General features: G+C 40.4%; 2 protein-coding genes and 1 long non-coding RNA gene across 4 annotated transcripts in view; 2 read left to right on the top strand and 1 right to left on the bottom strand.

The window, feature by feature from the left end:
- The window catches only part of ZC3H12D (zinc finger CCCH-type containing 12D), an 11,532-nt gene extending 5,701 nt beyond the window's left edge, over window positions 1-5,831 (top strand). Inside the window, exons 3-5 of the mRNA XM_062641652.1 lie at window positions 941-1,175; window positions 2,925-3,031; window positions 3,750-5,831. Of these exons, the coding sequence (XP_062497636.1) occupies window positions 941-1,175; window positions 2,925-3,031; window positions 3,750-4,780 (1,373 nt within the window). The 3' untranslated portion in view covers window positions 4,781-5,831. The remainder of the gene's footprint in view (window positions 1-940; window positions 1,176-2,924; window positions 3,032-3,749) is intronic.
- An 8,323-nt stretch (window positions 5,832-14,154) lies between these two features.
- Window positions 14,155-18,751, top strand: LOC134175608 (uncharacterized). The gene is made up of 3 exons (XR_009969070.1): window positions 14,155-14,373; window positions 16,198-16,372; window positions 18,370-18,751. It is a non-coding gene; the product is annotated as an uncharacterized LOC134175608 (long non-coding RNA).
- Window positions 18,752-22,653: 3,902 nt separating this feature from the next.
- On the bottom strand, window positions 22,654-41,681 carry TAB2 (TGF-beta activated kinase 1 (MAP3K7) binding protein 2). 2 transcript variants are annotated; one of them, XM_062641890.1, is made up of 6 exons: window positions 41,443-41,681; window positions 34,523-36,032; window positions 28,890-29,050; window positions 28,164-28,257; window positions 26,776-26,856; window positions 22,654-24,613 (listed from the first exon to the last, which is right to left on the bottom strand). In XM_062641890.1, exons 1-6 carry the CDS (start codon window positions 41,542-41,544, stop codon window positions 24,468-24,470), a joined length of 2,094 nt encoding a protein of 697 aa, XP_062497874.1. In that variant the 5' UTR covers window positions 41,545-41,681; the 3' UTR covers window positions 22,654-24,467. The 2 variants fall into 2 exon arrangements, with proteins under 2 accessions (XP_062497874.1, XP_062497875.1); XM_062641891.1 differs by lacking the exon at window positions 41,443-41,681 and adding an exon at window positions 36,199-36,610.
- Window positions 41,682-68,522: the final 26,841 nt, after the last annotated feature.

The following is a 68,522-nucleotide window of genomic DNA, read 5'->3' as shown; positions in this document are numbered from 1 at the left end:
TTGGCAACCAGTAGGTGCAGTTTGGAGACAGGGGGTGTGAACAGTACAGTTCTGTCCCATAGAGATAAGTGAAGTGCAAGTTGTGTATCAGGATTTTGTCACTTAAATTAGTCATTATTGCCTCACATGCTTGGCTAGCAGATAAATCTGCTTACAAGGCTTTGTTATACGGCTTTGAACCTTTTGCTTTACAAGCACAAATTGCTGCCAGCTGAGTTAAAGGAGTCTCTCAGCTTGCAATGAGTCTGCAGAGCTTTTAAGGCCAGCCAGGAGACAATGATATGGTTGCACACATTATCCAAAGGTGGCAGTAGCCAAAGCATTCACTATTGCATTACTATTATCTGATGGAGAAGCTGCACAGGTTCCTCTTCCAGGAGAAAGAAATGCATCAGCTGAAGGCTGTGGAGGGTGGTGAAATTTAGTTTGTATGGAAAAAAATTTGCCAGCTTTGTGCCAGCGGTTTGGTGCCTTCAGATGAGGTGGCTGGAGATCCACCTTTCGGCATAGAGGAAAAATAGCAGAAGAATAAGTTTATTTTTTTATCTGTTTATTTTATCAGGCACATTTTACCTCTAAGTAAAGCTCATATCGGGACTGATTATGAGCTATCTAGCAGGGTAAAAAGGACGCTACAGTGGTTCAGAATGCCCCTGGTGTAGAATTCAAGCCATCCTTTACAGATAGACATCAAAAAAAAAGAGTGTCTCACATTTTAGAAGTAGGCTGTTTTGTAAAAACCCCTAATTTTCAAGTTGTCAAATAGTCACCAGATATCAATGCATCTGAGAGTCACATCACTGTCAGTTGCCTACACTGCCAAAACTTCTTTAGATTCCTGCAGGTTTCTAGCATGTCTTTGAGAGCCGGTCACTGTTAGTTAATTAGTTTCTCTTGCTAATTTTTAATCCCCTTCTATTTCTGCCAACCATCCCACCAGATCAGCACATCCTTGAAGAGCTCGAGAAGCAATCGATCCTCGTGTACACCCCATCCCGGAAGGTGAAAGGCAAGAGGGTAGTTTGCTATGATGATCGCTATATAGTGAAAGTTGCTTATGAGAAAGATGGAGTCATTGTTTCCAATGACAATTACCGGGATCTTCAGAATGAAAACCCTGAGTGGAAATGGTTTATTGAGCAGCGACTACTCATGTACTCATTTGTCAGTAACAGGTAAGGGACGGCTGTTGTCGAACACTCTTGAATTTAAACATCATGGGCCAAGTCAGCTCCAACACCACTGCACCTCCCACCACTGGCAGAATACACAAGCCTTTTTCTGAAGGAATTTACCATAACTTTCCTCATCTCATTTCTTCAGTTCCTCCTCCCTCAGCTCTGGTCTTAAACCCCCCATGTCATCCTTCAGTGAACTTCTATATTCAAATGGCAGCATTAGTGACCAGCTTTTCTTCTGTCTAATCCAACTGGGGTGTTAAACTAAGACTTGGTATCTTTCAATTTCTATTTCCTGTAAGAAACAGAATGAAACCTGTGAAAGGAGGCTGGCTATCTGGCAGTATTTCTAATTCCCTTAAAGGCAGAAGAGCACCTTTTCCTATGCCTTTGTAATCATAACTTTCTAGAAGAAGAGAAGTAAGAAGCTGGTCTCTCTGGCCTTTACCACCCCCACTGTGGAAGGTTTTCATTAAGGCACATGCACGCTGCCTGCAAAGCTGAGCTGTGTGCTCCTCAGTCTGTATGTACTGACCTTGTCTGAGTGTTCTAGTAGCAGAGGTGTTCATTAGCCACCAGTTTGGCTGGGGAAGTACGCTCAGAGGCATCCATTGTGCATGGATGAGTGTGAGCAGAGAAGCCATCTTACACTGTGGCATTCTCTATGGGTCAGGATGGAGACTTGGCGTTCCTGCCACCAGAACTGGATGGCAGCGCTCGGCGCTGGGTTTCAGTTTCCCTGTAACGCTGTTCACAGAAATGTAGCCACTGAACACCAGCATACTGTATCTCTCAAAGCTCCAGTCTTTCATCTCCAGCTACCACCAGGCTTCTCCCCTAGTTACTAATGGGTTACAAATATTTATATGATATTTTCCTTCCTATTTCATAGTGATTGCCAGACCTTTTCAGAACTCTTCCCTCAGAAAGTCTAGCTGTTACTGTGAAGCCCCTTTGAGTAGTTTCAGCAAGACCCTGCACAGCTTTGAGAACCCCTCTAAAATCACAGCCTGAAGTTGGAGGTTTCAGTCCCCTTCTGTGGATAACCAAATTCCCTGAGTGCCTTCTTTCCCTCCTGCCAGTGACTCCCTTCATCCAACAAAGGGGTTTTCCATGAGTGGGTGCACTGCAGATTCATTTGCAAACAAGTCCAGAGATAACAACTAGTTTTCTTCCTGAAGCACCACATTCATGTACTGGCATAGAAGAATTATTAACAGTTTCATCTGAGCATTTTGCAGGCCTTGTAGTGGGAAGCCTTTACTGAACCTTTGAAAAAGGCTGGGCTAGTTTATCACAAGTGACCAGCTGTAGCTCTCGATTAACTTCTGGCTTTTTAATCCTCATTCTCCTACAAGTATTTAGTAAGAGAAAAGTGAGTTTGCTGTGGAAAGGAGCTGATGGTGAGGACTGAGGCGCTGGGACCACAGAGGAGTTTGCTGCTGCTGCTTCAGAGAAGAAGGATGCTGCCACAGCCAGGGCTTCTGGCTGGCCAGAGCCACAGCAAGCTGCTGTGCCTTTCCAGCTCTTTTGTGTTATGAGGGAAAACCAACAGCTACATGAAGGTGAAGAACTGATGTCTTGTCAGGCATGACGGCTGTGCATAGGAACAGAGCTTGGCTCCTGAAAGCCAGGCCACAAAAGGATCACGAGGATTTTCTACCCTAAGCTTGAGCTGTGGTGGCACTTTAGCTCCTAAAGATAAAAAGGTGTTTCTGTTACTCCTGTGGCTTTTTCCTTTTTCAGGTTTATGCCTCCTGATGACCCGTTAGGCCGGCATGGACCTACACTTAATAACTTCCTCAGCAAAAAGCCAGTGCTTCCTGAACCAAAATGGCAGCCTTGCCCCTATGGTGGGTTTCTCCTTGTGCTGTGAACTCCTCTTCCTCTTGCCATTTGCTTCCCAGCAGTGCTTTCCTTCGGCTAAGGTCCCCCACCATTATCATGTGCTGTCCTGCTTCTTGTGGTAGGGACTGGGTCAGGGCTGCACAGACGTGTGATGCTTTTTTTTCCCTCTCCTGCTGAAGTGGTTTCAGCCCCAGCAAAGGCAGCAGCTCTGGCTCCCATCCTTGCCTACACCCAGCACCCAAACCAGGCGCTGCAGCTGTGCTGATGCCCCAGCCTGCACGCAGATTTCACTTTGCAGAGTGGACTTGTGTCATGGCACTGGGGAAAGGCCATCCAAACACTTTCCCCTTTCCCCTCCCAACAGCTTTCCAGTAATGCACAGGTTTTTCAGAGGTAAATCCCTATACATGCCCTTTTTTAAAGCAGCCCTTTGTAGCAGCAGGTCTCCCAGCCCACTGAGAGCAGCAGCCAGAACATAAATGAGTTTCAGACACTTCCAAAATAGCAGAAACTTGCTTTCACTGCTGCTTCCCCTTGCTATTTTGGACAGCAGTATGTAAATCTGGGGTCAGAAGTTCTGAACTGGAAAACAGCTACTTCCCTTCTGCTGTTTGTGCTCCCCATACCCCTGCAAATATGTAGTGCTGGGAAGAAGCGATGAGTATATCAACTGATATGGGAGCTAGTGACAACCTCCTGCTCTGATTTTTTTTATTCTTTCAGGTAAAAAGTGCACCTATGGCAATAAATGCAAATTTTACCACCCAGAGAGACTGCACCAAGCTCAGCTCACAGTTGCTGATGAGCTCAGGGCTAAAATAAATGTCCCGTTAAGCATGGGCAAAGAGGAAGAGCCATATAGGACTGGAGGAGAGTCTGTGCCCTGTGGTGCCTGTACAGAAACCCTGCGAGAAGGTAGTGGCTGCACAGGAGCTTCCTGTTATTCAGGATGGTCCCAAGGGAGATGTCCTGAGCAGCCTTCCAGTGGCTGGGCCAGCAGCTCTGGCTCTGACTTGTGTCTGGACCAGCGCTTGCTGCAGCCAGAGCCATGGCAAGACCATCCACTCCTGGAGAAGATGTCAGCACTATCCATTGGTGATGACACCTACGGCTACAACTGGTCCATACATACACATCAGGACAGAGGAGTGATGGACAGCCCTCACCAGTTCAGCAACCTCAGGGACAACCCATACACGCTTCATCACTCCCATAGCTTGGACCACACCAGCTTACCGGGACGCCCTTTCCAGCAAACGGTGCTCCCTCCGGTGTCGAGTGGGATGTGCCCAGACCACAGCTGGCCGCAGGAGGGCTGCAGCACCCACAGGATCAGTCAGAGGAGCCGCTATGCCCCTGATGGTGCTCAGCACAGACAGGCCCTGGGGACTCAGCACCACATTTTGCCGCAGTCTTCAGCTCTTCCCGCTGACCTGCCTCACTCTTACAGTGAGCATCACCTGCAGCAGCAGGAGCATCGCTTCCGCAGCCGGCCCCCACAGCAGCCCTTCATGTTAGACTCCAGAAATGGACTGGGCTTCTACCAGAAAACCTATGCATACCCCGATACCTCTTACAGTGACCACTGGCCCACTCCAGCTGTAAGGCCACCCTCTGCCCAGCAACCAAACACACACAGGGAGCTGTGCTCCCTTTTCCCTTACAGTGATGTGAACCATGTCATGGCTTTGTACCCCAATATTGAGGATATTGCTATATTGACTTTATTGATTCAAAGACACAGAAATTTGTGAAGCCTCCAGATCAAACCTTTCCTGACAATCACGAGTCCCGGGCAAATAACATGCTACTCTGAGCCTTAACCAAGTGTTATTAAAGGGCTTTATGGCAAACACCGTAGCTGCTCTGGGAGCACAGGTCTAAGCATCAACCAGCTATGTCACATGGGGCACCAAGTCAAGACACAGGCTGCCATTCACCACAGTGGGAGCTCATTCCCCTCCCTGTCAGCATTTGAACCTCAGTAGTGACTGGGTTCAGGATGGCAGAGATCTTTGTTGATGCCTTGAAAGAATAGACATGTTTTAAAAACCCTAAGCCTATTGCTCAGCTATTGTAAAAGAGCCATGCTCCATGTGAAGGGCTCTGCACTGACCTCCCATGCCTACTTGCTCAGCTATAGGCAAAAAATAATTTGGCCCATTTCCCCTGACACAGGGCTGTGCTCCCTGCTAGAAGGAGCCTTTGAATCCGTACCACTGGCTGTATCAGTGAGCTTTCAAAGGCACATCTCGCATTTATAAACCAAAGCAGTGAACACACAGAGTCTCTAGCAGAGGCGTGAAGGTCCAGCAGAGAAGCTGCAGGTACCTTTCTCAGGGATCGCATACGATAGAAGTCAAATCAGGGAAGTCATCTCCAGTATAAGTCCTGATGTGGACCGAGAGCTTGGGGTTGTTAATTAAAAAAGGAGGCACAGATGATGCCAAAGAGACTGGGGGGGGGGGGGGGAAGCTTTGAAGTGTCTCTGTTGTATTGAAAAAATCCTGTTATTGACTTAACCCTTAATTACCGAACATGGTCCCATAATGCAACTGTACAGCTGATTTATGATTGCAAACATTTAAACTGTGCTCTGCTGGGACATGTTTGATCCTCAGTAAATTGTAAAACTGCTAATCTCTGCATTATTCCACTGAACTCTTCAGGTTATAATTCAAAGATTAAGGTTGAAGCTGAAGGGCGTTAGCATTATACCAAAGTTCAAGTATGTCAGTATGACATGTTTTAGAAACGCTTTAACACATCATAAAGTGGTCACCTACAACTCTTTGTTCCAAATAACATTGTCTTCTTTCCTTTGTATTTTATTTTTCCATTACTCTCAGCACTGATGCTTCACCAGTTCCAGCATTCAGGTGGGATTCACAAACGCTCTGACCCGGTGCTGTTTCTATCAGGTATTTAGCAGTTGGTGATGTTGATCTCAAGCAAGAGTCAAACGTGGCCCTCACTGACACCACTGAATTCTTTTGTTTTCAAAGAAGTGACCTTTAGTGACATCATCACATGATGCATGATTTGGAAGTGGTGACAGTTCGACCTGTTTCCTTCTGGAAAGCACCAGCAGCTTTTCTTGGTTAGTGTTGTTTGAAGAATGTTCAGGAAATAAGCACATTGTATCAGTTTGATCATCTATGGCCACATGGTTGGCTCCAAGAAATCCTAACCATGGGGGTGGGGGCATGACCTGTCTTCACAGAGCAGAACAGTTTTTTCCACATGTAATGAATTATCCACTAGCTACTGTCACAATATAGATAACTGTCTGTCCTGGGCTCAGCAGTAGCAGTCATTTTTCTCGTTCTTAGTAGCTGGTGCAGTGCTGTGTGTTTGACTTTAGCCTGAGAACGACGTTGACAGCAGCAACTAAAAACATTGGTGTGTTAAGTAATGCTTACTCTGATCAAGGACTTTTCAGTCCCATGCTCTGCCAGTGAGAAGGGGCACAAGAAGCCAGGAGGAAGCAGAGATGGGACACCTGACCCAAACTAGCCAAAGGGATATTCCATACCATGTCATGCCCAGTAGATAAACTGGAAAGAGATACCCAGAAGGCCCAGACTGCTGCTCGCATCAGGCTGGGTATCAGTCGGCAGGTGGTGGCGAGCAATTGTGCCATCACCCCTACACTTTGAATCATGTAATGGGAATTATTAACAATTACACTTCTCTCTTTCTCCCCCTATGGAGGAGACATTCCCTCACAGCCTCTGCTCCCCCACCAGGCTCTTTGAGAATTTTAAAGATTCTGAGTATCCTTTGAGTACCCTTGAAACCAGCCTGCTCCTTTTGCTGGGAGCCCCTGTGCTGTTGAATATGGTTCAGGTTAAACAATGACCTAAGAATACCACCAAGAGAACTTCCCTGAGACAGGACAGTCACGAGTGGCAGGGTGTGTGGAGTGGCATGGGCAAGTACCTCGGCCAATGGGCCCCGCCAGTGCTTTGGAACTTCCCCCCTGTACAAGATCCAGAAAAGCTAGTAAAACGTGGAAAAAGTATGTGGTCATCCTGGCACTACCAGAGAGGTACAAATAACTGCAATGAGCGCTGGCCTGGACTACAATGGAGAGCCCTGCTCAACACTATCAGAAAAAGACGTGTCTGGATCTGATGGCAAAGCAACAGACAACGTGGCTACTCTGTCCCCACCAATCAGCATAGCAGCTACTCCAACTCTGATAACAGACACTGCAGACACTCCAACCCCAGCAGCAGCCACTGCAGCTGAACCAAAGGACCAGTCCATGCCTCTGTCATTTGCTCCTATATACAAAAGAAATGGAAATGAAAAGCAACTCACGTAGTGAAGGAAGATGAAGAAGATGCAATGCCAGAATTAGAGGGGGCAACATCAGTACGAGAGGAATTAATTCAAGAAAGAGAGGAAGAGGCAGAACAAGAGATAATTTCCCTATCCCAGTCCTTGACTAAACTGTGGAATATGTGAAAAGATTTCAGCCATCTTCCAAGTGAATAGCTTCCAGAATAGCTTGTAAGTTTATCCACCTCATATTACATGAAGATTAGAAATGACATTATAAAACAAAACTATGGAATAAATGTCCTGTGAAATGCTTTGAAAAATTCTTGAGTTCTACAGGCATTATTAGTTGTGCTGAAATATGCCACGCAACACACTTCACACACTGAAGCAACCATCTCATGGGGTTAAGTGCCTGTATTGTACCTATGCAAGGCCAGGCTCATTGGCTTGCCTACCAACCTGTACCAGAGCTTTCCCAACTACTGCTGTATGCATATATGCTGCTGTACACATATGTACAATCAGAGAGCAAGTGTGATGCAGAGTGGAAAAAGATCTTCCACATACTTGAACACAGCAAATCCAAAATGACAGCACTCAGAAAATACACACGCAGCAACAGAGCAGGATATAACTGTACTTGTCAACATTTGTTTTCATGTCTGGAATAATGTTACATATTTCAGTGCAAAAGGCATTTAAAATCTATAGGAAAATTGGCATTCTGCCTTTATATAGTGCCCTCGGCTTGCTGGAGACGTGCATCAGCTTTTCTGCTTTTCCTTTGAGGATGCACAGGAATTTGGTGGTCAAAATTCTCTCTTGATGCTTTATAAGTTATTTTTCTTTCATTTCTGTCTTATTTACTGGGGACTCTTTCAGCAAAACACACAGAACGTGCATTCTGCTGAGAAAGTGGCTGAGAAAACAAATCAGACTTTGGCACTAAGTAGAACTTAATTTCTCTTGGCTCTTCTGCTCACCAGAGGGTTGTTTCTCACGGAGCTTTTGTCCGAAGGGCAGCTCAGCAGTGGTGCTGTGTCACTGCCTGCTTGAGAGGAGCTCTGCTGCTGGCCAAGAGCCCATGGAAAGCGCTGACTGTTCCATTATTTCACCACAGCACAAGTATCTGGGGCTCAGAATTCCTGCTGCAGCGCCTCTTACTCTTTCCAAGACAGGAGGATCTTTTTGGCTGCGTCAGCTCCTGGGGTAGGGGAAGGGGCTACTAATGGGAAGGAGGAGGAGGCAGTTCTTGCCAGGGTGTTCAGATGGGGTGGGAGGCTGTTGCTATTTGGTGTCTCTGCTGAGATGCGTTTGAGTCCAGCTCTCGCTGCCAAGTTGAAAATGAATCCATAAATCCCAACAGGCTTGGACAGCCCTTGATGTTCTCTACTTTTTGGTTGTCAAGACTTTTATAAGCAGCTGGAAGCAGTGAGAGCAATCCTCCAGGAGACAGATTTCCTAAGGGAGAGCTACAGAGTTGCCAAGTTCATTTGAAAGTAATAATAATTAAAGAAAAAGTCATAAATAAAGAATCCTCTTCCCTTCTCTCACCCTTTCCCAAGAAGCTTGGACGGAACAGACACCCTGCTCTGTGAGGGGCTGGGGAAGCTAGAGACAAATATGTCACTGAAAACCCTCAGGTAGAAGTCACCCCTGCAACAGCTCCTCAGCATAAGAAGGGAAAGAGGGTGGTCCTCTGCTCCCCATGCAGTCCAGGCAGCCCGATATACCTCCTTCCCACATCCTCTTAAATGCAGAAATCTTCCTCTCACAGAACACTCATGACAAGTCCACTAATTTGTGAGCTTAGATTCCATGACGATTATTAATAATAAGACTGTCTATGAAGCAGATAATAAACGTGTTCTGTATCAAACAGTGTTTGCCAATTATTCTTAGGAGTTTTGCTAATATTTTAACTCACTTCCTACAAGAGTTGACACAATTTATAAGCAAACATTCAAACTAATCACAAACAACTGAAGAGAACAAGACAGGTTTCATGGCTTCTCTCCTCCTTAAAAATGTTGGCTTGCTGGTTAAGAACCCAGCAAGTCCTGTCCTTCACCAAGTATGACAGACCACCTCAAACCCCAAAGCCTCTGGTGAAAGCCTTTAACAGACAGACTGCTTGTTGAACACAGGTCATTCAACTCATCCACTCTGCCACAACAATTCTTTTGCTTCTCTGCATCAGGGTATGTCTGTGCCGAGTGGTGAGGAACTGGCACAGGCTGCCCAAGGAAGTCATGAATGCTCCATCCCTGGCAGTGTTCAAGGCCAGGTTGGACGGAGCCTTGGGCAACATGATCTAGTGTGAGGTGCCCCTGCCCATGGCAGGGGGGTTGGAACTTGATGATCTTAAGGTCCTTTTCAACCCAAACCATCCAATGATTCTACACATGCAAGACCTCTGTAGTATTTACTTCCTAGGGGCTATCGGGACTGGGATGCTTTGAACTTTTGACAAGAATAGTTTAATATTACAAGCACCACTTGTCATTAGCATTATTAAGGAAGCAGTGCAATTCACAGTCTATAGTGAAGGGATTTTTACAACGTTTCAGCCAAATATATTCCTTCTCTGTCCCAAGTCGGAATCACTGCCTTGAAGTCTTGCAGCAGGCTCAGAGGAGCTCTTGAGTAAGATGTAGTAAGATGCTGACTTGGCAAATGCAGTCAAAATAGACATACAAATGAAGCAAAGCTGTGAACACAGCAATCTGTGAGGACAGCACATGCAAGGCAGCAAGCCAGAAAGTTAGGACAACGTATGCAGGGCTGGCGGGCCTTTGAATGGGGAAAGGAAATTGGATGATGTGCCTCTGCCAATGAGTGCTGGCATCAGAATTGCTCACCATAATCAGCTCCTCCTCCTTCACCATTCCTTTGTGTCACACGGTTTCCTCAGCCTCCCTAATTTCTACACATTTCCCCCCCCCAGTCTTGCTGTGCCATGCACTGCTCCCACTCAAGCCCAGCGAGGATCCTGTCTCTCCCTTCCCTGCTCTCAAGCTGAAGAGGTTTTTAGGAGTTCCTTTTATAAAATTTCTTATAGTTTCTTGGTTTACTTCTTTTAAAAAAAGAAAAAAAGTTTTGGTTTTTGTTGTTTTTAAAACCACAAGGGAGATACCTTCAGCCTGGCAGAGATCTGGTATCCTTGGGCTGTTCTCCCATGGCACATTAAAGAAGCCTTCTTACCAAAGCTGACTTCATACAGCTTTTTCCACTCGCCAAGGATCAAATGGGATGCTAGCAGAAACTCAGCCAACACATGCTCTGAACTACCTTACATCCTACTGCAAAAGCAATGAGCATCCTTCACCTACCATCCCCAGGACTGTACATTTGAGGCAGTTACTTACACTACTGGCTTCATACAGGAGACAAATAGGCATTCGAACACCGAATGGCAAAACAAAACCATAAACTAGAAGCAGGCAGCAAAACATGGATGGCATAAAAACCAGACAAACGAGTGGAAATACATTTTCTCATAGAAGACCAAAAAGGCACTAAATAAGATTAAAGAAACATAGACCTGGTAGAAGCAAGTATGCTGTATGTTACACATGGTATAATAAACTTTGGAAGCTTACTGCTGTGCAAAGTTAGATTGACAAAGATGGATGCCATCCATCTGCACTCTTGAAACACTGAGCAAAGCTGAGTCCAGCTCTCCTCTGGCTCTCAGCTTGTGAACTTAATATCCATGATTTAATATTTGCAGAGACTCCAAACACCAGCGAAACCTGCTAAATAACAAGCTGCAGTAACTGAGTGAACTACAACGACAAGCACAAAGACAAGACAGAGACACCATCACCATCTGGTAATTTGGTTTCCCAATTAGATTTAATTTTACTACAGGAATAATGTTCTCCTTGCACTGTCAGCAGAAGAGATGCAGAGAGATCAGAACTTGATAAGGGAGCAGCAGGAGAAGTGCAGAGGAACATGGTGACTCTTACTGCTTGAAACGGTAAAATGCCCTTCGTAACTAAAATCACATTCTGCAGCTCCAGGGAAACCAAAAGTGTAAATGCCATGATAGCCTGGCAAAGGCTGCAACCCATCCCATCATTGCTCCAAAAGCAGTGCTAAAGAAAATTTAAGCAGGGAAGCAAACTTGACTATGATTTCTTACTGCCAAAAAATACACAGCCATTGGCAGACAATTACAAATGTTACTCAAAACTATAATCGGAATGAGAAATACCGAGTTCTCCCCACAGGAGGTCCTGTTAGGAAGAGACTGATGGGAATGCAGAAGCTTGTAAAAATGTTATTTCCAGCAGGGAAACATTCTCGGAGAAGGACTTCAGCATCTGAATATCCTTTTGCTCATAATGTAATACATGACATGCAGTGGATTTGGAGCCCGGGCTTTACTTCGAGAAGCAGATGGAAGATCTCTAAACCTTTAGAGCATCTTTCTCAGGTTACGTGGGTCGTATTTAAGTCTTGCAGAAGAGGGAAAAAAAAGTCTCAGTATATGCTGAAGTCAAAATAACATTATGGAAAAAGGGCAGAGAACCTAAGTTCTAGAAGAGTAGAAAAGCAGAAAATTACTCTCCAATGGTTATTTCTGTTCATTTTTTATGATACTGATTTGCAAGTGGTGATGGTATTTGGGAGGAACAGATTTAAGTCAGCCTCTGCACTTTGCTCTTTGATGTTCCAATGTTTGTATTTGTCCGAGGGAGCTTACTTAGAGTTATTGACAGAAAAAGTATAGGCAGCCAAGCGGAATGCCTCTAGGAAACGTCTAGTAATCGCCATCTGTAAGACGTACAGTAATAACGTATTTTAAAAAACACGAGGGCCAAGTCCACCACCAGGTGTCAATGTGGTAGCACTGGCTGCAGGACTCGCTGCTCCAGAGCTGACTTTCACCAGCCGGTTCCATCCACTCGCATAAACCCCACGAGCAGCCACACTTCATCCATATACCAAGCAGAATGTACAGGGCAGCCCATACTGGAGGGCTGTGTGATGGTTTCAGCTTGGCATGAAGGCAGCTTTGCTTGGGCCTCCTGGACAGAAAGGCTCCTGCAGGCTGACAGAAACTAATGTACCCACAGGAGAGGCTTGATCACACTGCGATCAATCTGATCTGAACCAATTCTACCGCTTTCTTCTAGCCACTGCTGCACGCACGGACCTGAAACGCACTGCTCTCTTGAGCATTTACACTGCATCTGAACTTTAGCACGAGTTTCACGTTTAAGCAGCCTTAAAAGTGTGCATGGCAGCTCAGATGGTCTTAGAAACTGCAGCACCGTGTCAGATTGGAGCAGTGTGCGCCACACTCAAGATCACTTGAAGAAGGAGTTTCAGAAAGGGGCATTTTACAAAACCCACCCTTTACTCTGCCTTTTTGTTCTCCCCTCACCTACAGTTGAAGCCTCAGCTGCCCTGACATCAGTGGCTCAGGATTTATCTTGGCTGGGGCCCAGGTGCTGGTGCCAGGCTTCCCTTTCAGGGCAGCGGGCCTGGGAAAGTCACTCCGGGTTAAGTTTAGAGTTCCAGGTTGGCACATTCTTAACGCAAGCCAAAAATAAGTGTGAATGGGGATCAATTTTATGAATTTGCTGAGCTGCCAATTATATTTTAAAGCTGAAATCTGAACCGAGGTTTGCCAATTGGATAAGCATCACAGCCAGCCCTTAGACAGAAACTAATTGGAAAAACACTTTCTCTTTGAGTCCAGAGAGCATCGCCTTACAAATGTTATCTCTGAAGTCTTTCCTGGTGTGCTTGGGTCATAACTGGTCAATCTGAACACAGGGGATTGTAACTAAATTTATTATCTTGTATATGTGTCAATCAAGAGCTAGGCAGATATACAGCAAGTATTCCAGGCACGCAACTGTAAGGCAGCATTAAGTGGGGGAAGGGACCCCAAAGCAGTTCCGAAGCAAGTAAAAAACGCCACAATTTCCAGCTGCATTCCTTTTAGGCATTCTTCCCTTGCATTGCTGGGGAGCGGGTTCACCACAGCTGTGCAGTTGCCCAAGGCCAGGTCAGTGGGTTGTGCACCCACATCTCTGCAAAGCTGAAAATAAAATACTCTGCTATCCAGGTACAGGCTGGATGTGCCACACAGCACATACAGGCTTCAGCTCAGAGCTACCCGAAACCTGCTTGCTGCCTGTGTCCAAGCTCCTTGCCAGAGGCACAAATAACCCTCCCTGGTCCAGCTATCACTTTGCTGGCACAGCAGCAGCACTAGCTTAAAGGCAGGATTTCCTGAGCCTGTATTTGCCCATGGGCCAGCAGATGATTCCCGATGCTGGTCCATTCTCCCCTTCATTTACTGAGACCTACCTTAAATACTGCACCTGGGGTGCCCAGCTCCTGGCTTTCAGTAGCCTTTTTTAAGTTTTGGAGAATGCAGTTTGTCCTATTTCAAGCCAGAATTGCACCATAGTCATTAGTAATAGTATTACTAAAGTTTCACACACTTTCCAGGCTCCATCACATGTACAAGAACCTGTAAAAATAACCTAAAATATCCCCATCCTTCTTGCACAATTTCCAACGCAAATCTTCTGGAGGACACAGCCAATATTATGATGTATATATGTTACTTCACACCAATGCAGAACTGGGACCCAAAAGGACCCACAACCCAGTCTGCAACCAGGGTGCTGTTGTGGCCCTGCCTGAAAACACTGCTCTTCAGTACATGGCATCTGAAGTGCAGGGTAGTCTGTGCTGAAAGCTGCATGGGGCTGAAAGCAATGGCTCCTCCCAGGCTGGTCTTGATGAGATTCTGAACAAAGCAGGAAACACCAGTTCCTTTCCTCCAGATCCAGGGACCAGAGAGCTCTACGTGGGGTTAAGAGTACAATAAAACATTGCCAGCTCTGGTTGGCTCAGCAGCTTGTGTGCATTACACCAAGCCCAGAACCATCAAGCACGCTATCAGGGAAGCGAAGGGAGAATGAGAAAATACACGGTTTGGGAGCTCCCCGTGCCCATACCATGGCATAACCCCTTGCAATACTGCAGTGGGCTTACCTGCTCCAGGCTGGAAAGGGCTAAAAAGGTAGGGAAAGCAAACTCCATCAACCCAGATACCGGAGGCTGATGAAAAAACATCTGGAAAAGGTCAGTGAGTGTGCTGGCTTGCATTACTACTTGAGGACAAGCAGAGAGAACTAGCTGTGCCTGTGTCCTGACAGCTGGCAGGCACCCTCTCAAACCAACCCATATAAAACCATCCAGAAACAGCCAACAGGAACGGCAGGTATGAAGCTGCTTTTGTAGCTAAATGCAATACAGCAGAGTTTTGGGGTGGAGAATACTACAGAAAGCAAGCTCTGTCAAACATGAGTGATGGCTGGATCACACAGGAGTTAGTAACATACGACTAATGACAGACAAAACAAGTTTCTGAGCAATCCAGTTTATTCAGGTCCTTTTCCACAACTTCTTCACTGGTGTGTTTTATTTGTGGTTCTTTTATAAGTCTGGAGTTAAATGTTTTTACTCTGAAGAAAATGAAAAGAAAACCAATTTGGTTACAGCAGTAACAGCAGAATCCAATTGCACTGTGAAATGAGCAGTGTCATCTTTCTGACACCCATCTAGTGTCATACAAACAAAATTCAGAAAGAAAATTAACTTACTCAACACTTGATAACATCTTTTTGGCCTCAGAAGTAGAAGCCCTTCCACGCTAGCCAAAACATGGCAGCTGTGACTGAACAATGGGCAAGGCTGAGCCCAGTGCTCCCTGCCACTACTGGGGAGGGTGTGCCATGGCCATGCCAGAACACAGGGTTCACAGCTCATTAATAGCTCCACAGAGAATGGGAGCTTCATGGAGTACAACCCTGTAAACCAGTAACGAGGACAGTTCCAGCTGGGGGTGGTGATGCAGTCTCTGCTCCAAAGCATTCCTAATCTGTTTTGGTTTAGCTTCATGAGATTAATTTCACATGTGAAATTAAAAGATACTGAGTTGAATTCACCACATGGCAGCCTAGCACCTTCTGGAGCACTACTAGAACTAATAAAGTGTTAAAATGCTGATTCAAATTTTGAACTAAACCACTGTATGCAATAAAAAAAAAAATCAATAGGCTCATCCCTGCTACCAGGAAGCAGGTATTGGTCCAGGAAAAGATCAGGATGAAAAATAAATAAAGAGAAGTAAATGAAAGAAAATGAAAACCAACAGGAAGCAATACATCAGGAGATGCACGATACACTTTTCAACAAAACCACTCAAGACATACCTTTGCATGTTACTTACATCCACTTTGAACATGGCTGGGCTCTCCAAGTGGGAATGGAGGTTTCTTAGCACAGCATCACATGGCACAGCTGTGCCTGGCAGATGTTCTGGGTGCAACTGTAAATCATGTGAATAACCTAGTATTTCTCTCCATCACCCAACTCTACTGTTGCTGCAAGAAGCACTGGGAACTGGAAAGCATCACAGTTACCTTAAAAAATGGTAAAGTCTGTTTCTCAAAGCAGAACTACTGGCGAGTTTGGAGAGTTGAGCTTGAAGGCCAAGGCTCTGGGGCTGGCAGAAAAGCACTCCCTGGTGAGGGCAGCTGTAGGGTCATTAACAAGAGCAGATTCAGCCTCAGCCCCTGCTAGCTGGATGCTCCATTTCATGCAGAGCAGAGGCCCTGGGCCAGAAGTGAAGCTCGCAGGGGCAGAACAGTGGCCAGGCAGCACAGCACATGGTTTCCTTAGGGGTTCAAAAAGCCTAAGCAATCTAATTTAAAATTATCAATCTCAGCACCCCCCCCCCCCCCCCCCCGTTACTAGTTGTCATTAAATAGGGAAAGCTTTTGTCATGTCTTCCAGCTCAAAAAAACCACTAACATGACATTATTTTCTTTCTCATTTACAGAGCATCTGTGCCAAGGATTAGGAAAGGTTTTCTGAAGCCAAGAGTTACTCCACCTTTTCAATTTATTTGTAAGTAGAGCTGCAGCTTAGTTGCACCGCCATAGGATGAACCTCTGGTATACAGTACCGCTTCTTCAAAAACAATGTTCATGAACATGGACAGAAGACATGAAGAGGTACACACCTCCAAATGCTTTCACAGTTGGAGAGAAACTGCACAAGAAAAACTGCAAAAATGAGAAAGATCAGACTGCTGCCATGGAACACACAGACAAGGATCTGGGCAACTTTCTCTAAACCACCAAACAAGTCTGTGACACAGCATCAAACCACATTCAAACTTCAAGCTGGATGCCTGATGAGAACATCCAACATCCTCTCTATGACAGCAATTTTCATCCACAGACTTTGGCTACCAACCCTAGCTATTCTATGATTCTATGATTCTTGCAGACAGAACAGACACCTCATGACTTTCTCTTTCCAACTGCGTCAGGTGTATCTGTCAGAAGATGGTATTTTCTTTCACCAGGTCATATTTGATTTCTAGCCCCGAAACACAGACGGCAGGAAAAGGCTTGTGAACAAAAGACACATCCCAGCTCTAATTTAAATTTTCACTGTAGCTACCAGACAGCTCCAACAAAGCATAGGAAATTTGGCTTGAGTGGTTGGCTGTTCAAGTCTAATTAAAAAGAGAAAAAAGGAAAGCTAAAAAGACAAAGAGGCAAAGATAGAGACAGAGATTAATGAAAGCACAGGGAACTGCAAAATCCTGGGCTCACATTCTGCACGCTGCTTGGAGCAGAGCTGCCATAACTGTGAGAAAACATTTATTATCTTTAGGATGTCTTTACACGCTATACACAAGAGGAAACACAAAAATCCTAAAGCAGTGCCATAAATCTTCCAGCAGAAAGAAGTGCTGGACTTGCTGGTGCTTCAATTGCTGCCTTCCTTCCTCTCTCTAGGTCCCGTTAGACAAACTTAGTTTTAGCATTTCACATTTCCTCCATTACTGTCCACCAGCTCCCAGTCAGCTGCAACCCCATGAGAGGAGTGGGAAGGGGCACAATGCATCCAAGCATCTTCTGCATCTTTCTTCCAAGCAGCAGCTCCCAGACTGCATGACAGTAAGCTTCCATTACAATGCTGTAGGGCACTAAGCAAGCAAGTAATTTGGGAAATGTGACTAACACAAAACAAACAAGAGCGAAACAGAGAAGATTTTGTAAAAAATGAATCCATCTCTCCAATTATGCTCTACCCAGGACACAACACATGAAATATCAAATATTAAAAACAATCATTAGAAGGGGTCCTTGACTGAAAATTTACAGCCATGAAGTGCAGAGTTGTTACCATGAGCAGTGTTTATAAATGAAGTAATTTTTTTTGGATCAGCTGGTAAGAGACATTCTGTACAAACACTGCTTTGCTCATCATCTTTTATCAACATAAATGTAACACCACTATAAAAGTAATTCTTTATTTGAAGTTTTGGGGCTGATAACTTTTGTAATCAAGTTTTCACTCCAAGCAAACATTCATTATCTCATCTGATGGCAGAAGAGCCATCATTATTCACCAACCTGTTTTGAACTCACTTTTGGATTTACTACATAATTAGAAAACACTACTTTTAAGAGTTTATTATTATAGTATGATGGTTAGAAGCATTACAGATGCACTGGCCTTCCTTCTGAGGCTATTAAGTGTCTGTTTTAATGAACCAGCATCCAACCTTTGAAACTGCAGAGGCAGAATAACCCATTTTACCCACAGGCGCCTCCCCTCCAAGGTGGGTAAGCGGATGCTTACCAGCCAGACGAGGCACTCTGCTTACTTGCTCCCCCCATCTTTTTCTTAGGAGCACCTCATGAACCATTCCTGGGCACGTAACTGAACGTGCCAAGCATGAGACCGCAGTACATAATGGGAGACATGGCTGTCATGTGAGCAGATATACACTGGTGGCACCCATATGTCTCTAATATAATGGGAAGTAAGTTCTGTGTTGAGGTTGTCTTGGGTACCTCCTACACAGACTGCACCTCCCATTGCCCCTGAAGCCAGCCTGACAAGTTGGGCACTCTTTTTTGTCAAATGGCATGTAAATTAGATACTCTGATGCTGCTGCTCCCTAACCTTACTGTTCTTTTTCTGACCTTAGTCTGCATGGTGTCGTGCAAGTCTGCAAAGAATGGGATAGGACTGCATTTGGCCATCATGCCCAGGAACATAACATATCAACCAACTCCATCCACCACCAGAAAACCAACAAATCCTCCCAACGACTGGCTACACAATGTGACAAACCCATTTACTTATACAGACTTCTAAGGTACCACAGACCAAGCACACCAGTCTTCATGGCCAGGCATGCTATGTTCCAAGTTCCACTCTTACCATTTACAATCTTGTCAGCTTTGAGGGCTGATATTTGCTGCATTTTAGTCTGCGTATTACAATGGGGTGCTAGAAAAGCAACACAACCTGCTTCTGCATGTGAAGAACAAAGGACAGAGTATTTCTTAGTCCATTTCCTCTACATCTCCATCATCATGTATCTTATCCCTGGATCTCAATCACAACAGGAACCACAATTCAGGCAAACCTGATCAGCCGCAGGCTGGATATGGTCTGCTAACATGTACTAAGACAAAACCCACATAAAACCCACTTCATATAAATTTCCCTCCATTCACTACCAAATTAACTACATCAAAATTGTATTGGCACTGTGCTCCCATAAATGGTGCGGAAAAATTGCATGCAGTCACAGAATTTGTAGCCGTAACACAACGTACATCCATAAAAAACTGGATTAGGTTTATACAAACACCTCAAATTGCTCATTTGAGTAGTACCCAAACTGACATGCTACTTCAAAATCTGCACTCACACACAATAGTGCTTTATTAAGTAAGCCTGCAAATAATAGGCAATTTCAACCCATAAAGATAATCATTTTGGCTCGAAGTTCTCTGTAACTGTGCATAGAGACTTGCAACTTAAATCAATGAAGAAAATAGAGCATGGGGAAAAAGATTCAGCTAAACTCATGCACTCAGCAGCATAGCACTGGATGGAGACTGTTACATTTTGGTTACGTATTAAAAATATCTGTGTTTTAGATGAAAATGTAATTATATCCACTTACACTGATGGAGATGAACATGTCTAAAGTCTGACTGAAGCACACACTTCTGAGTTCTACCAGTGCAGCCTCTGAAGGCACCACTGTGTGAGAAGCTATCCTGTGAAAGGAAGCATACCATGGATTTGCTCAAAGAAAAACAGATCAAACCCACTGAGAACTGTACCAAAATTTCAAAGTTTAGTGTGATCGCATCATTCCAAATGTTATCATTCCTTAGTGTTCCTATAGTAGTTAGGCCTATAAGGATGCTAGGGAGGGACTCTTTATTAGGGACTATAGTGGTAGGACAAGGGGTAAGGGGTTCAAATTTAAACAGGGGAAGTTAAGATATAAGGAGGAAGTTCTTTATACTGTGACAGGGTTAAGCACTGGAATGGGTTGCCCAAGGAAGCTGTGAATGCTCCATCCCTGGCAGTGTTCAAGGCCAGACTGGACAGAGCCTTGGGTGGCATAGCTTAGTGTGAGGTGTCCCTGCCCATGGCAGGGGGCGTAGAACTAGATGATCTTAAGGTCCTTTCCAACCCTAACTACTATGATTGTAAGCTCTCAAACATTTCATACCAACTCTTCCTATTCTCACTCTCTCCCTCTGGTAATTTTTAAGTAGCTTACACAAAGTATGAGCCTCACAAGCCATTGTGGGCTACTGAAAATTAAAGACTATTCCTCAAAGTTAGCAATAAAATTGCTATTCAAGCAGTCACGCTTGAAAAAGGAATGCATTGTAAACATTCTACCCTGTATGAGGAGTGCAGAGTAAAGAATCAAAAGTTTAAAGCCTATTTGTATTTTTCTGTTCAAATCTAGGATTTTTTTTTTTTTACAAGATATGAATAAAAGGGTGAATACTCAATAGATTTCAATACTTGGTGACTTTTTTTTTTTTAAATGCTTCTTCAACATCTTTAATCAAGTCTTCTTTTAATTTGTATCCAGACTCATGTGTCATAGCCATTCAAGGCGGAGGAATCTGACGGAAGTACTGATAAGGGTACTTTTCTCCTTGGGCACCTACAAAATACACCGAAGACAGACATTTCATAAAACTGATTAACTTCACATAAGTAAAACAAATACACACAGACAGACACAGATACTGACTATGCAGTTTTAAAATCGACCTATCATTAGCTTGAGACCAAAGACATCAAATCTCACATTTAATCTGAATTTCAGGGGTGCCACACATAACCCTACTCCTGGGCAACAGAATACCTCTACTGATCAGTGGCTGCAGAAGACAAATGTTTTTCCAGTTTATCTAGCAAGCCACCAACTGGAGTCAGTTCTACACAGCTGAGTTGACATGACACAGAAGCCCACTTACCAGATCTCTGGCTCAGTTTCACTGCCTTCATTTCTAAAGTTACCGCAAATCAGAAGCTTGATCATTTGATAGTGTTTTACACAGTCACAAAAAATAAATGGGAGCTTCTCTAAAAGCCCAGGAGTGTAGTTCTCCCTTCCTGCTAGAGTGAAATAATATCTCTCTCCCCTCCCCATTATAGAGATCCAAAGACAATATAGAAAAGTCATAAATCAGCATCCAAGGTAAACTTTTGATGTTCGTAACAAAAAGTTAACCTTACTGCAAATGTTTCAATTTTTGTATTTATCTTCTATGAGGAAAAATAGTAAAATTCAACCATGAAATCTGTATCATTCTTCAAAATTCAAACCCTTAAAACCCTACCCTTTAATAACATACAACAGTGACATGCCAATATACCAACATCAGCTTGAAGGAAGACCTAATGACGTATGTGACTTGAAATACAGGAAGAATGCGAAAGGTAAGGTGAAAGTAAAAGGTAACTGAAGGTGAAGGTAAAAGTCTGTGGAAAGGACAATACTGGAGATGTCACTTCTCTTGTCCCAGTGTTCCAGGATCAGTTACTGAAAACACTGCCTAATACATTCTCATACTAATCACAGAATACAAGGTTGGAAGGGACCTCAGGGTTCATCTCACCCAACCTTTCTTGGCAAAGCATGACGGCTATAAACAGACATTCTCAGACACAAGAATGCTTTCTAAGCATTTAAAGTCAAAACATTGCACTGCACCAGCTACCAAGAAGGGGAAAAATGACTGCTACTGCTGAACCCAGGACATTATGTTACTGTGCTGTTTGACAATAAAAATATTTTATGTAAGTGCAAAGCAGGTAATTCTTTAGTCATACTTCCAGTGAAAACTACTTCTTCTATTTCATTAAGTATCAAAACTGGAATTCGCATTTTATCACTAAGTGACTATATGCTGATGACTACTTTAAAATATACCTAGTTTACAAAAAAAGTATTGCGTATTTGAGTGCTGTGTCAAGGGCTCTGCATAAGTAGCTGGAACTAGGATGCAAGTTGTTTTTTTTTTCCCCACTTTCAGAAAATAAACAAATAAATGCAAGGAAAAGATCAGTTACATATTTGATATGATGAACAGAATTCCATTTTACCTATTCCCCCAAACATGTTTTTTTCACCCGACAGCTGACTGGAGTTTTTGGTTTGCTTTTTAAATACAGTTGCCCTCCATGCTCCAAACAATATTCTTCACACAGCAGATTAAGGCACTCCAGTTGATTCACTAAGTTTCTTGCTGGATATGTAGTTAATCTGTTTATAGATGTCTCCTGAAGGGCTTTTACATAAAATGACCGTGTCCCGGGAAAGCCCAACTCCACATACCAGATGTCTGTCTACACCAAGACCAAGTGGGAAGGACAAGTCCAGAACACTCCACATCTTGTAACAGTGTGATATACATAGCACCAAAACAAAGTTTAACCATATTAATAATTAAACTGTACTTATATTAACAGTACACAAAGTATATTCTGTATCATCTAATACCTTAGACAAAGTGGTTGCCCATTTTGTATTTGAAAAAAATTTTAAAAATCATAAACCCTTAAAGCATGAAGTAAAAAAGGGCCCATATCTAGCTTACTACTTCATAAATAAGCGAATGGTTTTTATCAGTACAGCTTTTTGGAACACATTTCTTACAACAGTCACTGAATTAGAATCAAACAGAATAATGCATGGGAGGAAAGAGTGAACAAAACAGAGGCTTAAATAAAATCTCTGGTCATAAGAAAATAAGAAAAACCTACTTTCAAGACTGCTAATCTTATTGTTCCATTGAGTATTGTGTTGCTCCACAGCATGGGAAAAGCAAACAAATCACAAACCCAAACATTAGAATATAATTCTTTTTTTTTTTAATTTTTATAAATAACTTATCTGTTACAAAGGCAGTTTACCCAGCTAAATCACAAAACCATCAACTCAAGATATCCAAATTAGGTTTTATTAATAAACAGGTAAAAACTGATTTGTCAATCTTCACATAGAACTGCAGATGAAGCTGAAAAACAAGGCCTCATTTTATAAACAAAATGCATTGAATGCAAGTGCTTTGGGTCTACTGCCTAATTACCTGGGATTGGCATTTTCTTCCCACATAAAAAAAAAAAGCAAAGCCTTCAAAACAAAGGCCTCTGTGCATTCACATAGATCACTTGTAAAATTCCTAACAAAAGTGTCCACTGGCAAATGTTTACAGTGGGTGACAGTCTACTTTGTCTCTTGCTACATTATTAGCACTCCCTCCAGCCTCACGCTAAGTGCTGCTACATCATTCTTTGCGTGCCATCTTTCATGCATACTGAACTGGAATTCCATTTTCTTGATTTCAGTTACATACATCCCCGATCATGTGAATATTTTCTTTAAAAAAATAGATCATCAAAATAAAGAGATGCTTGAGGTTGCTTCAGTGTTCAAGTCTGTTTGATTTCTCTTTTCCAGCCTTTATTTCAGTTGTCCTAAATATTGCTATCCTTGTTTTCTATAAATATGAGACTTCACCACAAAGTCAGGTTTAGAAACCGGCTGCCAAAACAGGAAAGCATTTAAAGTCCTTGAACAAAGCTGTACGATGCTGCTGCTGTTGATTTTGGCACTGTACGTACTTCCCCAACGAGTTTCTCTTCAAGAGTCTGCAAGATACCCAGCAGATGAAGCAAGCTTAAATCGGATGCCGATCTGTTGGTGGGTTGAAAGTTTCTTAGTACAAAGTTTCCTCACACCAGACAAAATGCTACCTTGTGTCACCCACCGTAAAACTCAGTGTACAGAGTGAACTATATGCATAACTCTTCCAACTTTTACCACGCTGCATCTGCAGGTCTTCACAGATCATCAGCATTTACAAGAGCAATGTACAGAATGAGCAGAGGAAAGCTATTTTGTGCATAGTTTCTTATTAATGCTCTTATTTTAAGGCATTGCTTCTTTCAGATAAAAGCTTAAAAAAATGGGACATGATCGTGCTTAATCACTTAAAGAAAAAAAAAGAAAGTTAACAAAAAGACTATTATACTATACATACAGAAGTACAAGAAAATAATAAAGGTGAAGAAAAGAAATCACTTAAAGCAGGCTCTAGAGCTATGTACAGTAGGAAAAAGCTTTGGGGTATTTCACTGTGTGTATTGTACAGACAACGCATGCAGTTTTTCCTTTTCATCTTTAGATGTGATTGTACTTGGCTTCACAGAGATGTTTTCAGGGAAGGCAGAACGTACCACTGATTTGTGAAGTTCTTCCCTTTATCGAAGGCACTATTATGGCAGCAAGCAGTTTACACAGTTAAACCTTGTTCTTTTTAGATCTCCTCTGTGCATGTAGTGCTCCACTGAAAGCTCTGAAAACAAAAACACTAGCACTCTATTCCTTTCCCCTGTCAAAATTCAGTAGTGACATCGGGGCAGAGAAGAGAATGGGCAACACCCAAGCGCTGGAGTGTGTTACTGGGATACTGGTAATACTGTACATGGTTTAGGCAGCTGGCAACCGAGTCTTCCAGCAGATTACCTTTCAGCCGATTGATTTCAACTGCCTGTGACACAACACTGAGGTATTACTAGCTCTGTGGGCTGACATTTAACATTAGCAAAATACCATCTTGTCACACCTTCAATTTTACAAAATCCTACGCATAAATGCTTTTTTTTTGCCCTCCCCCCCCACCCCCCAATGACTGGATAGTTCCTTGTAACATTTGCTATGGTTTTACAGAAAGCAATGAGCCTGTTGGCTCAGAAATGCCTGGGCATTTCACACTGTTCACAGCGATTTAAGGCTGGATGATTTAAAAAAGTACAGGCAGTACAACTCCACTGAGCTCCCTCATCTTCATCCGTGTCTGGAACAGTCTTTGGTGTTTTCACAATGGACCTCTGATCTGTGACATGAAAGAGATAAGATAAGCAGTTACTAACCAAGAACAGCATGGAAAGAATTTTGAGATGATTTTTTTTTTTCTTTTCAGTAACTGAGAACTATCTTGCTCCTCTGAGAACAGCACAGTTATTGCAAGTGACAGAGGCAGCTTTTTACCACCCCCTTGACTACAGCTTGATTGTAAGTCAGCCAAAAGGCACAAGGTGAAACTATAAAAAGCAAATTTCACATCCCTTCCCTCTGCTTTCTTCCCTTTTGGTCTCAGTTCAAAGCTGTTGCATGTAAAGGAGATAAACTGTAGAAATTAATCAGCACAGGAAACATGCACAAGATTTAGTAGTCTGAGGTCTGCGGAGCAGTCTAAAATTCATTAAGTCAAGAAGTGGTCTGTAACCTTTTGATATATTTAACATTTAGAACCTAGAATGAATATACGCGGCTCTACCCTAAAACAAATAGGCAGGCAAATACACAAAAGTGAAAATCAGTGCCTAGGCCTGTTACGCTCTAGAGTAATCCCCCCCAAGCATACAAGTGAATCTTTTTGCATGATCTGAAAAGACAGAAGATGAAAAGAGAAAATATGGGAGAGGGAAATAAAGAAGATCAACTTCTCAAGTTAAGGGTTCTCAGTTTAGGTAACTGCAACAAAGTCTTTTAGCCAATTATTTCAACCGGAGAACATCTCATTAGCAAGTAGCCAACTGCAACTGCTGCAGAATGACAGCAACGGTTTCAGGAAGTACAATGGTATTGATCACAACTGCAAAAGGAAGTATTTTTCATTCTCTTGTCAACAGTGGTTAAATCTGGTTTAAGTTGCAGCTTATATTGTAGCTAAACTGAAACTTAAAATGAACTGAAAATTCAGTTAAAATTAACAAAAGACTAAGATACAATAGCAATGTTTTTTAAGAAAGAAAGAATGAGAGTTACGTCAGAGGTTAATAAACCAGTCAGGGTTAACTTTGCATTTTCAAGCTAGGTTGTACCAAATAGTTAAACACCTAAATCTGTGAGTTCTCAGAAGATTAGTCAATGCAAATATTAGGTAGCCACAGAAAATTAATTTTAATTTTCTTCTTTGATAGGTTAGGTTTTATTTAATGCAAAGGGAACTTTGTAATTGACAAAACATGATAAATTCTTCATGGTTCAGCTGTAAAGTTTGTCTAAAAGTACTACGTGTGGATGTAACTTTACTCAGTATTTTCATTAACAGCTTAGATAATGGAAGGCAAAAGCAACCTTATAAAGCATGAAGAAGAGCACCAGTTTGGAGGAGCTGTAAACAGTCTGGAGGTCAAAAAAAAAGTACAATTTATCTAAACCATACTGAATGGCTAGAAATACACAAAGTGCGATTCTGTAACAACGGTTACCTGCACACTACAAGGACCAATCACACACATATATTATGTGGAGAACTTCCTGGACAGAAAGACTAGACAGAAACGAGTGGATTATCTATTTCATTTGGTGGTCTGTTTATAGGTCATAGTATGAAATGTTGCAAACAAGTTGATTTCATTCTCTGCTTTGGGTAACACACGAGGTAATGACTGTATTTGACCTCCCATTAGGGCAAGAAAAAGTGCAAAACAGTGTTCAAGACAGACTGATAATTTCAACAATACTGACTGCTCTATTGGGCAGCATTCCTTTCATCATCAACTATGTAAAACTGTATTTAACAATACTCAGAGAAGGCTTTTATGTAAATTGTTAAGAAAAATTGTACAGTACCCAGAAAGTCAGGGTAACCAAACTGGGTTATTGGAACGTGTAAATAAATCTACTTTTCCCCAAAGAAAATTTTGAAGTTATCTAAATGAGCTTCACTCATCCCTAAGCTATGTATCCCATGCTCTCATTTAGAAGAAAAAATAAAATGTATGCTTCCATTTACCTAAAATACCCCCCAACATATTATCCATCTTTAAATGTACCCCATTTAATATATTTCTTTCCTGAATACATGAATAGAGAGGAAACCAGCAAACAGAAGCATATTTACTGCCAATACAGGTAAAATGTCAGGTTCATATGCCTTTAAAGTAATCTATTTCATAATCAACATTTAAACTAGTTTCATAAAATGCAACCTGGTATTAGATGCAAACCGGATATTAGTATTAAATCCAAATTTTACCAGTACAGTACCTTTGGGTTTTGGTGGAACCGGACCAAGAAATCCAATATTATCGTAAAAATTATGAATAGCACTGGGATTAAAATGTGGTCCTAAAAATAAAAAAGTACAGCAGTCTTAAAAATAAGCTTGGGTAGGAAAGCATATCAGGTTTTTTTTGGCACCAATTCTGAAATAGTACTATTACTCACTTATTACCTTTTAAATCAGGGTGTCAATACAGACCTGAGTGAGATATTACCAATGTCAAAAATACACTTGAAGAAACTTACTGCCCAAAATATTCAATAGTCAGAAATAGAATCCAGTAGCACAAACTCCTTAAATATATTTTTCTGCTAAATATTTAACAGCATTTTATTAGTAAATTTTACCTGAGACACTGTCTAAATTGTAACTTACTGAAAGAGATGTGCTATCTACTACACAGCATATTATATATGCTTAGATTTTATACCTAGAGGAACTCCTAATTCCAATTTACTGTAAGAGACAGACAAAAATCACATGCAGTTTGAATATATTATTTAAGGTCAAGTTTTTACATTCAGTACACCTGTCTACTTTCCCCTTATCTGCAGGTACACTGTCTGAAGGAGAACTTCATAGCGATCTAACAGCTTGCTCTGATGAAAGTGGAAAGCATTAGTCCCTTCCCCTTCTCAGTTCTCCCTTCCCTTGCCTCTCCCTCAGATCAGCTGTGGTAAGCTCTTATTTTCTGCTTGGCTAGGGAGCAGAATCAGCTCTGCAATAGGTCTAAAAAGGTAACACAGAGTCACAGTAAGTAGCAAGAGAGGGAAACAGGCAGAGAAGGGGACCTCTTGCTGGCAGCTCTTGAATTGGCTCAGCTGTCTCAGTTTCACACACATGACCAATAGACTGTGTCCCTGCAGACAAGAACAGGAGGAGGGTATACTGGAAGTTACAATGGTACTTTATATTTGCTAACTTGAGAGGCTGAATACAATATAGAAAAAGTGAAAGAAGACAGAGAGATGGACACACAGATATAGCTGTATCATTCAGAAAACAGCTTCTCACTGTTCTTTGATACTCAAATAACCAGATTTCCCACCCCAGGGTTTATGAAATAAACAGCATCACAAGTTTCTTCTGAGCTAAGTAGGAGACAGGAACGACTGTGGAATTAGGGAAATCATAAAGCCAACAACAAAAAAAAACAACAAACCCAAACAAACCCAGGCTTAGACAATTACTTCCATGGTTTCACTCAAACTAATGTAATGATTTTGCAAATAGTGTGTGTATATATATATATATATAGTGTGCATATATAGTGTGTATTTGTAACAGAGACTTTTCTACATGCAGACAGTGAATGAAGGGAAAAAAAATAAATCAGTATTTACAGTTGTTGATGTACTGAGACATACTGTACCTCTTGCTTGAAAAAGATCAATCTCTTTGGTTAGGCAATCTATGTCTATCTGCAGCTGTCTGTTACAACTTCGTAACTGTTGCATTTCTTCCAGCTGAAAAAAATAAATCTGCCTGTTAAATTTTTCCATTTCATTATCAGTCATCAGTCACACATAAGCAGACAGCATCCAGTTATTTCAGAAGTGAAGATAAAAGAATTTTCCTTTATAATGACCTTTCTTTTAATCCAAGCATTATCTTACACAAAGCTTTCAGACCCACTGAATTCTTCTCTCATCAAATTTCAGAGCTGACTGAATGACTCCAGATTGTGGCCACGACAGTGCCAACGGTCCACCAGGTCAATGGCTCATCTGACACTGCAAACTGGTGCATTAAGCAGTTTCCCTGAGATTGGTATATGCATGAACACTAAAAAGTACTCTGCGTGGAAAGCAGTATGAGTATTAATTTGTAGTCTGAAACATTAGGAAGGACTACCAGGTCAAATCTTTTGTGACTGTCTTTAAAAGCAACACTTCAAAAAGCAACTAGTGAACTGAAAGGCTATGGTTCAATAATGCATATTTAGTGTTTACTCTAAACTACACTGCTTACTGGTTTAATTCTAGCTGTATTACTTGTCATTAGTATATTGTCAATATATGAGCAACTGTTCCCTTAATTTAATGTGACAGACCACACTTGTGGTTTAGGTTTATAGCCTACAGGTGTTTCAACTTACTGATGGAATCTGGGATACAGAATTCGATCTTTTCAGTCGCCTTCGTGTTAGATTATTCTCCATTTCATTGACCTCTGATTTTAGTTTATCCAACTTTTTCTTTTGAATCTCAAGTTCTCGCTGAAGTCGCTCCATCCTGGCCTTCTGGTGTACCAGTAAAGCTGTAATACATAAAGTCCCACTTTATCTACCTTATTATTCTTCACATGGCAACATAAACTAAAGATGAAATTTAGTATTCTTTTGGGAAAATACAGACAAAAAATTGTTAGAGATTGCTCTTCCATTCTCCTCACAAGAAAATATCTGCCGTAAGACGCAAAGTGTTGCATTTCTGAAAACAGCACAAATCAACTACAGGCAACAAGCAAATACAGTGAGAAAGTCATACACCGTAACAGATGACCATGCAAAATTTAGGTGTAATATGTAAAAGTCTCTTCCAAGAATCAAACGAATCTACAAGCATGACTACCAGAAAACAGTAACAAATGTTTCCCTGCATTACATTCACCCAAACATTGTAAAACAGATAGAATGAAGAGGATTTCAGAGAGATGGCCACAATACAAAGAACACTACATATGCTAGATACGCATCTAAGGTTTTGATTTTTATTGCTACTTGGATTTGAATATAACAAATTGTTCTTGCCATAGCAGGAGACACTACATGAAACTAAACCAGAAAGTACTACAGGCAATACCACTGGCAAACATCAGTTATAGTCATCACAGAGGCCGGACTGTATGCCATTTTATCCCTGAACTATTCTGAATGGTGCAGAACCATTACTTCAGCTTCTAATTCCTAACACTGCCTACTATTTTTAAAGAAAATGGCATGAGGAGACCTAATTTAGAAATGGTAAAGTTATCATTTAAACCACAGGTTTTTTAAAGATATAAAGAATGTAAGTATCAGCAGATGAAATCAATTTTATACAAACTAAGGGGTTCATTTCATTAAAGGTAGATATACTATTAAATATTGTCAAGTGAGCAGATAACACTGCTCAAAGCAATAATCACCTATAAAAATGAAAAAGTATTTCATTAAATAAATGCAACAATTATTTCAACTTCTGCACAGCTATTAATTCATCCATTAAATTATTAATTAATATAAACTGGGATCAGCTTCATAGACCATGGATACTTTTATAGCACTGTGGAAATTATAAAGTAGCAGCAATAACAAGGTATTTTAAAGAGACTGAATTTGCCTCATGAAGTATTTAAGCAGACTCTGGCTGGAATGTAATGTTCATCATGATTTCTTTCAGGTACCAAAATATGAGAAGCACTTAAGTTTGCTTGGTTAAGTTTCCTCAGTAGTAGCAGAGGGGGAAAAAGAAGGCAAAAAAAAAAAAAAGCACACATCAAAAGAGGTAACTTTCCACATATTTGGCAAGCAGAACTGCCCTCTGTTGCACTTCCTGCCTGTTCATTCATTCACACATCATATTTTTGTCTTCCAGAGGTTCTTCAAGAGGAGGAACCATGCCAAACTATTTTTGTACAGCGTTACAGAACTGCAAGGCCTTACAGAGATTCAGGCCAGGCTTTTGAGTCACGTGTTCAAAAGATACTTTTGACAAACAACAAAGCTGCTTAATCTTCTGCTTATTTTTGTTCAATTTTATCTGCATAAACCTTCGTGGTAGCCACATAGTCATAATATAGCTAAAGTTGCAGCTGTGCTCATATGTGATATAAAAATTTCGTAACTGAAATCCCAAGACAAAGATTTTTGTTGAAGACTTGGAATCATCAGGTCAGTAATCTAAAAAGACAACCTCTCCTCTTGAAAACCTTTTTACGAATTCAAACAACTGGAAGAACTTTTTCTCAGTTATGAACTCCAGAAGTTACAAATGTAGCTGCAACTATAAAGAAAGGAAATCAAAGACTACTTTACCTCTAGTCTTGTAAGAAGAGTACAAGCTCTTTTTTTTCTACACTTCATTTCTACTTTTAGATAGTCTCTTCTATTTCCACTGCCTTGGTATTACTGCTGAGGCAACTGTTCAAAGGCCAGGTCATTGGTATCTGACCTGCAGCAGCATAGCTGTGCTCTACTGACCAGACTCAGAGCTCTTCAGACCCATCCAACTACGGATGCTGGTGAGCAACGAGTATGCTGGAGGTCGTAAGCGAGGAAGGCTGATACCAGCGTATCTCTAGGACATATGGCATGGACTCAAGAATAGACTAATGAGCAAGACACTCCCCACTCTGCATGTTTTTTTTTTAAACCTATTCTTGTAAAGGGGAAAAACCCCACAACTCCCCATTTCTGTGATTTATTAAACTGTCATTATGGAACTGCATAGGAAGGCACTGATGGATGCCCAACAGCACTACTACATGCTCTCCATTTTCACATCACTTTCCAGGCACGATCCAATTTATTCTCCTAGTAGCCATGTTACTATCATTTTATAATTTTAAATCCCAAACGATTTTAAACACACTCATTACAAAATTAATATTATGATTAAAGAAAAATCCCTTGATATTGCTACGCAACACTTCTATTAAAAATAACTTGGATAGGGGACTGGCAAGACACTGGTTTAAGTGGTGGCTTTCACATACAATTTAGTAATTTTGCCTAAATACCATTTTGGCAGCTGTAGGAAAAAATAGGGTGCGGAAGATGAAATCTCTCCATATCCCACTGTGGTATTAATGGAAACCAGCAATTTAAGTATTCAGCTCCCTCTAGTGTTGATCAGATCAAGCAAAAACATTAAGAAGAAACTGCACTGATGTGTGAATCTAATACAATTCAGCTACTAGATCTAGTTTAGACTGACCATGAGGACATATTTAATGGTCTTTTTGATAATCCTGTGCTTCTTGCAGGAAGGGGATTCAACCTATGTGGGCAGCACAGGCACACCAAGGTTACCCTACATAGGCTAACCTGGAATGCGAGCCAGAAAGTCTCAGGCTTGCACCTGTTTATTTGGACATCCTTAAAAAGAAGGTATTTCCTGGAATCGCCCCAGAAAAGAAGTACAAAATTGCCTTCTCAACTCGTCATTATTGTACTGCAACCAGAACATATTTTATGTTCAGCTTTTTAATTATGTGCAAACAGAGTATTATGCACATTTAATTTTTTCAGCTTCTGTCCACATTCAGCAGCTTGGCAAGAACTGCACGATTCAGTGCTCTGGCAGATGCCACTGCTTCCTTTGAGGTTCAAAGTGCACGTTTTCCACAAAAAGGCTGTAAATCATTGTAATTACAGGGAGCATGAAAGTCTGGAGGACAAAAGTTCACTTCTTCCTTGATACCTACTCAATCAGGCACTAAATATACTTGCAAGTTTGAAAATGTATGCGTAATTGTTTTCTTGAAGCCTCTGTGAATCTGAATTTTAAACAATTACTACTTAAGCACGTCTTTCGTTATTGTGCTTCTAAGGGGAAAAACATCTAATCTAGGAACACAATGATTTCACCCTATTCTACAGGCCTATCAATGTCTGAAATTTCTTAGTTTGCCAAATCTGGAGGAAAGGGGAATTCTGGCACTGCAATTGTTCTGTGGCAGTAGATTCAGGACACACTTAAGTTTGTGCACATTTTCAAAACCTGTATTTAAAGCTACACAAACTCAGTAATTTAATATGCGATTTCAAAAGTTCACACTGATTTTGGTTTTGTTCTCCCTTTCCAATACTCTTTAAATTTAATTTTAAGAGAACATTGCTTAAGAGTGGGGCCTGATACAAAGACAAATATAATTCTGTATTTTATTCTTAGATCACATGAAGTAATTGGAGGATGGGGCACAGCTGTACCTCATTCAAGTAGTTATTTTTTTTTTTAAGACATCTACAAGGACTGGTTAGGATTTTAAGAAATTTGTTTCCTGTGGCTTTTTTTCTTTCTGAATGTTTTAAAAAGCTCTAAGAAACCAAAGCAAGAACTGTGCAAAATATTTAGTTACTAAACTAGTTTACCAATTAACATTTTTACATTAAAAACAGTGGCAAGAAGTGTTAAGTACATGTACATCCACATACATACATATAGGTGGTACCAACGATGAACTATGCATGCCATCCCCTCCCCAAGACAAAGAAAATATGAAAAAGACAGTCAAAAGCCAAGTAGGATTGAACTGAGGGACTGAAGCTCCCTAGTATGAAAACATCAACCTAAGGATTTTATTATACAGTTATGTATTTTCTTAATAGGATGCCTGCCCATTACAGAGATGGAAAGCTATACACAGAACGAGCACCATGAAAATAATTGTTTAGCTTCACTATTCAACATATGACTGCATGCACAGTGTACAAGAGATGAAACAGACCTGGTAGAAGTCAGTCCCATCAGAATGAAAGAACAAGAGAAAGGGACACCCTTCCCCAACAAATATCTAAAATGCAGAATGCATGAAGCAAATTCATGATCTAGAAGAGTGTTTAGATAGAGCCTAAGGAAAATATTTCAATTGCTTAATTTCTGGGTCCCTAAAAGTCTTCTAGGACTAAACAGCCAGTCAAGCCTCCCGTCTGAGTAAGAAAAGGGAATAGTGCTTCTGGAGGGCAGTTTGTTTTGCTTTTCTACAGACAAATCATTTTCTGGTGTTCTTTAATTCTTCAATGATTGTAAAACATAATATCCAGAAGCAGCACACAAACTGTAATTGGTTTTTGATTTACTTCATTGCTCAGGATGCACTCCAGGCTTCTAGTGTCCTGATCACTATACTTCTACAAAACAAAATGGCTAAATTAATCTGAAGAATGTTTACAGTGGTCATGGAACAAGCCAATTTTTTAATGCTGAATTGTTTGCCATATCCAAAGAAAACCAATAAGGTCAAAGAGAAATTATTTTGACAACCTATCGTGAATACTGCTTAAATATCCTAAGGCTCATTCAACGTCTTTATACAAAAACATCTTTATACAGGAGGGTTAATAAACCATCAAGTTGGCAATAAAAGCATGCAAAAACCATGAAAACAGAAGAAAAAGATTAACAGGTTGAGCTGCTGTATCATGTATTCTAAGTTCTACTCTCCCCATCACCACTGATTCTTTAAAATAGCTTTATCTGGCGCAGTGTTCCTTCTCACATTTTAGAACATAACAGAAGTAAGTATCAAGACTTTAAGCATATTATTGCCAGGCACGCATTAGGAAACAAGGAAGCCAACACTTCATCCCACTAATTTCTTCTGAAGTCTGCTTTTCTTCCTTCTTAAGTAACACTCGGAAAAAGGAAAAAAATGGGAACATTTTCCAGTGGAAACAGTATCTCAAACGATTAAAAAATCTGCCAGTAGACTGGTAACTTTAAATGGTCAGGACAAATAGAACAAGTTTAGATGTTTCTTTCAGAACAACATAAAAAATAAAACACTGTGACTCTACTTCATTATACAGATAACATATCTACTTAAGACAAACAGAATTATCTCCAAGTATTCAGTTACATGTCTTTACCATAAAAAGAAATCTATGCTTATAAAGCTTTTTTATTTTGCTAGTTGAAGACACTATATTAACATTCACAAAGGTTATCAACTGTTTCCTGTTCCATAATCTACATACTGAATTGACTACCTTGTTGAAATCTCTACTATTTATATTAAGAATATTACCTTGCGTGTAGGCAGCATCATCAGATCCCATACTCAATTTCCGTGCATCACTGATCCTATCCACATGTGCTAAAACAGGGTCAGCAAGATGCTGGATACCCTCTGGTTCAACATAGTGATCAGGAAGGTTTAGAAGGTTTGTAGGTTCAAAGGTTGGGGACACAACCCCTGGAGAAACTGCAGGGGGCTTATTTGGAGAAACTGTAATTTTAAAAGTATATTTTGTGTTAGGCTGCGTAACCACCACTCGAGGAGAGGTTGCAGTGGTGCTGTTGCCCACTGCTCGACTCTTGGGTGGATGGTGATGAATAAATGCAGGACCCATGCTTACTTGACCAGACATATTCCTAGAAGCAGCAGATACTCCAGGATTTGTTGATATGAAAAGAGTGGGCTGGTTCCGCACAACTTGATCATCTCCTGTTGTGGCATTTGCTGAAATGTAGACCTTGGGCTGACTGCGTGTGATCACTTCATCAGTATTTGGAGGACTGGCCGATATGTAAACAGTGGGTTGACTTCTACTTAATGTCTGGCTGTTGAGGGAAGAGGGAGTAGTGGAGGTGCGAGGGCCAGTTGAACGCAACTTAGAAGAACTGTTTCTTTGTGGTGGTTCAAGTTTGATTTCAATTTGGTTTTTGCGAGGTCCTGTGGATATATTCTGAATGTTGTATTGGCTATGAGCAGAGGATTGTGAGCTACCAGATGAGTGAATCATAGGTGCTTGTGGAGTAGTAGGAGAACTGATAGGCATATAGACATGAGAAGTCTGGTGGCCTTGCTGATTTGACTGCGTTGAGTGTTGCGATGAGGTATGTGGCGTAGTACTGGATGTAGGAAGAGTAGTCCAGGGACTTGGCTGTGAAGGCTGGTAGGCTTGCTGAGGGTGCATGGGATTAAACTGAGATGCCCAGCCTGGCTGCTGCTGTGTCTGTCGAGCGGTACTAGGAGCTGTGATGTAAGGCCTAATATAGATAGAATTTCCCTGTGGACTGTTAAGTACAGGAGGAGGTACACCATGTATGTGCAAAGACGTAGGGGTATTGCGACCAGGCTGAATATTTGGGGCTAAAGTTACCATAATGGGATTGAATCTGGGTGTTTGTTGAGACAAGTTAGATACTCCTTTGCTGCCTAGGTGAAATCCAAGATGCTGTCCTGGATTAGAAGTACTAACTGTATTAGCCATCCCAAAGACATTAAATCCTTGTGGAACCTGAGCAGGTGCTGTCTGTGGTTCCTGATGAAACAGTTCATTGTTGGACTGGTTGGTTTGAAGGTGTCCATCACTAACGCTGTGAGCTAGAGTCCTACTTCCATTCATTCTACTTCCTTCTCTTCCATGATGATACACATTCTGTGACTGCAAATCCAAATTAAGAGATGTCATGTGATTTCGTAGTCCAGGAATCCCAGAATCATCAGAAAAACCTAGGTCTCCTTCACCGTAGAGATACTTCGTGCTCTCCTGAGAGAGAACTGCGCAACAGGCATCCAAATTATTGTTATTCTATAAAAGAAGATGAAAGTTTGACATTACTGATACAATACCATCACAATTGGATACATATGCATCCAATCATCATTGAAAAATTAACAACATAAACTAGAAAGTTTTAGGTGGCTGGCTAGCATAGCTGCTAAACATGCACAAAGGGCTTCCATGTGAACCTTACTATTTTGAGAACAGCAACTCAGGCACTGGTACCAACGGGGGAGGTCTGCACTGCTGCTGAAGCAATTCCAGGGAGATCTTGGACCTTGACAAGCTAACACCATACCGTATGACACACCTTGGATGAGTACTTTTGCTATTCCTTCTCAGTTTCAGAACAATCTTCAGCAATGACCAAGTCTATGGTTTGAGGGGTGAAATGACAGAAAATGGATACACAGCACCTACGTATTACTGGTTAATAACTTAAAAACAAAAACCAAAATAAATGTTTAAGTCTTTTCCCAAACACTTCAATAGCAGTTATGCATTACCGCCTGTTGGAAAGTGAATCTTACGCAGAGAAGCAAAATGCCAGCCCAAGGTGTTGTACATGACTTCAGAAGAAATGTAAAAACTCAGTGTATACAAACGCAGCAGGATTACTCTTTTGCAAGATGTAATGAGTAATGGAAAAGCCAGGGGACATTTGTAGTTTCATTTGACACCACTGCTCGCAAAGCTCTTAAATACTTACATTTGTACAATGGCACTTAAAACCTTGAACAGGATGACTTAGAACAAAACCAACCCAGCTAATTTGCTTTTTTAAAACATTTCAGAAGAAAATCGCTGATTCCTCTTTTTCCAGGTTTAGTAATACTGTACTCAGATTTTCCCAATTTAGTTTCCTACATAAGGATTTTTAGAAGAGTGAACATGCATCAGTGGGGTAATTTCTTAATACTGTGTCCATATTACTTTTCTGACAGAACTTTCCCCTACCACCAAGAAATAAAGGTTAATACTTTTAGCCAGAAAAGCACCTATTGAGGCCCAGACATTAAAACTAAATAGATGTCAGATTCATCCAGCACACAGAAACAGGTACTAAGAAGAATGCATATGCAAAGCAGCAACATTATCAGTTAGTTAAAGAATAACACAAGCAAGATGAACTGATCTATGCCAAATGCTTTGTATCAAGTTACTTTTGTTAAAGTAGTGGACAGTAGTTCTAATCCTTCAACCAGGATGAGAGGTCATAAGCGTGTTGTGAAGATATAGCAAGGCTGTCTCTAACTTGCATATTAAAAAAGAAAAAAAAAGGACTGGCATAACAGAAGTGGAAGAGGGACAGGGCTAAACTCCACCCACAAACCCAAAACCATGTGCTCATACAGGCCAGATGCAGTTCTGAATTAATAAAAAAAAAACCCCACCAAAAAAACCAGCCACAAAACTTTTAAAGTAACAGGATTCCATAGAGGCTATCTAACTAACCAGTTGTATATTAAGATTGTTGCAGAAAAACCTCAAGAGATACGAAAATAGGTCAAGATTATGGTTATGCCTATCAGTTCTAGTTTGGAATAAGCACCAGAGGACAAAGTAATCAAATGAAATTAGTAATGAAGAACGGAATCACACATGGACGCAACAGTGGGTAAGAAAAGGTAAGAAAAAACAGTCCTGTATTTGTTGTGCGGGAGAAAAAGGGAGCCAGAAAAGGCAAAAAGATAGGGTGTCACATAAAAATAAGCTAGAAAGATCTTAAAGGATGATTTTGGGTGAACTTAAGTGAATTACTAACAAAGGCCAAAAATACCAAACCAAAAAGAAACAGGCCAAGCTTGCAAGGCCCTTAACATTCAGCTTGAATGCATTTCTTTGGACATTTTTTTTTTTTTTTTTTTTGTTTTTAAGACTGCATCAAATCAATTCCAAAAATTTCAGTGACATCAATGAGCAAACTGGAGCACACAAAGGGGAAACAGGGGCACATGAAACCCCTGGCATCTTCTGGCTGGCAGAGGCAGAGTTTCAACCACTTCTAGCTCTTTATCGATCAGAGAATCGGTTGACAGCAGAACTGAGCATATTCCAGCAAAACAATACCCCTCATGTTAGCTCTGCCCATGTCCCAGTTGAGTTTAAAATGCCATCCTGAAAGAGGAAAAAAAAAAAAAAAAAAAAGAATGAATAAGAATGCTGGAGAGAAATGAGGAAGCAAGGAGAGTACGCAGACTTGAGGAGCAGGTACTTACAGAATGCTCCAGACACAAAAAAGAACAAAAGGGGACAATGTCCACAGACTAGGGACACTGCAGTGACTCCCTTAAACGAGAAGGGGAGAGCCAAATGCAGAAGGCTTGTTGGGAAGAATGGAGGGATGCAAAACTTTTCAAGAACATTCAGTGCTGTCAGCCCAAGAAAACAATAAAACTTCATTCCCTAAATTAATACAGTTTTCATCCTATTAGATTTTTTCGTGGTCCTCTGTTTTCAGTATACTAGATACTGTTCAGCTATTTCAACAGTGGGCTAATCATCTTAAGACATCTGTGCCTCTGTTATTCTCAAGATTTTCATTATAAGCATATAATGCTATAAGCCTTCCTTTAAAAATAAGCTGAGAGTGTTTAGTAAAGAGAAAAAAAGGAACAAAAACCAAAACAAACAAAAAAACAAAGAAACCCAAACAAAAACAAAAATAGAAGGAAGAGGACTGAAGGATCTGTGTAGTTTTAAGGATCTGTGTAGTTTTCCTGCACAGTTCATGGTGATCTGAAGAAACTTTTCTTGTTAAAAAAGCCTCTTGCCAATCCAATTCCAAACTGCGTAACTGCTTAAACTCTTTCAGGTTCTCTCCTGGAACATAATAAGTTCAAAAATAATTTCACCCAGACAAGATGCTTCACCTGACGCATCAAGGTAAACACAGCATTTCTTATACCTGATACTGTCCTTAAGTACTTATCTTTGACCTAAACCACATTACTGCGTTTTTCGGAAATTCCTTCCACTATGCTCAACTACAGGAACTAGAATATTCTGACACTGTTCCAGCAGTACTGTAAACACATGCAAAAGTAGTCAAATTCTGCTTTCCAATCTTCACCACCAGTCAAAGTACAAAATTTCTTGGTTTAACAAGATCACATTAGGTTCTTTTTTAACAAAACCAACCAAACAAACAAAAAAAACCAAACCTAAAAAACTCCCCCCTATCTCAGAGGAGCAGCATAGCTAGAAGCTACGGTAGTTCATAGAAGACACTGATTCAGAGAAATCAGAGCTCAAGAAATTTCAGAGAACCAACATGACAGGATTTTACTGGTGGGTCTTAGAAGCTCTCAGTCAACAACAAGAGCAAAAGGGTAGCTTTCCCACTGTAATGAGTTAGTGTAATAATACTGCATATATGGAACATTAATTATACTATGGCATTTTTGAAAGATCCTCTTATGAAGGCAGACCTAAAACAATTCCTCAACATCTGAACCCTTCTCTAATCTGTCAAAGTATGGGTTGCACAGTCTCTTTTCTTCACAGATAAAGGCTCTTTTTAATATATATATGTGTGTATATATATGAAAATATAAATCGTCCACTGTATTCAATGTTATGAAGACTACTGAATCTCTCAAGAGCTGAGAGGTTTTAAATTTCTGATGTATTCACTCTGTCAAGTCCATTGATCTTGCTCAATAACCAGTTCTCACGTTTGAAGGACAAAACTATACTTGTAGTATGAGAATTAGATTAATCCTACAGAGAACTAATAAAATGGCAGTGTACAATCCTGAAAACAAATACTGGCAATTTATAGGCTGGTTCTCTTTTCAGCTAAACAGTTAGAGAGAAAGGGTGTGGGAAAGCTTAGAACCTAATGAGCCCTGAATTTTGCTCTCTTGCAAGTAAAAAGGCAATTCTCTCAAAGAACTGCACTTTTCACAGCTTTTTACTCTAGTACAAATGAAGAGGCATGAGAAAGTCTTGAAAATATGAACATTAAATTGGCACACTTCTAACTCCTAACTAAAAAACATTGTGTTTGGATGCAGGTATATATGACTACATATACACACGTAAGTATATACATATATGTATTTTATAAATAAAAGTACATATAAAACCCAAGACAAGCAATTATGATATAAAGAATGTTGCATCATAACCACAGATGTCCTAGCCATAGTCCAGAGACTGCTAGCTTCTGGGAACTCAAGGAAAATCTTCTGGGAATGTCTTTTTTCTAATCAAGTTGTGTATACCGATAATCCATATGAATATGAACCCTCTCATTATCCATATGAACCCTCTCATTATCCAGAGTACTCAAAGATTGAACACCTTAGATAATGAAAAAAATCCAATCAGTAAGGATGCTTTGTGATCGCTGGAAAACGCAAAGCAAACATGTTTAAGCAACATAGCTAAGTAAGTCTATCAGCACTTGTTAACCCCAGGTATTCAAGGTACCAGACTTTGGATGAGCATATTAATTTATCTGCAGAAGTAACTAACATGATATTATAGAGCAGAAGCTGATACAAAATATGGGCATAAGTATTCTGATGGTGGCAATACAGAAAACAGATTGCTGAAGGTAGAAGTTGATGATATGGCAGCCCATAGCCATTGCATTAACTGCACTGCCAGTCAAAAATGCTTTGTTACTTCCAAGCCCAACAGAAATCCATAGATTAACAGCATGGACTCCAAAGCTACAACAGAATGAACGAAGCCCATCTGGCAGCCAAAGCAGTGGGAAGCACTGGGCAGAAGCACACCAGTGCACCACATCCATGCAGGTCTAACACAGTGGATGCTAGGCTACAACCACCCAGTCCTGCCTGATTCAGGCTGACTTTGAGAACTTGGTGTGTCTGTATCACGCTCCTAGGCTCCCTGCTGCACAAGATACCTTAAAGCTAACAGCACTGGCTCTGCAGACCAAGGGAGCTGTAAGTAAAAAGCAGGGGGAGCAACCTGCATGTAAGGCAAGGGTCCACTAATTACCTTGAAGCCTGACAGACAACAGGTAGCAAAGATGCTTCTGGATCTGCCTTGACCCTCAAAGTGATAAAAAAAAAACACAACCCAACCAAACACCCGCCTCCCCCCCCCCCCCCCAAAAAAATAAAAATCTTAAATTGTCCCTGCTGGACTCATGTTGGCTTTGCATTCCTCCTTTTGCCACAGTTAGGGGCTCATGAGATGGCTAAAAGGCACGACCATACTGATTGGTGAGTAGGTAGTCTCCATACTCACTCTGATTTACAGGATGGTTTACCTTGGGCCACCCTTGATTAGACATGGAAAAAGAGAGGCCAATTTAACACAAAGAAATTGGCTGTGACATTTGTCTCACTCAAAAAAGGAAAATAGAAAAAATATCTTCTTTCAAAGGAGACACGCATACATAATGCTTAAAATAAGCAACACTGCTTACTTGTGGAGTCATTAACAGAACACTGACCTGTAACATGCATCTGGATACAACACCTTCAGGTACCTCAGGAAACTTCTGTCGCAGGTCATGTAAAACCTGAATATCAATTTGCTGGCTTCCTTGGGCCATTCGTATATTGCCTGGTCAGGATTGTTTTTCGACAGGCAGTTTTAGGCCTTAGTAAAGGGAGTACTCATCTCTTCTGTCCCAGCATTTTCTGGAAGAGGAAGGAAAGCCTTAAGACACTAAAAGTAGGCACTTTTGATGTTAACAAAAAAAAAAAAACATCCCAAAACCCACACTGCCCAAATTACTGACACATCTCCTGATCAGTTTCCTTCTGTCTTGGGTTTTTATATTGACATAAAATATATGCATAATAAAAAAAAAAAATATTACTTGTCTTATCAAAGTATTAAAACTCACAGTTTCAAGAACAGCATTTTTACTTATTTAAATTACAAGTAAACATGAAGAAGTCCACATCAAAAAAAAAAGGAAGATAGTGTTCATTCAGCTTTTGAGTGTACCCACATTCTTACCTTTACCATCCCTGTTACTGTTTACTATCAGGATATTAAAGCTAGAAGTTCAGTGTTTGTGAGTTTCAGAATTTACTACCACTAGTCTACTTGTTGTTTACTCAGAATACTTAAGAAATAATTGGAGATTATGATCACAAGGAAATAGCCTTATAACAACTCAGGTTTCCTCAACTAATTCTGTTTATTCTTTAAAGGAAATTATTAAGAGTTATGAATAAGATTGTATCACAATCACCACACTTACACAATTTATCTGCCCTGGTTATATGATATCCATAGGCTCTTACCAAGATGACTTTCTATCAATTCAGTCTGGAATTTGTGTTAAGCAAAATGCAGTCTGCACCTTTGTGTTAAGCAATGGAAAGGTATGTTGGCCACATAAACTAATATTACAAATACATGTAACCATGTTTTTATTAAAAAAAACACCTAAAAGTAGTCAGCTTCAACAGTCATTTACCTCTTAAAATCTTACATCTCCATCAATTCATTCATTTTCTCTTCTCCTTCTCTACTTGCTTTTCTTTTTTATTTGCCTTGTATTCAGCATGCAGTATTACCCCATGTGCTGACTCAGGGCAACCTGCAGCAGAGACCTGCCTCCAGTACCACAAATCACCTGTACATGCTGCTCCCTGGATCCTGCCAGCTGGAGTTCTTAGTCAACAATCCCACTGGCACACTCTAAGTGAGCTGAGCCTGCATGCTTCTGTTTCTGTACTTCTATGCACTACATGGGACTAGTTAATTGGGGGACATTAATCACAATATTCTAGTGCATTACCACCACTTGTGATTCAAATGTAGTGTAGTGCAATGCTACAGCTTGAGACTCCAAAGACGGAGAAAGAAATGCAAAGAATTGTTGGGAAAGCACAAAGCAGGGATGCCAAGACAGGTATAATACTATTTCAGGACTGCTGAACTACTATATTATATATTAGTCCTGAACCACTCGTTTCAAAGACTTCTTCAGCTGCTATGTCTTCTCTGGTCTGAACTGATACAGCTACCAGTCAACTGCAATTGTTCTGAACCAGAGCACTTCCAATAGTAGCTGAACATGATCCAAGAAGCAACACACTAACCAGTGCAACTTTCTGCCAGCAATTTTAGAATAGCTTTGAAGAAAATAAAAAAACACCCTAAACTAATCCAAAATACATGTTACTCTGGAAATTCCACCTATATGAGCCACACAAATGAAAAATCCAAGTTGTTAGCTAATTATATAGTGAAAGCAATGTCCTAAGAATATTCTAGTAACCATCTGATCATTATTTTAGTCATATAAATCCTATATTTTCTGATATAATCACAATACGTAAAATACATGCAAGAACACAAATTTTTATTAGAATATTCAGAGATGTTTTTATAAAACATAGCTCACAATCCTACCTGCAGTTTTTAGCATAAGTAACACAATATTCCACTATCAAAAACAGCACCACAATGTAAACACACCTTAACATACAACAAGTTGCAGCCAGGACTGCTATAACTGGAAACTCAGGTCATGGCATTCCTTCCCAGAATACACATTCTGTTTATCCGAGTATGTGAGTTCAGCTTCCCTTCTCTTTGTGCACTTTATTAATGGAGCCAGAGCAGCCCAACTTTTCAGGAGCTGGAAATTCTGCATGATTAGAAAATAAAACCAACCAACAAACTCACCCCAAACAACCTGCAAAGAGGTGACCAGTACAAAGATCTGTGAAAATCGCAGTCAAGACAGGATTTTGAGTGTCCCACGCAAATAAATTAAAAGAGGTGAGCACATATTTAACACTAACAGTCACACTACTATTAGTTAAATACACACCTGCACTAATCTTGCACAAATTTACTCTGCATATACCAAAAGCGCTACCAGGAAGATGTAAAGATACACTGAAGCCAACAACTACATGGGGTGCCTTGCAGCTGCTGCTATCAGTACCCAAGACCAGTAATGTAAAGGTAGCATGGATATGCCTAAACAAGCTGTGGTCATACTTTAGACTGAAGTTTGGACACACCTGAGAGGTCTCAGAAGTTGCAACACTGGACAAGCAGAGGATCAAAATACTTTGGTTTTAACAACTCAAGCTATATATACACATCCGAAAAACAACCATGTTCAAAAGGCAACTAAAGCAGGAAATCTTGGCTCACACAATTGAGAAAAATTACCCTGGCCAGTGAAAAACACAATTAAATACCACATCTGAAATAGAAAGCTGTAATTTATTTTCTACCAGAAAAAGAGTCAGGCTTTTACTCTGTCATAGAGAATAGCTACATTAAACATTAACATTATTATAGTTCAAATAAGGGATAAGAATTACAAAAGTTAAAATGAAGTAATGAAATAGTCTAAACACAAATTCCAAGTACTAGAGTTCCTTTTCCCTCCCACTTCACATAGATTGGGTAGCGCAATAATCAGTATGTACATATCATAGAATCGTTAGGGTTGGAAAGGACCTTAAGATCATCTAGTTCCAACCTCCCTGCTGTGGGCAGTGACACCTTACATGAAATCATATCACCCAAGGCCTCGTCCAACCTGGTCTTGAACACTGCCAGGGATGGAGCATTCACAACCTCCCTGGGCAACCCATTCCAGTGCCTCACCACCCTAACAGGAAAGAATTTCCTTCTTATATACAACCTCAACTTGCCCTGTTTAAGTTTTAACCCGTTACTCCTTGTCCTGTCACTACAGTCTTTAATGATGAGTCCCTCTCCAGCATCCCTATAGGCCCACTTCAGATACTGGAAGGCTGCTATGAGGTCTCCACGCAGCCTTCTCTTCTCCAGGCTCAACAGCCTCAACTTCCTCAGCCTATCTTCATATGGGAGGTGCTCCAGTCCCCTGATCATCCTCGTGGGCCTTCTCTGGACTTGCTCCAACAGTTCCATGTCCTTTTTATGTTCAGGACACCAGAACTGCACACAATACTCCAGGTGAGGTCTCACAAGAGCAGAGGAGAGGGTCAGGATCACCTCCTTCGACCTGCTGGTCATGCTCCTTTTAATGCAGCCCAGGATACGGTTGGCTTTCTGGGCTGCGAGCGCACACTGCAGCCGGCTCATGTTCATTTTCTCATCAACCAACACCCCCAAGTCCTTCTCTGCAGGGCTGCTCTGAATCTCTTCTCTGCCCAACCTGTAGCTGTGCCTGGGATTGCTCCGACCCAGGTGCAGGACCTTGCACTTGGCATGGTTAAACCTCATGAGGTTGGCATCAGCCCACCTCACAAGCGTGTCAAGGTCCCTCTCGATGGCATTCCTTCCCTCCAGTGTATCAACCGAACCACACAGCTTGGTGTCATCGGCAAACTTGCTGAGGGCGCACTCAATCCCACTGTCCATGTCAGTGACGAAGATGTTAAACAAGATCGGTCCCAACACCGATCCCTGAGGGACACCACTTGTTACTGGTCTCCAGCCAGACATTGAGCCATTGACCACAACTCTTTGTGTGCGGCCATCCAGCCAGTTCTTTATCCACCGAGTGGTCCATCCATCAAATTGATGTCTCTCCAATTTAGAGACAAGGATGTCATGTGGGACAGTGTCGAACGCTTTACACAAGTCCAGGTAGATGACATCAACTGCTCTACCCCTGTCCATCAGTTCTGTAGCCCCATCATAGAAGGCCACCAAACTGGTCAGGCAGGATTTCCCCTTAGTGAAGCCATGCTGGCTGTCACCAAGCACCTTGTTGTTTTTCATGTGCCTTAGCATGCCTTCCAGGAGAATCTGCTCCAAGATTTTGCCAGGCACAGAGGTGAGACTGACTGGTCTGTAATTCCCCAGGTCATCCATTTTCCCCTTCTTGAAAATGGGGGTTATATTTCCCTTTTTCCAGTCATCGGGAACTTCATCTGACTGCCACGATTTCTCAAATATGATGGTCAGCGGCTTCGCAACTTCATTCACCAGCTCCTTCAGGACCCGCGGATGGATCTCATCAGGACTCATGTACTTGTGCACGTTCAGATTTTTAAGATGGTCTCGAACCAGCTCCTCTCCTACAGTGGGCACAAGGTCTTCATTCTCACAGTCCCCGCATCTGCCTTCCAAGACTTGGGTGGTGTGGTCAGAGCCTTTGGCAGTGAAGACCAAGGCAAAGAAGTCATTCAGAACCTCAGCCTTCTCCAAATCCTGTGTAGCCAGTTCTCCCGAGAGATTCTTGAGGGGGCCTACATTCTCCCTAGTCTGTTTTTTATTTGCTATGCACCTGTAGAATCCCTTCCTGTTGTCTTTAATACCTCTAGCTAAGTTTAATTCTAACTGAGCCTTAGCATTCCTTATCTGGTCCCTAGCTTCTCGGACAATATCCCTGTACTCTTCCCATGCCACCTGTCCTTGCTTCCACTTATTATAAGCCTCTTTTTTCATTTGAATTTTCCTCAGGAGCTCCTTATCCATCCAAGGAGGTCTCCTGGCCCTCCTGCTGCACTTCCTTCTAGTTGGGATGCAACACTCATGAGCTTGCAGCAGGTGATCCCTGAATATCAACCAACAGTCTTGGGCCCCTCTGCCCTCTAGGGCTGTATCCCATGGAACCTTCTGAAGCAGGTTCCTGAAGAGGCCAAAGTCTGCTCTTTTGAAGTCCAGGGCAGTGAGCTTGCTGCACGCTGTTCTCACTGTCCTGAGGATCTCGAATTCGACCATCTCATGATCGCTGCATCCAAGGCTGCCCTGGAGCATCACATTTCCAACGAGCCCTTCCCTGTTGGTGAGCACAAGGTCAAGCACGGCACGTCTCCTTGTTGGCTCCTCTATTACTTGCAGAAGGAAGCTGTCTTCTACACAGTCGAGGAATCTCCTGGATTGCTTGTGCCGGGCTATACCGTCCTTCCAACAGATGTCAGGGTGGTTGAAGTCACCCATGAGAACAAGGGCCTGCGAGCGTGAGGCTGTTCCCATCTGTCTATAGAGTGCTTCATCCGCAGGTTCTTGATCAGGCGGTCTGTAACAGATGCCCACAGTAATGTCTCCCATAGCTATATTCCCTTTAACCCTGACCCACAAACTCTCTGTGGGCTGCTCACCTGTCCCCAGACACAGTTCCATATTCTCCAGCCTATCCCTAACGTAAAGGGCAACTCCCCCTCCCTGCCTGCCAGGCCTGTCCTTCCTAAAGAGCCTGTAACCTTCCATTCCGACACTCCAGTCATAGGAGCCATCCCACCATGTTTCTGTGATGCCTATTATATAATACCCCTGTAGATGTGCCCACATCTCTTAATTCCTCTTGTTTGTTCTCCATGCTACGGGCATTTGTATAGAGGCATCTGAGCTGAGCTCCAACTGAAGCCAGCTCATTGGCTGGAGCAGCTGGGATATCTCTACATTGCTCCAGGCATTTATTATAGGTTCTGGCAACTGACTGGGTGTGTTGGAATGGAATGATGCTCCCCTCCCCCAACACATCTAGTTTAAAGCCTCCTTGACCAGCCTTGCAAGCCTCCTACCAAAACTGCTCTTTCCCTTTAGAGCAGCTCCACCAGACCCCAGTAGACCTGGCCTACAAGCTTGGGTCCCATGTTCAAGACACTCAAACCCCTGACTATGACACCACCCTTTTAACCAGTTATTAACCTGGCTAATCCTCCTAACTTTTTTTTAGGTCCTCCCCTGTACCCTGGAGAATTGATGAAAAGACCACCTGAGCTCCACAGCCCCTAACCACCTCCCCCAGGGCTCTGTAGTCCTTCTTTATGTTCCCCAGGCTACTACTATCTATGTCCCTAGCACCCACATGTATCACCAGGAGTGGGTAATAGTCCGTGGGACTTACTAGAGCAGGCAGCCTTTCTGCCACATCCCTGATCTGTGCCCCCGGTAGGCAACACACCTCCCTTGAGACAGGGTCTGGCCGGCAGACAAGTGCTTCTGTCCCTTTCAGTGTAGAGTCCCCTACTACTACGACCTGCCGCTTTTTCCTGGCAGTACCAGTAGAGATCTTTACCACTGCATCAGCCGGCTGTTTCTGGCTCAAGTGTGCTTCCTCATTAGCCCTCTGCAGAACAGCAAAGCAGTTCTGCGTGGGGACAACAAATTTAGGAGGAATCCCCTTGCTTTTAATTGTCCTTTTCCTCCTTTTTTTTTTGTTTTTTTTTTGTTTTTTTTTTTGTTACTAATTCCCAGCTTCCCAGGTTAACGGCCTCCTTCTTTCCTTCATGAGGTAGAGGTGAAGCTCAAGGCCCCTGGACAGTTTGGGCATACAGCAAGCATTCCTGCTTCCTCTCAGCTTCCCTGACATCTTTCAGCCTATTGACAGCATCCCGCAGCTCAGCCCCTGCTGCAGGAGGACCTCCACCAGGGCGCACGGAGTGCAGCCCTGCCCATTGTGCACCCTCCCCTCACCAGACCAGTGCAGGCACTCTCTACACCCTGAGCTCTGCACTGCAGCCTCCCCTCTCATCGGCTCTGTCTGGGTGCCTACGTTGGCCACCTCCGGGGCAGCCAGAGCAGAGCTCTCAGACCGGGCCCTGATCATATGATGAGTGCTCACCATCCCGCTCGCCTGCCCGCTCAGACTGCCTCGACCCGCTCCTGGTCGCTCGCGCTCCCTGGGGCAGGTTTTTACCCAGTCGGGGCAGGTTTTTACCCAGTCAGGGCTGGTGCCGCTGCTTCAGGCTCCACCCCGTGTGAATCAGCTGCTCGTGTCAGCTGAGCTGCCGGCTCCTGGGCAGGTCCTGTCGAGGACTTGAGGCTCCCTCGGTGGCTCTTGCCGCTCTGAGTTGGGGCTCCTGGACACTGATCTCCCCCCCACTCCGGTGTTGAAGGCGTCCGTCCTCTCTCGAGCTACTCACTTCAGCAATATGCTGCTAAAAAGATGCCAAAGCCTGTTTACATTTACTCAGGTTTAAAGCAAGCAATTCATCAAGGTATGGGAACAAAGACTACTTTCAAAGTCCCTGAATTCTTGGAGCAAAGGTCTGTTCACTATGGCAGACCTGAAGGAAGAGCTGATGATGCAGCCAGGCAGAGCACACCATGCTTTGGCCAGAGAGGTGAGCAAGCCCATTAGCACACCGCCTCAACCCCCGAAAGCACCTCTGGCAGCCATTTGCTCTTGGTGCAGATTCACAGCAGCTGGAGATCCCGCTTCCAAATGCTTACAGTACATGCCCTCGGATACAAAGTGTGAGATGCTCTGTGGCAGCGGCAGCACAATTTTAGAAATGGATGAATCCATAGCTCACTAAAAACACACCCTTCTTGTTTCTTCAGTGGTTTAGAATGCTAGACAAATCTGAGCAGTGACAGAACACGACTGGTTTTAAAGTTTATTCTAAGCAACTATTAAGAAAAACACTTAAGCAAAGGAAAAAAACCCAAACAACTGAATAGTTCAACTGTTTATCAATAACTGTATTGCAATTAAAATTCAAAGTTGGCAAGATCACAGCAAGTTCAGAAAAATATAGGATCCTATTAACAAGAAAACTGTTTTACCTTAGTTCAGTATCAAATGCCATTTTTTCCACCCCTCATACTGAGCAGCCAATTAAACACAGCTAAACAGTCAACTCCCCAAGCCGTCCCAAGACCTCTTTTTTCCAGTTTCTCTAATCTACACTAAAGTAACCCATATCACAATGCACTCTATCAGACCAGTAAACTCTATACTCTCCATCTCAAATTCCCTGTACAGATCTAAATGGTTTGTATTTATTCTTTACATAAATTTCCACCTTTTGTCTGAGATATCAGATTGGCAAAACAGCATCTTCACAGCTCTTACAGCAAAAACTGCATGGAAAAAATTTCATGCATCCACTCCTTTAATGAAAAACACAGAATAATTAAAAAACATTATTTAAAACATTTTAAACCAGGAGAACATTCCAGATCATCACCCCAAGTGCTTCATTTCAATGAAATTCATAGAGAAATATACTTGAGGTCCTCTAGGCAGTATATCCACTATATTAACAAAAAAACCCACCCTACTGCAGAGCTCAAAGACATTTAAAATAAAGATTATTAATAAACTCAAATTAACCTTAAGGAAGTCTGAAGCAACAGGCCAGGAGGCTTCATGAGGCCTCTAGTACAGACAGATTAAAAGGTTTTTTCCCAATTCTTGATTTTATAAAGGAGCTTAAAAAGGACTCAGCATCTATCTTGCTAGAGGAAAGCTTGAAGGAACTGGAAGGTATTTTGGCAGATGCACATCTAAGGAACAGAAACACAGCGCTATTGTCAGGCACGTAACTCAGAATCTGGAAGCAGGACATCCAGAATATTGTTAGAAAGATATATATACACACCAGTGGAAAATAAAAGGCACAAATGCAAGAGCAAACAGCCAAGACTACCAGTAAATAGGCAGCAGCAGAAAAGGGTACCAACAGGAGGTACAGCGAACTGCTGACAGCAGTATTTTGGCTTCAGAGATTCAGGCATAAGACAACAGCAACACAGCATTACAGAAGTAAACTGAAAAAATATATTCAAGAAATTAATTATCAGCACAAATCAAGTTCAACAATGGCGACTCAGAGAAAGAGCTCTTCTAAAACCATTAAAAGCAGTTTACTTACAAAGGAGAACTTTTAAATACTAGAGTGCAGTACAATATAAAGTTATTATTGCAGTAATGTCCATTTACTAATCCTTTTACATACTGCTTTTAGATATTTCAAAAACCCCTTCACTGTGACTTTATACTGTTGAAGAGAGACAGGCACAAGAAAGATCCTACTGTCAGAAATACTAAGTAACTGAAAGATTTAATTAGCTGGTTTCTTTTAAAGACTACTGGCAAGATCCCCAGATAACTTAAAAGGCCTGGCACTTGTAACATGATGGAACTCCTGTTGAAGCTTTATTCTGTGAAAACTATTGGTATCAAAGTAAACAATGTGTCATCTCCCAGAGACTGCTCAGAACTGGAGTACAAGACACAAAATAAACTGCTTGTTTATTAAAAAAACCTCAAAGTCTTAACGTGAAATATGATTCAGATGCCAAATACTACACTGTTATAATGCTGGACCAATAGCTAGTAAAGAAATAAATGAATTTTTAAATCTCCTTTCTTCTGACAGAGCAGGTGTCCAACAGATCATAAAATTCTTCAGTACAAACCTTAACATCACATTCACTTTTCACAAAACACAATGCAAGTGCTCTTCAGAGTAAATTTTGCCAAAACTGAGTTTATGAAATGATTATACCTAACAAAATCTAAACGAAGAAGCGGACAGTCGAAAATGTTATCTGCACTTCTTGTTCATTGCTAATCTTTTCCTACCACAACTTCATACCATAAGAAATATCAAAGTTACTTTGCAAATATTAGCGTAACTGCTGTATTGAACAATTCCAGTTGAACTTCCGATGCACTCAGAATGACTGAAGTTCCATTTATGGTCAACTACCCCTCTGGAAACAGCCTTTGTGAGTACAAGAGAACAGCTTCTGGAAATACATGGAACACTGCAATAGGGAACAGCATGCCCTTCAACTTCCCCAAAATCAAATGAATGAAACCTTTCTATCTGCCTTTACACTTCGGATATACCTAAAAAGTAAATTGGTCATGCTTTTCTATCGTTTTATCTGATCACATCTCATCTGTGCTTTACTCACATAGCTAAAAATGCTATAAAAGTTACTGATCTAAAAGCTTACTTTAGAAACCTGGCTGTAAATATTTATTAACAGGGTCTCCTTATAGCATTATGGCACAGATTATAGATGCTTTGCTGTAATGACAGCAAGTTAGATGCAACAAGTTGCAATACAAGACCGGTAGAGGTTGCTAAAGTGCCTGTTAAGACAGAAGCCAAAGGATTTCTGGCATTTCTTTTGACAGATCCAAGGGGTGCAGAAAGACAGCAGAAACAAATAAGCAATAATAAGGACAATAGGAAAAAAAAAAAAAGCCCCACTCCCAGCCCCAAGCATGAACACCAAAAACCAAACCAAACCAACAAAAAAAAAAAAAAAACAACCAAAACCCAATCAAAAAACAAACCCAAATCCCAACCACGCAACCGCTCTACACTTACTTGGGGTTCTTCAGCAGGACTAAGTAGTTCCCCAGTTCTCCCAAACTATCCACTGTGGACAGTCACCTATCCACTGGATAACTCAAAAAAGGAAAACTATTTTCTCCCCACCCCATTCCATGCAGTACCTTTCCCCATATATTTAGCTACTTTTTCCTTGTTACCTCATCCAAACTGCTATCCAAGCACCAGGTCAACAAATATTAAAACACTTTCACACACACTGCTTTTCAGCCAGACCTCAATTATTGCTCCAATTTGCTAATTCAACTGCAGGCCAACGTTAGGTCACTGTGCATTAAGGATTTCCCTGAATGGAAACATTTTATCTCTGGAAACAGCTTGGATGATGATAAAGTATGGCCAATATAGATACTGCTAGCATTTCTTTCAGCTTTCTCTCAAGAATATAATGTCACCTCTGGTCTCTACTTATGTTTGGCAATCACATTATTAGCTTATGAATCTTTATCCACAAAACACCCCTCCTAAGCAGGATCTCATTCCTCTGAAGGTAACTAGCATTGCAAGTTCATCACTAGTTTATATTTACTTATTATGTGTCAACACTTTCCCTCAAAATTAGTTTGGGGTATATTTTTGCATCCCTAATAATTAGCCTATAATGACCTATTCTTCTGCAACCTGTCTCTCCAACCTCTTACATAGTGATGTCCACACCTATTAGTCCTTCCTCACTTGCAAGTCCTTGTTAAATGTCAGACTTGAAATTCCCATTACACATGCCTCTCAAATGAAGGGGTGGATGGTTGGGGGTCAAATACCAGGTGGCTTGAACACACACTTTTTTCTTAAACTTCAAATTTAGAGTAATTTTGTAAAGGAGAAAATTATAGAAACAGGAACATTCTATCATCGAGTACTATATTCTGTCTGTAAAAGAGATTAAGAAGTGAAATGATAGATTCTAAAAGCTTACACTAACATCACTAAAGTTTTAAATGCACATTTTAAAAGAAAGTGTAAGAACTGTATGATGGAAACAGGATTACTAAATATTCCCATGAGAATTTAATTTGTCTAATACATTACCCATCTTTTTTATGGCTATTATGAATCATTTCAGCAGTATCTCTATTTAAAACAGAATAAACTTAAAACTGTAAGTTATCCTCCATTCACTATCATTCATCTCCTAAATAAAATACACATCCAGCTCATTACAATTAGTTTTGTCTCATCTTCAACCTACTAAAAAATGATGCTTCTATTTAACTGTTTGCCAGATCCCTGTTCTGCACTGTTCCATATGCAAACAAGAATATGAGAGAGGATATAAACCTGATTCCAATCACATAAAACTGAAAAAAAAAACAAAACAACCAAACCCTGAACTACAAATCAGGCATGACTAAAGTCCCCCCAGTTATGCTAGTGGATTGGATTAGACCAAAAAGCTTCTATCAAATAATTAATTATGGCAAGATCAGAGGAAGATGGCAAACTCTGCAACAGTTCAAAGACATAACCTGTTTCTATGGAAAATACCTGAAAGCAATTCTTACCTTGAAGCACAAAATGGTATTTTTTCTTTCTCCATTACAAATATTCGTTTCCAAAAATAGACTTGCATTTAACAGAATTCATAATGTCTTTTTAACTCCTGGCCTTAATACCAATGTACTACAATGCATCCCACAGCAAAAGTGAGCACATTAAAAGAGGTTTAATCTGACAGGTACTCCCTTGGAAGCTATAATCACTTAAGAGAATTATCTTTCAAGGAAAACAGCCAGTTGGCGTTGTACTTTTTTCATGTTGCACATACAAAAACATCCAGTTTGGTTTTGTTTGTTTACTGTGAACTATTTTAATTCTCACTAGGTCAACCATGCCGAAGTGCACATTAAGGGATTCTGTTCATGGATTTTATATAAATTAGGTTTGCCTTTTTTTTCCCCATCTCCTTTAGACATTAAAAACAAGGCCATCACCTTCCTTTACTGTGGGCCATTCTGTGGATTCCACCAAAGCATAGCTGACTTTTTCCACAGCTCAGTAACATGTTAGCAAACCTCAAACACAAGCACCTTGAAAAATGAGGTTTCTCAGATCCCTATGAGTAACTCCTGTGGTTTCATTAGAGGAAAATACATCACAACAGTTATCAAGTTAGCTTTATAGTTGATAGTTTGAAATTTGACCTGTATTTTCTGCACAGCATGTTAACAACAGTAATCTGGGTCTGAAAGCTTTGAAATTTGTAGAAAGAGCTTAAATTCATTTTTACTGAAGATGAACTAGGTGAGGAAAGAAAAGCATCTCCAAGATAGCTGAGAGGCATTCTGAATTCTTTCTATGCTTATTCTCCAGGGCACACCCATGCGTTTTTAAGAGCAATAGTTTGCATGCACTATCCTGTCCACACAGTTCTTCCAAAACCACTAAAAGCTTTGCATCACAAGCTAGCCTTCTACTTAAGAAGGGAACATACCAGAGTCCCCCTGTAATTAAATTAATCTTACCAAGTTGAAACAAAAAGCTCACAGGGAGAAAGACTAGGCATACTGTTTCCCATCATTTTTATTCCCTGTCAAATACAGTGAAAGTGAAATTAATTGCTATCAAATAACCAATTTCTTAGTTATACACATGAATCTGAAAACAGGGGCTCTACTCATTAAGTTATACTGGGAATATGCGTGAAGATAATCAAGATGACTGCTATGTGTATCTTAAATACAGTACTTAAAACTCAAACTTTTAAATCTCATAATCTTATAAATTTATCATGATGACGCACTTTCTCCACCTCAGAAGCAACCATACATTTTGTATGTGTCTTGCAGCACGTGTTTTCATGGCAGCTGTAGGATGTCATATGGAAATGTAGTAGACCAAGTGAAAATTGCATTATCTAATCCAGTCAGGGTAGTTTTGTTAGTTGTATCAATAAACTGTGCAGCAACTCCAAGTTCTCCCTGTATTAAGATTCCAAGTCTCAGCATCCTTCAAGTCAATTTTACTGAGCTAATCAATTCTCTCCACTTCTAAGCAGATTTATTCACTTCTTTTCTACACATTTACATTACTGTTTTCATTTGTCAGTTTCACAATGAACGAAAAATCCCTTATTAATTCAGAAGTTCCAGTAGTAAATATTAGCCTTCACATCCCTGTCTATTCTCTTTACAAATCTGTTGACAATGTATTCATCAAATTCCTTAACCTGCTGAAATCACCTGCATTCACAGTACCCCATGGCAAAAGATTCCTTAAGTTTACTACTCTTCATTTAAAAGCAATAATACTAATAAAAAATAATAATAAAAAAAAATCAACAAAAAACCTCCCTAACTGGTTGCCCTATAAGCTTCAAATGGTATATAGTTGCAGGATTTGGTAAGAGTTCTGCAGTAACCACTTTCATGAAATGGCAAACTTCACTCATAAATCCTCTCATCTGTCTTTTAAGTCATTCATTGACAAGCATGAGTTGTCATCTTGATTTAAAAAAAGTAATACCAATATATCCTTCCTGAAATACAGGGACCGTAGCACCCAGTACTCAAGAGAAGGGCTCACCATGGTTTCACATAGGAACAAAAAGACACTACTTCCCATGTCCTCATGATCTTTCTGAGGATGCTCAACACCTCTGCAGGCTTTTCTGCCTGCTGCTGAACAACAGTTTTAGGTAATTGCCATGGATCCAGGATCTCTTTTCTGAATTGCAATGAGAGTTCCAAATACAGTACCTATAAGCATCATGAGGCCTCTTCATTAGGGACTGTAGTGACAGGACAAGGGGTAATGGGTTAAACCTTAAACAGGGGAAGTTTAGGTTGGATATAAGAAGGAAATTCTTTCCTGTTAGGGTGGTGAGGCACTGGAATAGGTTGCCCAGGGAGGTTGTGAATGCTCCATCCCTGGCAATGTTGAAGACCAGGTTGGAAGAGGCCTTGGGTGATATGATTTAGTGTAAGGTGTCCCTGCCGATGGCAGGGGGGTTGGAACTAGACGATCTTAAGGTCCTTTCCAACCCTAACGATTCTATGATTCTATTACACACCATGAGATTGCAATACTGGAACTTTAATCACCTATTCCTGCCCCTTCCTCCCACCTATGCTTTTCCTTCTCTGTATTTACTTCCCTAAATATCATTAACTGTGAAAGTCTAAAATGATTTCCAATGTTTTACTACTACCTACTTTGTTGAGTAGGAGATAGCTTTGTAAAACCTACAACAAAGAATCAGTCATAGTCAATGAAGTTCTTCAGGTATCTCAAAAGTCAGAAAAGTGTTAAGCCTGTTGTACATGCTGGTGATGACCACAGCAACAAGTAGGATAAAAAGCACTTGAAAGTCTTAAGTTTATTTCTATCCCCCTGCTTTCATGAATTTCAATCACTACACATAGAACAACTCTATAAGAGAGCTGGCTCCAGAGCAATTTGTCAAGTTCCAGTTTTATATCTGACTTTATTCCAGGCCAGATCAAAGTCTTTCTTGAACAAGTTGCCCCCTAAAAAGCTGTAGATGTTCAGGGAACTTGCCAGAAACCTACTGCCAACAGCTGCAATAAAATATTCACTCAAAAGCTTTAGGAAACTCTACAATAGTTGACTCTGGGCCAAAGGGGGATACCCTGTAGCCTAAGTACACAGAAGCCCATCTCAAAACCTCTTTGCCCCAAGCATCCTCTTGCTAGTATGAAACCATGCTCCAATTAGATCTGGAACTGCAGACCTTTCAGACTTTTGGCTCCACCTCTGAAAACCACAACCCAGCATGACAGACTGCTCCAAAGCTGTCTGTCTGAACTCTAGTCATTAGTCCCACTGTAGTTTTCACTGTAAGATTCAGCTTATGCTTGCTAAATCCATATCTCATTTAAGAGTCTTCAGCTAAATGAAACAAAGCTCTGATGAAACAGGAATGCTGATTTCTAGGAAGCCATAACCCTGGATAGTTTGCAGTACTTTTTGACAGTGATTTCCCAGTTTAAAAACATAACAAGACTGCACACAAACTAGATATCAAACCTTTCACAAGAGACTGATGCACGTGATTAACATCTGAAAAGCCACCACAGGACATCACTGTACAAGAAGCAGCACATAAGAACATGATACTTTTTACTCTTAAAAGTTCACACAATCAATAGTATCTCAGAAAAGAGCTATCCAGAAAACTCTTCAAAATCATATATACACAATTTATTTTTAGGAAAAAAAAAGCTTCTCAGTGACTCAGAAGACTGTATCAGAGAGGGACTTCAAACCCAAGTGCTTTGAAACTGAAATAATTGCCAGTTTATCCATACAAAAAAATTTTTAGAAGGGATCTTCAATTTCATAACTGAAAGTACTACTTTTTCCTATATTGCCAGTTCAAACATGGAAGAATGCAAAAGGCTAAGAAGTGCTAAGTTACATGCATGGTATATAATGCTTTTTCTTGCATTTACAGTTACCTGCAATTGTTGAATGTAAAACTATCCTGTTGTCACATCTCCATTAACAGTAGAAAGCCTGAGAAATCTGCACCCTTTTAATGTCCCCACTGACAGTATTACCATATTTCTTCAAAATTCATACAAGAACATAAACAATACAAGCATTGTTGTGCCATGTGTTCACAGCTTGCCCGGTAGTTCAATTTTCTGATACCAATACTGAAGTACCCCTAAAGAAAATGCCAAGAAATTCCATTATGATACAACTATAAGCCAGAAATGAAGCTATTGGAAATCAAGGGATATGATAGCACTTTAGGGAAACATTCCAGAATCAAAAGTATCTCAAGTAATTGCCTATACCTACAGACAAACAACTCTGAAGAAGGTGTACTACCTTTTAACAAGAGCAGCAGACATTTAGACTGGACAACAGGAAGAAATTCTTTATGATGAGGGTGGTGAGACACTGGAACAGGTTGCCCAGAAGGTGTGGAGGTCCCTCACAACTCTGGATGAGGCTTTGAGCAACCTGATTCCGTGAAAAGTGTCACTGCCCACAGCAGGGAACTTGGACTAGATGATCTTTAAACACTCTTTCAGACCTAAGTCATTCCATTAATCTCTGATGTCCAAACCAAAAGATAACTGCCCTTCTTTTAACCCCATCAATAGCCAGTTGCTATACAATTGCATAGTATATCTAAGCAATGCATTAAGATACTCCCCTTACTCACCCCTCCCCCCTCTAGTTAGATGATGTTGTTGAAGTCAGGCTGTATGCAAACTGTATGCATACAATTACATTAGAAAAACATATTCACAAAAATCCTGGTAGTAACAAGGTATGTCAACTGTCATCTTATTCTGTGTGTTATATTTTTCCTTAGAGGAAAAGATGGCTTGCTTGTAATATTGGCCTGAAATGTTACAGCACACCTCGTTCATCAGCAACAAGGTTTTCTGAAACAAACAAACAAAAAGTCACCCCAAATATTTTTTAAAATTAAGATCAAGCTTTCTTGTTGCTTTGATTAAAAACACTAACTTATGAGAAAAAAATTAGAAGTTACGTGTGGCTCTCTTAGGCATACATATAATGTACATGCTATTTTCTGTTTTTGTGAGGAAGCTTTTCTAATTATTTCCCCCATTTCATTAAGTCAGTCTCCATTTTATTTTATTTTTACTTTTTAACTTAAATTTCTACTTCCTTAGTTGTGCAACCCCAGTCTAGACGCTGACTCACTTCAGCACAAGCTGGCAACTGCAACATGGCCCAGCAAGCCAGTGGTGTCCTTTGTCAAGAAACAGATACAGGAAGCAAAGATCTGAAAGTCCTACTCCACCAAAACCTGGTTTCATGTTTTAGAAACTGACTTAGCCAGCACAGGACTCTGAGTATAGGACAGAGAAAAGCCAAGCTGCAATATATAAAATGTATCTTCACTGACCTTAGGCTATGGTTTATTATTCCCTTCTTACACATCTTTATTTGTTGTTGTTATATCTCACCTTATTTTATATATATATGTGTGTGTTTTTGTCTCGCCTTATATAAAAATCTTTGTTTCATATGGCTATAGAAACAAAGGTGAGCACACATTTCAAATTTAAGACTAGTTGCACCTTCGACACTTTCTCCACCTCTTCAAAATTCAAATCAAAATTTACATGTTCTAATCTTGAAGATGTTCATGTTCCGCAAGTATAGTCTTTTGATTTTTCTTTTCCCCATTACCTTTATATCTCTTGAATCTGAATAAACCAGGTAAGCAGGTAACTTCAGCTGTGGTTTAGACAAACTGCTGAAATAAATCCAGAAGGTGTTAGTATAGCCCTGTACAAGTTACCAATGAGAGTGGAAAGTGCTTATCTAAAGGTTGACAGTTCAATCTTCCTACTGAGGATGAAATATAAGGGTAACTATAAGGGTACAAGGAAACAATATAAGACTAACTCTTGCCATAAGGAGAACCTGGAAAAATAAAAAAGCTTGGTCTGGAAAACTGATTTGGAGGGAACTACAACCTCTGCTCCAAGACTTTTCCAAGATTTTCCAAGAACCTTTTATTTGTAATGTTCCCAGAATAAAGTCAACCAGTTAGAGATCTCTCCATCCTTCACTTACTTCATTGCTCCAAGGGTTGTTACCACTGCAGCAAGAGCAATACTAACGCTAATGCTTTTGAATGCAGTTGTCATGACACACTGCCAAGATCTTCTCAAGCCATGTAAATAGGAGGGATACTTATTTTCATGAGTTTCTAATTCAAGCAATGAGATTTACTAACATTCCACAAGGCAAACAAGAGAGGTCTCTAGCTTGAGCAAGTCTCATTACCAAATTTTAAAATTGAGCTCCTGACAATAGGTACATTAGAACAAGACCAACAAAAGTCTTGAAAATTCTCATTTCTTGTTATAATAAGGCTATTATGAACAATAACATTGCTATAAGGAATATTCCTGTTGGGTCTTCAGTCTCGCAGCCATGTTACATACTGTTTGTCATAGTCTACAAATGAAAAGCCACACCAATGCAATAACTGAATAAAAGGCCTCAAAAATGCATGACTGTACCAAAAGCAAATTAAATCTAGCTGTGATACTCTGAACTTAAGGGTGCTTCAGTCATATTATAACAGCCAAACTCTAGAAATAGTACCTATTAAATAGATCTCAATTTTAATTAGTCTTCATTTGTATATTAAATTGCTGCGTAGTGTTTGACAGCTGATACATCCATCTACTGCAGACTGTACTGATAGTGACTTAACTCAATAAAGACACTGAAATACACATCCACATAAAATAATATTACTTTTGGGGAGAAAGAAAAAATAAATAATAATAATTGAAAAAAATCAAGTACTGGGAAGTTAAAAAGAATAAAAAAGATGAGCAACATCACAAGTCAGCCATGTGACGTATTCGCACACACATCACTGAAGTCCTGCCTAACATCACGCAATAACTCCACAGTAATGCCAGGAATAGAATTGCACACTCTGATTTTAACACATTGGAACACAACCAAAGAGACAATTTCTCTGTTCTTATCATACTGCAGCTCATTCATCATCTTTCTTTTGCATCACACTAGGCGAAACACTACACTTCTGAACTATGATATCTTCCAGTCTTATCAACACAGTCTGCTTGCTGATCTCATTTTAAAACACAGCAGCAATTCTAACTTGTGAAACAACAAGGATTTTTCCAGGTCATACTCTCCAATTCCCCATATGCTAAGCAGGCACTTCAAGAACACTAACATTTTGCAAAGATTTAGACAAAGGCTCTAATTTCTGTGACCATCATACAACCAGGAACTGTCAGCACTGGTATACAATGTACATACACCACCACCCCCACCCCCCACCGCCCCCTTCAGCTTGCTGAATCCACGGTCATGCAGCATTTCACTGTGATTCACAGTCTGCTTTGAGAATGCCTGGTTTACACAAAACACCACTCAAAAGACAAGTATAGGAAGTGAAAAATTCCTGAGAGATACTACCGGCTTTACAGGGGTTATCTGCTTAGAGAAAAGCAAAAACACACCAAGGATTGCTTGAGCAATAGTTTTTTGAGCAAGTCTAAGCTACAAACTGTATTATTTATGAGCAAAATAAATTTATCACTTCATCTTCACTGTTCTTTCCTATACAGTATAATCAGTTACCTGTATGTAAAAATGTCTGTTACGTGCTGCATGCAAGTGTAGTTTGGAGCCTTGGTGATGGAATTTTTGACCCCATTTGCATGAAAGGCATTGCTCAAAGCATTAAAATGAACCATCACCAACCAGAAGCTGTGTGTTTAGACTGTTCTAGTGCACTACACTAGAAGAGGAAGGCACAAGCTGGTTTATCTCCTCCCAGTTGTCACATACAGTCATGACACAACTTCCTTCTAGTAGTCCACATGTATAGTCCTTGCCATGCAGGTAATGTAGGCAATACTGCTTTTCAAGCCACTGAAAACACATCTACAGTTTAAGCCTTCACTGGCACAAACTAAAATTTTTCCTTTGCGTTTCAATGAAGATGTAAATGAAGTTTAAGTTGCTTGACTTTTATTAGGAACTCAATACCATTAATTAACCAGTAAATAAAGATTATACTGTGGAATTATCACTCTTGTTATATCAAAGTCACCTTACAAAACACTAATATCAAAATCATTCATATGTGAAATTAAAGTAGATTTATAGCAGGCATGAGTATGATGACTAGGACAAGAGGCATTTAGAAGAGTCCAAGGTCTGGGTTCTCAATGTGTAAGGACCCTGCTTTTCTCCCCGTTAGCACCCAGGCTGCACTTCCCCTTTCTCCACTGAACAAGCACTTGTACAAAAAAATAAGATTATTTATTCAAAATACATCTTCAGTCTACTTAGTAATCTCATTTTTGGGGGGCTAGGTTAATTTTAACCTAAATCAGTTTCCCAGCCTTTTTATCACTCTGCCAATCAAACGCTTGTGCCAATTTGAGCAATACAGGCCGATTTTAGTTGGCACAACTTCTACGATTCTCAGGACTATGATCTGAAGATGAAAAACTATTTCAGAGAATGCTAATACTTGTCTTCTTCCCTGATGTTCTTCCCCAGGGAACAAAAATATTATTTAGTGCCAAAGAAATAAGCTTTTGGAATGTTTTTCAGAAGTATGCCTAGCAAGTTAGGTACTTTAATCTCATTTACAATCCAAATGGAGGAAAACAAAATTTAACTCCTGAAGAGCTTTCAGTTAGTGTTTTCAACCTTATCCATAGTAAATTATGTGTAGAAGACTAGCTAATAGTTTTTAAAATACCTCATTTACAGAGAAACTGGAAATAGCTTTGGGCCTTTAAGGAAAGCAAGAAACAACAGAGCAAAATAGTTCTATTTTGTATATACCAGACTTGATGAAGTATTCAGTTACAAGCAGCAGCAGGCTGTGGGCATCACATTGGACTTTAATGTTTTACTGATCATATGTTATAGAAAACTTACAAATTAATTAAGGTATTTTCTCAAAGTAACAATTTAGCCAGAATTCAACAAAAGTATAGCTTGAAAACTTACAGACCAAGCTACAACTAGAGCAAATACAGACACTGTTAGTGTCACAAGTAACATGTATCTGTATTTTAGTAGCCTAGAGCACAAAAATAACCAAATAAAAGAGAAAGCTTTTAGATTTTGTCAGTGAGCTTTTCCCCTATGGACAGAACAGGCTGTCCTCAACAAAACCAGTATTTACCAAATATGGCTCAACAATCAAATTACACTTTCTCTGGTATTCACCAAGTAGTGAATGTATGTGTCAAAAAAGCCGCAAGGAAAGTTTAAGAGTAACTCCAAGTATTCCCTTTACTACTCCTTCCAGAAAGTGCTCTCAGTTCCCTGATCTGTGTGCAGTAAGTAGATTTTATATATAAATATTTCAAGAACAAGAAATTTCAATCACACAGATTAAAATCTAAACATAATAAAGTAATTTAAGTCACTGGTCCAGGATGACAATGAAACTGGTCAGGTAATGTGTCAAAAGCAGGACTTTTCTTACAGTCCATGCTGCCAAATTAAGAAAATGATTTACAGCAAAAAGGTCATGCAAGGAAAAACAAAAAAATTAAGTTAGTTGCTAAGAAGGGAATTGTGGTCATTCGGATTAACGACTCTACAAGTAACATTTGCCATGTTCCTTCCTGAAGACTTGTAACTTTTGTATTCACTGTTAATTAAATAACATTTATTTGAACATTGTAATGCAAATAATAATCTCAGGTTTTACTAAAAAAATTTGAGGCCTTTCATCAAACATACCTAGCCCAAAAAAATCACCTCCCCCCAAAAAAAAACAAACAAAAAAAACCCAAACCCACAACCCAGCAACAAGAACAAAACAAAATAAAAACCACTAAAAACAAAACCACCAAAACCCCCTACTACTTTAAAATAGTTTTGCTGAAATCTCCTGGGTTCAATACAAGTAAAAGCTGGCTAGTAAGCCACCTAAGAGTTTTCAACTCTTCAAAGTAATTGCAGAATTAACAACCTAACCTACTTGGCTTTTGGAGATGGAGCAGAAAGAAATCTAAATATGCGCTCCCAAAACCTCTATGAACCTTCTCAAACCAAGCACAAAGGCCACCCATTGTTGCAGATGCAAACAATGTAGCTCCAGCATTAACACTATCACATCTGCCAGCTGCCTCCTGCAGCACCAGCCCAAAGCACAAGCTACCTTAGTCAGGGAAGACCAGAATCACCCCGAGTTGATTTTGGTTTATTAACTTCTATTTCCAGACTGCTGTGAAGAATACTCAACAAGTCCGCTACTGCTGCTTCCACTCACTGTGAGGATAAGATTAAGTGAATCTTTCACTGTGAGACGATTTGAGATGCCCCTATAAAATGAGAGATCTGCACTGCAAGTTAACTGTGGACAGTAACAGTCAACTTTGCACACTCCTCTACTAATGAAGTGCTTAGAGATTTAGGTTGAAATTACATGAGAAAGCTGAAAAGACTGAAGCCTTCAGCAAGAGAACATATCTTCTTTTGCTCCTAAACTGCTTTGAAAAAGGCTGACAAGTTATCGTAATTAAGAATCTGAATTACAGACACTGGCTAGACCAAAAGCTGAATTTGAGTAGTGAGTTATGAGCCATTATATTATTTTAGCAGCTAGCACTGGAGCCATTTGTGTATTCCACTCCCATTATCTCCTTTTGGGATTGTATATTAAACCAATTCTACAACTAGAATAGGTGTCTAAGAGCAGTGGCTGCCTTAAAAAAAACCAAAACAAAAACCAACAAAAAAAAAAAACAACAAAAAACCAAACCCACAAACATCCCCAAAACATTTCTAAACATGTAAGAGTATATTCTAGGAAATGCTGGTCTTGATTTATGCAGCCTCAGACTGGAATTATTTAATCTAAGACTACTCTATCTCAACTCAGGAGCAGCCCTGATAAAACAGTATTGATCAGGAATGCTTTCTACATTCCTAAAACTCTGGAATACTCTGCAATAAAAACCAGCTCCATTTTCAGAGAATTGATGAAAAATTTAAACTGGAGTGAGCTTCTGGTGGTCAACAGCTCCCAGCACCTTTTCAAAGCAGGACTAACTTCAGGTTTAAACCGGATGCACAGGGCCCTGGCTAGACAAATTCTGAAAACCCCCAAGGATAGGGATTCCACTATATTTCTGGAAAACCTCCTCCAGAGTTTAATCACCCCCACTAGGAACTTTTTCCTTATGTCTAATTGGGATTTCCCCTGTTGCAGTCTATGACTGCATTTTGCTTACCACCTGTGAAGAGTATGCCTCCCCCAACATGCCTGTAATTTATATTAGAACAACTTAAAACCACACACAAGTCCACCTTCAGCCCTCTCTTCCCTGCATCAAAGATGCTAAGTTTCCTCAGCCTCTCCACATATATCACTAACCATCTTAGCTGCCCTCAGCTGAACTTGCTCTGGTTTGTCAGCATTTCTTGCAATGGGCAGGCTCCAGACCATCAGATACACCCTCTCAAGTGCTGAAGAGAAGGAATAGAATCATAGGATCACAGACACACAGGCTGTGCTCTTTATGTTGAGCCTGAAAGCCCTTTTCCTATGCTCCAAGATGACTGACACATTGGGAAGTACTTTGAAACCCATTTAAATTCACAGCTGCTGCCTGAAATAAGCTTTTATGGTGCTTTTGCATCAGCAACTATATTCTAAATGATGTAAAAAGAGGCATCTAAAAAAACGGAATTAGTATAGAAATACTTATTCCTCTAGTTTTAAATGTGTTATACTTTCAGCATTTAAATGCACTTATTATTTTGTGAACATGCATATACAACCTGCAGAACTTGGAGAAAAAGCACTGAGTTTGACAGCTGCCTACTTAAGAAACTAAAGTGGGGAAAAACAAGCAGAGAAAGAGGAAAGTTATGGGGTTGGATATGGGATGAGGAAAAGCTATAGGAAGAATTATAAGCCTCAATGCATTTTGTGACACTGAGCCAAAACTAAATTCAAGCCTCTGTGCCAAGTATTTATCTGCTACTGTTGGGCTCTATGGAGATCCTTAATCAGTAGCTTATGTGAGGCCCAACTCTTTTCCAGAGACCTTTAGATCCTTCTCCACCAACTAAATGTTTGCATGTTTCAGTGGAATTTAGTTCTATTTGAGCAAGACTTCTTTCTAGCCCAGACAAATGTCCTCTCTAGACATCACAGAGAACCCATTTAAATATCTGAAATTCAAATTTTAAAATGCCAAACTTCTTAATGCCAAAAATCAAAGCCACTGCTAACAGTATTTTTACAGTCGGAAAGTTTTAGATGCCAATATAGACAGTGGAAAACCTTCTTCAGTATCTCATACTGAGGTTCAGAAAAAACTGTCAAGCCCCAAATCTTCTCATGTCATAGCAGCTGGCAGATCTGGCCTTGCTTTTGTGGATAAATGCAGTATGGCTATCTATTGACTGCAAGAATAGTAAACCTTGAGTGAAGGAACATACAGATACCAGGAAGGACTACTATGAGTTATTACTGGCACCAGTCATTATAAAACTAAGGGAAAAACAAAAAGCAAACATACACACAACCCACAAAAAAACCCAAACCAACAAAAAAACAACCCCTCCCCCCAAAAAAAAACACCACCAAAACCCAGCAAACAAACCCAAACTTTGAGATGGATTTTTTAAGAGTTCATTTCACTACCACTGCCTTGAAAAGCAGCTTCTTTCCAATAATGAAGGGAAACTGCTAAACTTTCCATGAAATAAGTTACCACAATGTTGCAAATGAATGGTTAGTTATTTTAAATGAAGTGCATCGTTAATTCCTCATATGGGAAAAAAATAAACAACCCATGATTAAAAATATCTTGAAATGCTGTGGGTTCCCCTTACCCTACAAATCTTCCAGAAAGCCTACTGATTAGTCTCGACAGACATGCAATCATGTGTGGTCATTACACGACAAGTCCTCAGAACTAAAAGCAAAGATAACAGCCTATGAAATAATATTGAAAGACTACACCTCCTTTGAGCTTAAACATCTTCCTATCTAACTGAAAGCTATGTTCAAGTTGTAAAGAAGTAAGTAACCTGCCATTGTAAATGTCATATCCTCATTCTGACACTGTCAAAGTATCCTTACGCGTGTTTTAAAAAAGCAGCAGTTCTAGTGATTGAGCCAGGGAGGAAACCAAACAGCATAAAATTCCAGGCATCCCTGGAACCCAGCCCAGTCTGCAGATGATGAGGCCTCACACCCTCTATTATTATATAACAGTATTAATAACACTGACCAAGATATCTTAACCATTTCACTGGGACCCACAGGGGATAAATACAGCAACTTGGTTGATTGGTACGTAACAGTAAGTAACTAAATCATATCTGGACAAATTTTCAAGACATTGCAGCATGAATTTTGACCACACTAAGCTCTTTTACATCAACGAGAGCTATATACATTTAAAATACATGACTTTAGTCCCTGTTAGAGAGGCTTAGTGACACAGGCCACAGTCAGCATCCAAGGAAGTAAGAAAGACACAAAGCTAGTCTTCCACAGAATCCACTGACCTTGTCACAATGCAACCCAGGTTATTATAAGTTATTTAAAACTTACTAAAACCACAGCCATCCCATTTCACAATGTCAAAACATATTCTGGAGTATCCACATTTACTTCATTGTTTCAGCTACAGTCAACTCAATCCCTTTTTACCATCAGTGAGTCCAAAAAAGATCAATTGCTCCAGCTAAATCAAAACTAAATGCAAATACCAGTACCACCAACTCCAGAAGTTACAGGCCTGTTTCCTTCAGGAAAACATAGACCAACATACTCTAGAACAACAAAATCTACCATCAACACTGACATTTTACATAAATGAATTTAGAATGAAGAACTATGAAATGCCCCTAGGTGTGGACTGATCGTAAAATTAACGCATATAATAGATTAAAATATATTCTACTATGTTTCATACTAAAAAGTAATCTAACAATAAACTATTTTTAACACTACAATAACTGTAACTTGCTTTTTAAAAAGTATTCCTTATATCTCAAATTTATAAGACAAAAGACAGTTCTTCTCGTAAATTAACATTCTATAAAGAAAAGTCCCTTACAAACAGCACCAGAAGTCAGATTTTTTTTTCTTACAATTTCAAGAGGAAGAGAAACTACTATTACAGTGAAATGAGTTGCCCATATGCCTTTTACCAACTTTAGAAGAAATTCTGCATGAGTTTTCTTTATAGCTTTTTAACTATTGTATAATTTTCTCAAATATCAGTGATTTTAGCAATTTCACTCTTGCGGAGATCAGTGAGTTTACCTACCTATTAAAATTTCTCTGCAGTGCTTAGGAAAGCTACAAGCAGTCAGCAAAAAACTCTGTACAAAGAACAGATTTATTTCCTTTCCAAACCACAAAATGTAGAAGTTTAGGAGCTGCTGCTCCTCCACACCTCCCTCCATTTTAATGAAACCTTAAACTTTGCACAATTAGAAAACACTCTTTCCAGTTCGAGCTGTTGCCATAGGGACAATGAACTCTTAAGGGTATAACGCAAGGCACAAATCTCTACTGGAAACTACTGTACATTTCTCAACTGATTTGTAATTTTTTCGTGTTAATATTACATGATTGTAAGTCATATTTGGTAAAAGCTCTTAGAGTATTAGTTTGTTTCAAAACTTAAGACTACTTACTGCCCCTGTATTAAAGCCCATTCCAGACTGGTATTTAGAAGTTGAACTGGGCAGAAGGTATTCCAAACACTAATTACCAAATGAAATCCATTAAACCATTTTATAGTTACATCTGACCTTAGATATTTATCAACTTAAAGAGAATAAAAACATTAAATGCTGCAGCATTTTTTAAAAAATCCTATACATACACTATTAGTCAAATATGACTGAAGGAAGCCCACCTTAGCTGAATGATACCTCTATACAAAGGAATGCAACAACAATTTTAAATTATTCTTCAATGTGGATCACACATAGCAACATGCAGAATTACAAATTTTAAAAGCAAAGCATAAAAAAAAAAAATAATCAAGCTCTT

This window comes from Pezoporus occidentalis, unplaced genomic scaffold (genome assembly GCF_034315485.1).
Source record: "Pezoporus occidentalis ecotype Australia unplaced genomic scaffold, CSIRO_AGI_Poc_V1 ctg7, whole genome shotgun sequence".
NCBI lineage: Eukaryota > Metazoa > Chordata > Aves > Psittaciformes > Psittacidae > Pezoporus > Pezoporus occidentalis.
Note: the sequence above shows the minus strand (reverse complement) of the source record. Positions and strands in the feature narration are given on the sequence as shown.

Coding starts and splice junctions, on each gene's coding strand:
- TAB2 (XM_062641890.1), bottom strand. CDS start 41,544: ATGGCCCAAGGAAGCCAGCAAATTGATATTCAGGTTTTACATGACCTG. Junction 36,033..41,442: donor TATCCAGATGCATGTTACAG/GTCAGTGTTCTG, acceptor CTTCTTTTATAG/AATAACAATAATTTGGATGC. Junction 24,614..26,775: donor GGTTCCACCAAAACCCAAAG/GTACTGTACTGG, acceptor TTCATGTCACAG/ATCAGAGGTCCATTGTGAAA.